Below are 72,089 nucleotides of genomic sequence, written 5' to 3' on the forward strand. Positions count from 1 at the left end.
GTGATTTGTCCCCTCAGATGCTTATACTGAAATATGGGAACTGAGAGGTTGGGGGACATCAAGAGGCATTGAAGAAGGACTTAACTGGATTAGCTACTGGGAAAGCAGAGCCACACCATTGGTACTGCTTAGCTTTCCTACCCGCTGGCCCTTCTGCCTTCCCATATTAGTACATGTTGTGCAGCCCTTACCGCAAGCCAACAAGAAGATGGAGGCATGATCTTAAATGTCTCAACATTCAGAGCTATGGACCCAAATAAACTATTTTGTTTTAAAATAAGCTATTCTAAGACATTTCTGAACATTTCCTGCAGCAGAAATCAGATAAAACAGTGATAATGTTCTAAATCTAAAGACACCCAAAAGACAATGCATGTATGAACTATGACTGCTTCCTATTTGGCACAGAGGTGGGGTCAGGAATGGGAGAGGGGATAGGGGTGGGGAGGTGTTCTGAAAGACATTTTGGAAGCAACTAAAAAAGTTTTAATGTGAATGTAACATTATGTTAGTTGCTTTTCTCTTCACAATAATCAAATACCTATTAAGAACAATTTAAGAGAGAAACACTTATTTTGACTCCTGGTTTTGCAGGGTTTAATCTATGGCCATACATTTTCGAGCAGAGCCTCAGGGCCATAGGAATATATGACGTCAGATAGCTGTTTACGTCCCAGTGAACAGGGAGGAGAAGGACTATGGGGTAATAGACTTCTCAAAATTCCCCCTTCTTCCTTTAGCTAGTCTCAGCCTCCTAAAGTTTCTTCCTAAATTACCTTCACCAACTGAGAAATTGGTCTTTAAAACATGAGGCTGGAGGGAAAGCTAATCAGTTAAGAGTGCCTAATGTGCTCTTCCAGAGAACCTGAGTTTGGTTCCCAGCAAACATGTTAGATGGATCACAACCACCTGCAACTCCAGCTCCTGGAGGTCTGACTCCCTCTTCTGGTCTCCTCAGACGCCAACACTCACCAGGCAGATACTCACACAGAGACATACACATGGAAAATAGTCTAAAAAAAAAAAGGCTAAAAATTCAAAGCATCAACTTTGAGGGATATTTCTTTCATATTCAAACAATAATAAGTATTAAATCATATTATAATGTCACTGTTTATTATTTTAGATGTAGTAATGGTTTTTTGGGTTATATAAGTGAATGTCCTTGTTTGAAGAAGCTACTTACAAAATATCTAGGGCTAAAATGGCATGACTTTGAAACTTTCAAATTACTGAGGGGAAAAATATATGTCTACACATAATAGTAAAGTAACAATATGTACACAGGAACACACACACCCAGACCTGAGTAGCAGCAAACACAAAATGCAATGACCTAGACTTAAAGCAAATATTGAATCTAAATTTATGTATAGAGTTGTCATTGTATTCATTTACCAAATTTTTGTATATGTGGTCATTTTTACTAGAGAGCATGAAAATTGGGTGTTCAGGGCTGAGACTCCAGAGTGCTCACCCAACATGCATGAAGCCTCTAGTTCAGAACCCTACACTGAAGCAAGGGGCCAAAAACCTCATGGGTTAATAAATTTTAAGATATTAATTTATCTCTTCTCTAGTCAAAACCACCATCACTAACAGTCCCTGCGTGTTCAAGGGACAGCAGCTGCTTTGCTTAACCTTACACACTGTTCATTTTTGTTTGTTTGCTTGTGTTTTGATTTGTTTTGTGTGTTTTGTTTTCAAGACAGAGTTTCTTTATGTAGCCCTGGCTGTCCTGGAAATCATTCTGTAGACCAAATTGGCCTTGAACTCAGAGCTCTACCTGCCTCTGCTTCCCGGAGTGCTGGGATTAAAGGTATGTGCAACCAGTGCCTGGCCACACTAACACTTTATTCCCACACATTCTATAGGGCTGTCATCATTGTCTTCACTTTCACAGGTGAGGAAACCAGTACAGAGACAGAGTCGAATCTCCAAGATTACGCAAGTGAAAGCTGTTAGGCCAGGTTACCTCTTTAGGACTGGCAGTGCTAAAGAAAATGTTAGCCCCTAAAAGCCAAACCTGTGATGGAGGATATGGCCATTGGGAAGGGATGGAGATGTAGTTTCAACCACTTAGGAGTTCTCAAGTGTCAAAATCTGAAAATAATATTCCACCTCTATTCCAGCAGCGAATCAGGTACTTATTCATTATCTCATGTATAGCCTTTGGCATTCTGGGAACCAGTACAAGTAGTATAATTCTCTATAGTTTTAGCACCAGAGGCTTATTGGAGGCTCCTGGAATGATTCTATAAACAGAAGCAGTAATGAACAGCAGTAACATTTATATAGCATGTGCTTGGAAGTGCTTTACATATATGTAGTAAGAAATCCTCAGAACACACATTGGAGTAGAAATATTATTCCTATTTTAGAGATGAAGAACACTGAGGCACAATGTAAGGAAATGCCCCAGGTCACATACTTAGCAAATAAAAAGGAATTGGTGTTGCTATTAATCCATGAGACCCAAAAGGCTGCCTAGTGAGTCTTAGCTGTTCCAAGGAAAACTATCTCAAAGTTTGTCCCTGACCAGATCAGTTTAATGATATTGTTTCCAGTCCCTGCTGGCACCAAAAGGGTTTAGCACTCTTCCATGCCCCGAGAGACCCCTGAGCCTGAGCTCTGCCCCCTCTTTAAACATCATCTTTCAGTCTTTGTTTCTTACACACAGCAATAGCTCCCAGCGGAGGTGATACCAGGTTTAATCATTCTACCAAGCATTCAGCCTCGGATGTCAAAGCCCAGCCCTAACAAATCACAAGAAACATACTTGCTAGCTGGTCATGGTGACCCAGCCCTCAGGAAGCCGAGTCCAAAGTATTCAAATTTCAAGGCCAGTCTGTGATACACACTTCCAGGTCTATCAGGGAAGGGATGGGTGAATGGAGGCAGGGGTGGGGGGAGAATGTATATTTTCCACCCAAAGAAGGAAGCCTCCCTGATAGACCTCACCCAGTATCTAACCACTAGGCCAACGGCTAGAAGTGAGTATAAGCAAGACAAGAGCTGGGCACCCTATTCTCCTTCTTGCCACATTATGAAGTATCAGGTGACTAGGGTGCCACCCCTCCTTGCCTGCCTCCCAATGGAGCATCCTAATACTATGTCTCATCTAAAGGACTGATTCTCTAGTAACAGAATGATATTCAAATGAGGCTTATTTCCCTTTCAGATTTAAGAAACATGTATATCTGTTCTCCTTCAATGCGCCTTAGTTCCCCAGTTGCCCAAAACTTTGTGTTCAGGGTCTTAGTTCCTCATTTTTATTGGAGGAGGAGAAGAGGATTGGCCATGGTTAGCTGATGGCTTCTTTATAAATCAAAAGACAAAGTCTAAAGCCCAAAAAGGAAATAGACTGGAGGTGGGGAGCCAAGGAGAGGACCCCAAGGTCCTCTTTCTAGATTTGACAAGCCTAGAGGGGCATTCAAAGCTATGCCTCTTCTATGCGTGGGCTCTAGGGAAGCCATTGGTACCTGGCAGGCAGGTCTTTAACATGCTTCTCTGCAGGGTCTGAGGGCAGCAAGCTGGTTGAAAGGCCACCAGGAAAGGACTCTCTAAGATGGTTACTTGGCCCTGTATTTGAAAATGAGAAAGCATTAGCTAGCAGTAACAAAGGGGAAATGCTGATCTGAAGTCTCTGGAAGCCGGGCAGTGGTGGCACATGCCTTTAATCCCAGCACTTGGGAGGCAGAGGCAGGCTGATTTCTGAGTTCAAGGCCAGTCTGGTCTACAGAGTGAATTCCAGGACAGCCAGGGCTACACAGAGAAACCCTTTCTCAAAAAACCAAAAACAAAAACAGAAAAGAAGAAGAAGAAGAGGAGGAGGAGGAGGAGGAGGAGGAGGAGGAGGAGGAGGAGGAGGAGGAGGAGGAGGAGGAAGAGGAGGAGGAGGAGGAGGAGGAGGAGGAGGAGGAGAAGAAGAAGAAGAAGAAGAAGAAGAAGAAGAAGAAGAAGAAGAAGAAGAAGAAGAAGAAGAAGAAGAAGAAGAAGAAGAAGAAGAAGAAGAGGAGAAGTCTGTGGAAAAGGTATAGCTTCTGCAAAACTCCTTCTACCGCCCCACCCCAAACTTAGCATTTAGCTCCTGGCTAATGCCTCAAGGACAGTCTCTAGCTATATATGACCTTGGGTAAAACAGACAAACAAACTGCTCTTCATAGCAGACTTGGCAGGCAGAGTAGGCACTAGGAGGATAAACATTTAGTTTACCAGCCAAGCCACATAACAAAAAAGCAAAGTTAATCCTGGTGATTTTGTTGAGTAGTTCAAGCCTTTACCCATTTTTTCCACTACCAAACAAAGTGAAGAGTTAAATCAGTGACCCCTCACACAAGTTAGATCCAGGTGGGGCCCACAACCTGATTTCACTCTATTTGGAAAACTATAGCCATGTATTTTCTTGCTCCTTGGTGATGGAGTGTGAACGTGTGTACCTCTTATTTAGGCAACACTCATGGGGGGTGTGGTTCAAATAATTCTCAGATCACACAGCTGCTGGAGGAGCTGCCAGGCTCTGCCCTCCTGCATTTATTTGCCTTTAGTTGGCAAAAGACAAATTACCCCAGGCCCTCTTGAGCCCTGTTTTGCAATGCAGCGTCCACAAGAATGCTTGCTTGGGGAGCCACACTCTTCTTTATCTCAGCAGGTGTAATTCCACCACATGATCTGGATCAGTGTTTCCCCGCTTCAGCTTGAGCTCGCCAATTCTGAAAGCCATCGCTGAGAAATAAATAGCCCTTCTCTGCGTTAGCCCAGAAAACACCAGGGGTCCCTTCATAGAGTCTATAATGAGCATTTCCTGGCTCCTAGGGTTACAGAGTTCTTCTCTCCCTTTCCCCAAGACCTTCTAGCCAGGGCTTCCTGTTGGCAGGCAACTTACTAGCCTCTGCCAAGGAGCCATGCTGAGTACTGCCCGCTCTGTCCAGAGCTTTACAGGTCAGCAACAGACCAGCCAAAGCAAGAAGCCTAGGTCCAGGCACAGTTGTAAGTGCCTGGATTAAAATTTAATGCTGTGCTGCATTAAAAGTTTCAGCAATCTTATCATCTCTAGTCCAGAGAGTAATTTCTATTGCAGTTTAAGGTTACCTTGGACAGATAACTTACTTTCTGAAAAATACTGACAAAGAAACTTAAGAGAAGAGGCTTCCCTGAAGGTTCTGCCCTTTATTTCAGAAATGAGAGAGATAAGTAAGCTTTGTCGAGGATGGCTGTCCTGTAATCATCAGTATCTAAAGTACTTGTGAGATTGCTAGGTATAGTAGTACATACTGTAATCCCAGTACTCTGATTGAGGCAGGAGATCACCTTAAGGTCAAGGATAGCTTGGATGACAGTATGAGACCCTGTCCAAAATAAAAGTCTTCTGGAGCCTATGAAGCCAGACACTGTGCTACCTACCATTTTTACATTCGGCTTTTTTCAAGACAGAGATGATTGGGCGAATCAGGAGTCTGCACAGCTCCAACAGAGATCAAGAGAATAGATACTGTAGCTGAATATCACAGAATCCTCAGAAGTACAGTCAGAACCTTATGAGGATTATTGTGCTGTTAGGTCTCCTGTGACAGGGCAAGACAGTGCAGAGGTTCTTCCATTTTGTATTTTTACTGAGCCATTTCAGGTTTAACTAGAAGTTTATCTTAATAGAGAAGTCTGTGGAAAATGACCCAACTCTATTCTAGGTCAAGATGTTTCAGCTAACTTATCTTCTGCTGAATTGTGTGCATGTGCAGACCTCCCCTTTCAGCTACCAGCTTAACTCAACTACTGCTAAATTGCTTGCTTGCCCAAAACCTCTCCCAGCAGGTACAGAGTAAGATAACAGGATGTGGTTTTTACCTTTAAGAAACCCTTTACCCTAAACACTCAGAGCTACATTTGGGTCCTGAATACCTGAGTGCAGTACCAGCCAGCTGGAATAAAGACTTCATGTGTGTATAAACTGTGTCTGAGTGGTTGTCTCTGGTATAATTCCTGTAAAACTCTTAAAGGGTTTTCATTCAGTAAACTTTTATATGAACATTATCATCATCAAAAATACAATTTTAAAGATTCCATGGAATCTTACAAATCTTTAAAATCAATTGCTATTAGTTGTCTGTTCTCTCTTCCTGTACTTGTCCACATGCATTCATACATTGCAGAAAATTATTTTTACAGCAGAGATAACCTTACCACATTCATAACAAGATCCTGTGATTGCACACTCCTATATTCCTAGAACTCAAAAGGCTGAAGTAGGAGAATTGTCATTTTTGAGGTCAGCTTGGTCTACACAAGGAGACCCTGCCTCAAGAATAAAGAAACCAACAAAATCTCAAGATTATGGCTCTCGCTCAGTCTTTTGTCTTGTAGCTCTGTGGTTTGTAAAATTTGAATATGCTGCATCTTGGGTGCTTGTTTAACTTTTCATTGCAGGTTTGCTTCCAGAATGAGATCTTAGAGGTCTGGGAGTGAGGCATAGGACACCGCTGCCACCACCGCCATATAAGATCAGATCATGGAATAATGTTTTTTTTTCCTTGTAAACACACTTCAGGTTTCTATAAGCAAGAGGATAGAAAAGGCAGAGTCTCTTCACTGTTTTCTGCAGTGTATGCTAAGGCACACAATAGCTGCTCTAATTTCTCTGATAGATGTTGGGGTTTTTTCTATTCACTTGGCTTAATCCTTTCTCTGCCTTCTCTGCTCTCTCCCAAGACAAAGGCTTAGTCATAAGGACGGCCTCCACTGGCTTCCTTTGTCCTCCAGCCTCACCAGGGGAGCGGCCAAAGGGTCACCCTGTTTATCTTTCTTGTTCCTTCCTGCCAGATGGCTCTCCTTTCTTAGTTTGCTCTCTAGGTTCCCTTACTAGCCCCGCCCCCTTGCCCTTTCAGGACTATTGGAGTTTTGGCTCTTACCAGCTTTGACTTTAAGCCCACTCTATGCTTCATAAACCTTGGCCTTTATTACACTCTTCCTAAGAGATTAGACTTAAAGGGACCTTGGTACGAGGGATGGGCAGGTCATCTAACTCTTAGAACCTTTAGAACATTTGCTCTTATTATTCTTTACAAGTTTATGTGAGAGGAAATTCATGTTGTCCTTCCCCAAGTTTTCACAGGTAGAACTCTTTTTCTTCGTAATATTACTAAAGTGCCTTTTAAAATGTATAATTTCATTTTTTAAAAGTAAGACCTTTACTATAATTGCTTTCAAGAAATAATTCTGAGATAGAAGTGGTGACATATGCCTATGGTCTTTACATTCCCACACTTAAGAGGCTGAGGCAGAAGGATTGCAAGTTTGGAGTTATCCTGAATCATGTCTCCAGAGAGGGGTTGGGGGAGAATATTTTGGAAAATTCTGTTCCAGAGAAGCGCACCTCCCAGCTCGTTGGACGTAGGCTATTTTTAAGAGCACCTGTCCAAGGCGGCTCTTGAAGGTTCTTTCAAGGAAGTGTCCTAAAACACCAGCACAGCACCTTTCCCTCTGTTAAGCCATTCTCGGGAAGTTTGAGAAAAGCTCAACTATCCTTAAAGCCTTAACTTAAATTAGAGGAAAGCTATGCTTTTGTTGTTGTTGTTGTTTTATTGTTTGATTAAGGTTTTTTCTTGGGGGGGGGGCGTTGGTTTTTAGTTGATACTCAAGGCTTTCTTTCATATATTTTCTTCTATATTCCTTATTGTAAAAATTACCCATTTGTTTCCCAACCTCAACAATGGCTTCTCTCTGGAGCTCTAGGTCCCCTCATGTCTACAAAAAGAATAAGAGGTCATGGCTTTGCAGATGAGCCGTCCTGAATACATGCCTCAGGCTGGAATGGGTTCTGCATCCTTCCCCAGTGGAGCGCCTGCCTCTGCCTCTGGAATGTTTAGAAAGTTGTGAACCCTCATCTTGTCCTAGTCCATATCTCCCCTACCAATGTATCCATTCTCTTGGTATAAATGAATCATTTCTCAAGTCTGTTCTTTTTTAAAATATTCAGGGAAGGGGATATAGCTCAGTGGCAAACCGGCGTGGATGATATTTCAAGTTTGATTTCAGCCCACAAAACATAGATGAATAAAATAGGAGATTTATTATACATACTGTATGCTCACTGTTGTCCTGAGTTGGTCCTTAGAAACGGTTGCTAAGTGCTGAGCTATGCATCTGTGGTTCACTCCCATTCCCTAGAAGATTCCTACACGGGACAAGCACCGTCTTGGTTCTTGTCACGTTCTTACATGGCACAAATGCCAGGCCCCAAGACCAGGGAAATCTGAACACAGACACTACATGAGACTTGAGATATCAAATCTCCTTTAGCATGATGCCATTCCAGTCACTTCTTGACCATTTATCTTGGACTTGCCTTTGACTTTCTAAGGCTTTTCTGTATAAACACATCATCAGTGACTGCCTGCCCTGTTCTCAGCCTACCCTGTGCTCTATGCCTCCCCTGAGGTCTGAGCTCTCTTATCAGCTCTAGCGTGGCCTGACCCTTTCCTCTGATGAAAGGCAGGTAGGTCCCACCTGACTGCCAGCCTCATTCAGGGTAAAAAGCCACTCATTTCCCAATGAGCAGTGTTAGTCATCTTCAAGCTTTCAGGCAAAGGGGCTAAGAGGGCTGTTCTGGGCTACAACCCATGCCGAGCATGTGACAGCTGAGGGCTCCGCCCTTAACACCAGAAATAGAAACAAATGTCTTTGAGGCAGTTAACTAGAAGAAACAAAAATCTTTGAGGCAGTTAACGACATAATCATAGTTTGTTTGAAGACTGCTTTTTAAAAAAGCACCTTGCACTGCTCAGCTCAAAAATCATCTCAGAGCTGGAGCTACCTGGAGACCTTGCCTTGCATACACAAGCCCTGTGTTCAATTGTTCACACTCAAGAAAAAAGTAAACCTGACCAACAGTGAAGCAGAGTGATTGTCCTACAGTGTGCAGGGCTCCTCACATGAACACAGATGGAGAGCTATATACCACTTCCAAAAGTTATAAATTAAACAAACTGATAAGTTTGTCCTCCTATACTGCAAGTCTGTCTTTGTAATAACCAAGAAGGCCAGAAGTCCTGAGCTAAGTCCTGAGCTGTAAAGTAGTGAAATAGAAAAGGCTGAACAATCCTATCCGTGAGTCAAATCACACTGAACTCGTCTGATCTTGAAAGCTAAACAATCTGGTTAGTTTGGGGATGGAAGAGGGCCGGCTTCCCTCCCTGCACTTTTCTTCATACAGGCTCTGCCCACGCGACAGAAGACCTGGAATGCCTTCAAATGAACAATATCAAAGCTCCACCCTCATTCCACTTCATCATACCTCTCCCCAGGAAACAACTACCCAGGGCACCTTTCAGGAGCACAACGGAGGCTGAGGGAGGAGAGTCCCAGCTACAAAGTCTGCCTGCAAGTTTAAGGAAAGCTCTCTGATGGTCTAGTGATAGCCTAGAGTATAAGAAGTCCTAAATTCAATCATGACCACTGTTTCAGAAACATAAGGCATGTGGCGACACATGCCTGCAACCCATCACTTGGGAGGTAGAGACAAAAAGATGAGAAGTTCAAGGCTATCCTTGTATGACATTGCAATTTTGAGGCCACATGGAGACCCTCTCTCATAAAAAAGGAAGCCTGCCTGGGGAAAAACTGGACAAACAACAACAATAAAACAACCAATCAAAGAAACGTCGAGTTCTTGGTGAGCTCTGCTGCTTGTTTTCACCTTTGAACTTTCTTTTTTCTTTTTTCTTTTTCTTTTTTCCTTTTATCCTGTATTCCCTTAGTATAATTAAGGACAATCCTACTCTGGGTGGCAGGGTACTATGGTGTGTACCAACATCCACTGTCTAATGGCTGCCCAGGTCAGCTTCCTCAATTTGTCTGAGAGATAGGTGTGAGTGTGTGTGTGTGTCTGTGTGTGTTGGGGTGAGGCAGAGAGCATGGTCTTTCTTAAAGTCTCATTAATTTGGCAGTGTCAACAGCTGGGAACAGTGGCCAGAAACAGTCTTTGCACACATTCTCCACTAACCATTTCTCAGAAACAAGTCATGGGAAAGAGAATTTCTGATTTCATGGAAATGAGAGGTGTGACTCTCAGGATTGGACAGCCACTCTGACCAGGGTTCTACTTCTCAATCACACTTCTTAACCAGTTCTCAAAGAGCAGGATCTCCTGGCTGGGTGAGTCCTCCACTACACCTCCTGTCAAGGACAAAGGGAAGACAGTCAGTCCTGCCTTCCCTCCTGCAAAATTCCATGAAAGCAAAGTCAACAAACGTCCCCACAATGTAGCTCACACCAGCATGTATAGTCTCCCACTCGATACTGACTATGTACAAATAAAAATGAGCTGTTCATTGGAAAAAGTGAGAGAGCTGTGATCTTTTCTGATTGATTGATTTATTGATTTATAAGTGAAGTATCTGCCAGCCCTGAGACCTAGTGTCCCTTTTAACTTCCTCTGGGTACCCATGCCCTAATGTCCTTCCTCTAATTCCAGAAGACAGACTTTTTATTATCATATAAAAAGAACACAGTTTTATGGCATGCTATGTAATGTGTTGGCTCATGTATAAATTGTGTCATTTTCACATCAGGGTAATTGTATCGATCTTGTGACTTATAAATTCTTTGTGGTAAAAACCATCCAAAATCCTTTCATCTAGGTTTTTTGTTTGTTTGTTTGTTTGTTTGTTTAGATACACAGACTATTATCATTACCTATAGTCACTCTATAGTACAGTAGAATAAAAAAGCTTATTTGTTCTAACCGGAACTTAGTACTAATTGACTAATTTTCACCTCTTTTTTACCCCAGCCCCTGGAAATCATTATTCTCTTTGGACTTCTATGAAAGAAATACCTTGAGATTCCACATACAAATGAAATTCTGTGACACTGTGACATTTATTGTTCTGTGTCTGACATATGGTGGGATTTGTTATTGGTATTATCTTACTGAGTCAAGGTTTCACTCTATTGCCATAGCTGGTCTGAAACTTTCTATGTAGCCAACCTGAACCTCAGCTCTCAATTCTCCTTGCACATTTTGATCCAGTACACTATATTGTGTGGACTAGGGGAGCCTTACCAAGAATGGTATGCTCTGATATATTTTGTTCTACTTCACTGCCTTTTTTCCCCCTTTTAATGATGGTTTTGAGCCACAAAATTGATTTCATTACCTATGATTGAAAAATGTTGCCTTGAGCATTAACTCCATACTAGGAGACAAGCTCTCTCATCACTTGCATACAAAGTGCAAACTGATACAACGCTGGGCAGACAATATGTGAGAGGAAATATTTGTTAAGCTCTGAACCTTTAAGAAACCAATAATCCCCATCATTAAAGACTTTGTCTTGGAAACTCTCCAGTTTGTTTTCATGTGGATAAAAATCAACCTAATCCCAAACCCCAGCAAAGTAATCATTCATGCGCACAAAACTATAAGGTGATGTGCATTTTAAATTTAGAATTGGAATTCTGAAATTAAACAAAAGCAAATAGATTTTATTCAACAGACATGAGTTAAACATCTGCCTGGCCTATTGTTCTCAGACTACAAACATAGACACAAATGAGGCCTAGTCCCTGCCCTGGAGCAACTGGAGTGGAGCTGGAGAGGTGAGCAGTCAGCTGATGCTGACAAGAAAGGTGTAGGCTGCCAGAGAGGGAGGGGAGGAGTCTATTCAGCCTAGAGGAGGTAGGATGGCTCCCCTGGAGCCGCCTCAAGAATAGTAGCCAGCCAGAGGAGTGAACACAGGAGGGCTGTTTCAGACAGGAAACATGTTCCAAGCTATGACAGTCACAACTGATTATCTCCTGTGCAGTGAATCCCATGTTTCTGACCAGAAGTGCCTCCCTTATTTTAGGAGGGAAATGGACAATTCACTGTGACTTTTTAAATTAAGGATGTGATGGTTAGCTTTAACTGTCAACTTCACCCAATCTAGAATCACCTGCAAGACAGTCTTAATTAGGGATTGTCTACATGAGTGGGCCTATGGCTTGTCTCTGGGGGATTATCTTCAGTTACTTAAGATGAGCAGATCCAGGCTGAATGCGGTGGGTGCTATTTCAAGAGCTGGGCCCTGGAATCTGTAAGAGTAAAGCCTAAACTGAGCATAGGTAGGAGAGTGAGTGAGCTTGCCCCTCTGCTCCTGACTGTGGATATGATGTGACCAGCTGACTCAAGCAAGCCCTTGCTACTGTGACTTTCCTGCAAGAATGGACTGTGACCTGGAATAAAGCCCCTTTCTTCCCTAAGTTGCAATTTGTCGGGGAATTTTATCACAACAACAGAGATGAAACTAGAACAAGGCAAAACCCTCTGACATGAACCAACCATGGTAGTTCCAGTATCCTTGCCAGCTTCTGGCTTAGAGGTTGGCAAAAAGACCCCAGTCTAGCCAAGGAGTCTGAGGGAGGATCTTCAGGGAACAGTCTTTAGGAAAGCAGTCCTGAAAAGGAATTCATATTAATAAAAGTCTTTCCCTCTACTGGATGCATTATTGTGTCCATGGAATACTTGCCTGGGACACGGCCATCTTGGGATCATGAGGTAATCCAGATAAGAACATGCCAGTCAAAATGATAGGAAAACAAATATGTTGATCAGCTTTCGCTCCCTCTGATGAAATACCCACAATGATCAGTTTCTAAGGACAAAGAATTGGTTTTGCCTCTTGGTTTCAGAGGTTTCCACCCATGGCCACGTAGCCCTGTCTGTGGCAGCGTGATAAATCCTGACAGCAGCAACTGTCAATGGAAGCTGCTTCCTGCATAGTGGCTGGGACTTGAGAGGGAAGGAGGGGTTAGAGCCCTTTAAGGACACACCTCAATAGCTTAACTTCTCTTCACTAGGTTTCATCAGTGTCACAGGCTGGGGACCAAGCTCCCTGGAGGACGCTTAAAATCCAAACCCTGACAGCCAAGGACCTCAATGACCTTAACAAGTAAATGAATTAATTAAATAAAGCTACTGTATCCAAGACATGATGTCAGTAAGCTAATAGATTTTCTATATTATAAAAGTCAGCTGAATCGGTGTTTTATCATGGTTCCAGTCAAAATTGAACTGAACTAATGCAGAAGCTGTGGAAAGGGGAAAAAAAAAGGCTATTCTCCTACACAGCAAAGATTGGGATGCGGAAAGGATAGGTTTTTAACCAGGAGTGGGAGTTAGAGGGATGAGGGAGATGATTGGTGGTGTCAGAACATGGTCCAGGGATGGCGTTGCTTGAGGAGAGAATGCTGAGTGCTTGTGAGAATGCCAAGAAAACAAGACAAGAATCCTGTAATCTCAATTTCTTCAAAACACAGAATTGTTCTTAAAATGTGTTTTCATTCTCTTCCCAGGTGTAGTGGATAGTAATGAATTTACTTTAGAGTACTCATTATTGCCTGTGCTCTCTCTCTCTCTCTCTCTCTCTCTCTCTCTATATATATATATATATATATATATATATATATATATATATATATATGTGTGTGTGTGTGTGTGTGTGTGTGTGTGTGTGTGTGTTATATATGTAACCTTTAGATACCTCTAAGGAAAAACATGTTTTTTGCCATGTGTGGCTTCTCCTTATGATTGTATAGAGCTTGAGCTCATGAGGACTTTATTTTTGTGACCTTTCTTAACTCCCAGGGGATAACTGCTCTGAGGCTCTGAATAGAATTGGCTATTGCGTGAGGCTCCAGAACACCTCATTTGCTGGCTCCCTTCTCCCAGGTCCCACAGCCTCCAGTGCAGTGACAGTGGCAAGCTTACCAGGTATCTGAAAAAGCCATAGGCAAACCTACTACTTTGTAATCTAATTAAAACATTAATTTTTAAAAGTTTGCTCAGGTGTGATAGGAAATACCTTTCATCCTAGCACTCAGGAGGCAGAAATAGGAGGATCTCCATATGTTTTAGGTGAGTCTGGTTTAAATACCAAGCTCCAGGGTAATTAGGATTGCATAGAAAGATCCTGCTTGGGGTGCGGTGGGGGGACTGGGGGGGGAGGGGAGGCGGGGGGGGGGGGGCAGGGGAGGTGGGGGGGCGCATGTCACCATCTTGGCTACCTGACAGAGCAGCTAGCAGACATAGCCCAAGGCTAACATTGCTTGGGCCTAAGCCTGTCAAGCTTTTGCCTGGACTCAGGGCCTGAGCAGCTAGGCTAGCCGTGTGTGCACCAGCCCGGTTGGGGGATCGGCTGCCCAGCAGAGTGATCAGCACTCGGAAAAGGTCCCCAAAGCATACACCATCAGCACTCCCTGAAGGAGCAAACAGGCATCACCTGGTTCACAGAGACAACCTGGGACAAGGCACACTAGGGCTCCAAGGGCACCCAAGAGGAAGGCAGCACATCAGCAATCTGAGACAGGGGAAACCCAGCCATCCAGTGTTGTGGAAATAGCCTTACAGCCTCACAGGAGGCTCAAACACCAGCCAGAGACAAGACCAACTAACACCAGAGATAACAAGATGGCAAAAGGCAAATGTAGGAACGCTACTAACAGAAATCTAGGCAATATGGCAGCGTCTGAACCCAACTCTCCAACAACAGCAAGTCCTGGATACCCCAACACACCAGAAAAGCAATATTTGGATTTGAAATCACTGGTCATGATGCTGTTAGAGGAACACAAAAAGGACATAAATGAATCTCTTAAAGAAATACAGGGGAACATGAATAAGCTAGAAACCTGTATAATGGAAACACAAAAATCACTTAAAGAAATTCAGGAGAATAAGGCTCAAGAGATAGAAGCCAATAAAGAAGAAACGCAAAAAAAAAAAAAAAAAAAAAAAAAAAAAATTAAAGAAATGCAGAAGAAAGTGAGTCAAATGGCAGAAGTCATGAAAGAGGAAACACAAAAATCTCTTAAAGAATTAAAGGAAAACACAAACAAACAAATGAAGGAACTGAGCAAAACCATCCTGGATCTAAAAACAGAAGTAGAAACAACTAAGAAATAACAAAGGGAGACAACTTTGGAGATAGAAAACCTTGGGAAGAAATCAGGGGCCATAGATGCAAATATAAACAACAGAATACAAGAGATGGAAGAAAGAATCTCAGATGCCAAAGATAACATAGAAACCATTGACTCAACAGCCAAAGAAAATGCAAAATGCAAAAAGCTTGTATCCCAGAACATCCAGGAAATCCAGGACACAATGAGAAGACAAAACATAAGGATTATAGGTATAGATGAGAGTGAAGATTTACAACTGAAAGGGCCAGGAAATATCTTCAACAAAATTATGGAAGAAAACTTCCCTAACCTAAAGAGAGAGATGCCCATGAATATACAAGAAGCCTACAGAACTCCAAATAGACTGGACCTGAGCAGAAATACTTCCCGTCACATAATAATCAAAACCCCAAATGCACTAAACAAAGAGAATATTAAAGGCAGTAAGAGAGAAAGGCCAAGTAACATATAAAGGAAGACCTATCAGAATCACACCAGACTTCTCACCAGAGACCATGAAAGCTAGAAGATCCTGGGCAGATCTCATGCAGACTTTAAGAGAACACAAATGTCAGCCAAGACTACTATACCCAGCAAAACTCTCAATCACCATAGATGGAGAAACCAAGATATTCCATGACAAAACCAAATTTACACAATATCTTTCCACAAACCCAGACCTACAAAGAATAATAGGAGGAAAACTCCAATACAAGGAGGGAAACTACACCCCCTGGAAAAAGCAAGATAGTAACCTTTCATCAAACCCAAAAGAAGATAACCACTCAAATATAAAAATGATAGGAAGTAATAATCACTATTCCTTAATATCTCTTAACATCAATGGACTCAATTCCCCAATAAGAAGACATAGACTAACAGACTGGATAAGGAAAGAAGACCCTAAATTTTGCTGCATACAGGAAACACACCTCAGTGTCAAAGACAAAAACTACCTTAGAGCAAAAGGCTGGAAGACAATTTTATAAGCCAATGGTCTCAGGAAACGAGCCGGAGTAGCCTTTCTAATATCAGATAAAATTGACTTTCAACCTAAGTCATCAAAAGAGACATGGAAGGATACTTCTTGCTGGTCAAAGGAAAAATCCACCAAGAAGAACTCTTAGTTCTGAATATCTATGTGCCAAATGCCAGGGCACCCTCATTCGTAAAAGAAATTTTACTAAAGCTCAAAGCACACATTGCACCTAACACAATAATTGTGGGTGACTTCAACACTCCACTCTCCTCAATGGATTGATCAGGAAAACAGAAACTAAACAGGGACACAATAAAACTAATTGAAGCTTTGGACCAATTGGATTTAACTGATATTCATAGAACATTTCACCCTAAAGCAAAAGAATATACCTTTTTCTCAGAACCTCATGGTACCTTCTCCAAAATCGACATATAACTGGTCACAAGACAGACCTCAACAAATATAAGAAGATTGAACTAATCCCATGCCTCCTATCAGATCACTATGGAGTAAGAGTGATCTTCAATAGCAAAAAAAAAAAAAAAAAAAAAAAAAAAAAAAACCAACAGAAAGCCCACATACACATAGAGGCTGAACAATACTCTACTCAATGACACCTTGGCCAAAGAAGAAATAAAGAAAGAAATCAGAGACTTTAGAATTTAATGAAAATGAAGGCACAACATACCCAAATCTTTGGGACACAATGAAAGCAGTGCTAAGAGGAAAACTCATAGCTCTGAGTGCCTCCAAAAAGAAACGGGAGAGAGCATACACTAGCAGCTTAACGGCACACGTGAAAGCTCTGGAACAAAAAGAAGTTAATTCACCCAGGAGGAGAAGAAGACAGGAAATCATCAAACTCAGGGCTGAAATCAATCAAGTGGAAACAAAGAGAACCATACAAAGAATCAACAAAACCAGGAGCTGATTCTTTGAGAAAATCAACAAGATAGATAAACCCTTAGCCAGACTGACCAAAGGGCACAGAAACAGTATCCAAATTAACAAAATTAGAAATGAAAAGGGGGATATAACAACAGAAACTGAGGAAATTCAAAAAATCATCAGATCCTACTACAAAAACCTATACTCAACACAACTGGAGAATCTGGAGGAAATGGACAATTTCCTAGACAGATACCAAATACCAAAATTAAATCAAGACAAAATAGATCATCTAAACAGTCCCATAACCCCTGAAGGAATAGAAGGGGTCATAGAAAGTATTCCAACCAAACTAAAACACTGGACCAGATGGTTTCAGTGCAGAATTCTATCAGACCTTCAAAGAAGACCTAATACCAATACTCTTCAAACTATTCCACAAAATTGAAACAGAAGGAACACTACCCAACTCGTTCTACAAAGCCACAATTACACTGATACCAAATTGGAATACCCAAAACATAATCCACACACCAAATGATGTACAAGAAGAACGGAGGAGTGGCCCCTGTTTCTGGAAAGACTCAGTATAGGGCAATACCAGAACAGGAAAGTGGGAAGGGGTGGATGGGAGAACAGGAGGAGGGAAGAGGGCTTATGGGACTTTCGGGGAGTGGGGAGCCAGAAAAGGGGAAATCATTTGAAATGTAAATAAAAAATATATCGAATAAAAAAACATCAAAAAATAAAATAAAAAAGAAAGACCCTGCTTTAAATAAATAAATAAATAAATAAATAAATAAATAAATAAATAAATGTGAAGGAAGATGCCCTGCATGGGGGATTATGCTATTCCCAGAAGCCATAAATTTTATTAAGCAAAAAATCAAGGAACAATTGGGAGATCCTTCCTTATAAATTATTGAACACTGAGGATCCATAGGCCCCCAAAACAATACAGGCTATTGCGATTTCTCTTGCTGTCTCTCAGAACTAGACAATATGATCCTATTGCTGAAAACAACATACATTTGGGGTGCAGGACATAGCAAAATCAATCTGGAACTGAGCTAGAATCTTCTTTCCTATGGGGTAGATTTCATAGTTCTGGAAGGGTACTGTACAGGCTTCATGGGGGAAGGGAATAGTAGTTGTCAATGGTCTTAGCTAAGTTATGAATTATGTGATCTACTATATCAGCCTGGTAGGCAATATGGGCTGGCTGGTACAATCGTGTCATGCCTGTTATGGAAGTAACCAACTACTTCTCTTTTTTTAATAGCATTTTAAACTCATCTCACAGGAAGAATGCATAACTGGTGCTATGAACCTGGTCAAAAGTCCATGGCTAGAGAAGTCACAGTAGGGGGAAAAATACAACTCTTCTTTTGCTTAAAAAAAATAATGTGATAAAAGTGCCTTGTAAATACTTGTTTATGTTTATAGATTAGTGCTGCCTTCAACCTGGGCCAGAGGAGCTTCTGATTACAATAGGCAACAACAGTTAATGCAGAGGCTCACTACTGGCCAAAGTGCTGACAGTAAGTGCTTGTTGAATGCTTAACCCTAAATAGGACATGTTTGCCACCCGCTCCAGAGCTCAGGGAATATCTCAGAAGGAAGAAGAAAAAAAGCAAAAGCTGGAAAAAAGGTCGGAATGCTGTGGAATACTATACTTTGGATGTGAAATGCTGTTGTACTCAGAAGCTCATAGAGACTGTGGCTCCCTGGACAGGACTGAGCCCATAAGCATCCCATTATAGAGAGAGAGGAGGCTCAAGAGCTTCACTCCTTCCTGACGAGCTATGGTCAAGAAGATGCAGTCTCCAAGAATCCAACCCCTGGCAAGTTGCTCTTGCTCAAATAAATAAACCATTCTTACTCAAATAATTAAACCCACCATGCTCATAGAAGCAACCCTAATTAAATGTACTGGGGCAACACACACACACACACTCAAATAAAACTAAATCTTTAAAAACATTTTAAAGAACAAAAATGAGGGGAATGAAGAGATGGCTCAACAGTTAAGAGCACTTGCTGCCCTTCTGAAAGACCATGGTTCAATTCCCAGCACCCAGGTCAGGTGGCTCACAACTTATAATTCTAGCTCCAGAAGATCCAACACTCTCTCTGGCTCCCGTGGGTGCGTGAGAGCATACATGCATGGATGTACAAACACATACATGCATAATATACACATATAAACAAAAAAAATGAAATAAAATTGAGTTGCAAAGGCCAGAATATACTATACTAAAAACTTGAGCTTCAAAATAAAACACAAATGTATTTAATTGATTAAGTTAATTAATAAATTAAACTCTATTTAATATATTTTAAAAACTCAACTGAACTTCTGAAGTAAACACGTTTTAAAACTCTAGTGAGATCCCATTTTATCCCTTTAGATTGACAAAGAACAAAAGTGCGATCAGGAAGCTGAGGATGCTAACATACACCTGTAACACTGTCAACACTGAAGATCTTGAGTCATGGGGACCTTGAGTTCAAAGAAAAGCTAGGGGAAATATCTAGACTCACCTCAAAAAGAAAAATCTTGACAAGAGCCAAGGTAGATCCCATTGGTCCAGCATGTGCTTAACATGCATGTGAGACCCTCAGCACCATCAAAAACAAAACAAAAAACTCTGTACTATCCAATATCACCAAGGGGGGAAAGCACATTCACTTGTCACCAAGGGGGGAAGTACATTCCCTTGTTGCTGATGAAAATATAACATGAATGTGTGGTAGACAATCTGACATCTTCACAGCCCCACATGCCTTGATCCTGATAACTCTCTCGCTAGCTGTTGAGATAGTCCCATGTATGCTGTTATAGTTTGTGTTAGCTTCTTTGACATACCTGGAAGGAAGGAATCTCAACTGAGGAGCCACCTCAGTCAGATTGGCCTGTGAGTATATCTGTGGAGGCTTTACCTAAACGCTGATGTAGGACAGCCCGGCACACAGAGAGCAGTGCCATCCCCGGGTAGGTGGGCCTAGGCCATATAAGAAAAGCAGCTGTGGAAATCAAAGGGAAGTAAGCCATTAAGCTGTGTTCCTCTGTGGTCTTGGCTTCAGTTCCTACTTCTGGGTTCCTGCCTTGGCTTTGCTCAGCGACGCCAATAGCCCGCAACCTAAAAAAACAAAACAAAACAAAACCAAAAAACCTCTTTTCCTCCCCAAGTTGCTTTTGATCTGGGTTTTATTTATCAAACACAGAAACCAAATGAACATGCATGGAAATATAGTTATCAAATTCTCTCTAAAGAAAATCTACTAAAACTTTGCAGTTGTTCATTGGTAAGACACCATTTAATAAACTGTAACATTCATCTGAAATTATATATAGCCATTAAAAAGAATAAAGCAATTCAGTATGCTTTGAAAAGGGAGGTATATCAAATATTAATAACTGAGAAAAGCAGTTTCCAGACTAAGAAAGAACTGTATGAGAACAAGGAAAAAGATATTTGAAAAATGCACAAAATAGGTTGGGAATAACCCACAACAAACCAAGAAATGAAACAGATAAAAAAATCCTGGGGAGGACAGATGGACTTCCATCGTGTGTCTTTGTTTCTTCTGAGTGTCAGGCTGTGTGTATACGTTCTTAGACTGGAAACCAAACTATCATGTCAAGATCTGTTTCCTACAACTTATATTATTGACAGGAGAATATTGGCAGAAACTACCCCCAAAATTTCTGTCTGATGGAAGGAAGAGGGGGAAGAAAAATTTTCAGGCAGACAGGAAGGAAAAATACTTTACTTTTGTGTAGTTCTGACTAAAATACCTGAGAAGGATTTAGGCAGAAAGCAGTTATTTTGCTCATGGTTTCAAAAGACTCAGTCCCTGGTTAGTTGGCCCTGCACACATGGGCAGAACATTACAGTTGGTAGGAGAGTATACAAATGAGAGGTTTTTGTGTACTGGAAAGAAAAGCAGCAGAGAGCAAGGGAAAAACTGAGGTCAAAACATGTCAACGTGCCATCAGGAGCCAGCTTCCTCCAACTTGTCCTCCAAAAGATTCCAGAAACAGCCTTGTCTAGGGGATGCTATGGAGTGGGAGGAAGATTTGGGCTGGATACAGTAACCGGAAAGTACCTCATGCTTGTATAAAACTCTTATTGAAAAAAAATGTTTTAGGCTTATGTTTTGTCTTTTTGAGTCAGGGTCTCACTATGTTGTGCTGGCAGGCCTGGGCTTCACTACACAAACCAGGCTAGCCCTGAAGTCACAGAGATCAACATATACTACCCTCCAAGTGCAGAGATTAAAGGCGCGCACACCTATGCCTGGTCTAAAAGTTATTTTTCAAGGAGTTTCCAGAGCATCTCTAAATATCAGTCCTGGTTGAGGACAGGGTGTCCAACATGTTAGCCTGTGGGGACATTTCATGTGCAGACCATAACAGGAAATGAGTGAAGTGGATTAATAAAATCCACCAACAGTAAAATCTATAAAACAATAAAATACAATATTGAAGTCTTAGTGTCAGAATAGACATATTTCAGCAATATAACAGGAAGCTCAGAAACATAATTGTTCACAATAATTTTAGTATATGATGAAGATATCTCTATATAAAGAGATAATTTTTCCCAGTATACAGTGGAAGGATAATTGATTGGCAATTTGGAGAGAAAAGAAAAACTTAGGATCTTTTTATACACTACGCATTATAACTAATTCCCTTATATTCGAATATTAAACACATCTAAAACTACAAAGTCCAGCAGAAAATGGGATTAAATATTCATCAAAACAATGAAAACTTGGTTTGTCTCACCATAGATAAAAAGCTTAAAAAGTTCTTCACTTACACAAAACTTTATGGGGGGAAAAAAAAGCTCATAGGTAATACAATATCAAAATTAAAAACAAGCAACATATTAAAAGATACATTTATAAGACACACACTAAAAAATATTAATACAGTTATTTAGAGAATTCACCAAAGTTGGCAAGAATCTCACAAATATTTCAGCGGATAACTGAGCAAAGTACTAACAAAGCAATTCACAAATGAATAAGCAATAATCATACGAAAAAAATTGTATTAGGGTTCTCCAGAGTAACAGAACTTATAAAATGAATACATTTATTAGAATGACTTACAGGTTGTGGTCCAGATAATCTAACAGTGGCTGCCTATGAATGGAAGGTCTGAGAATCCAGTAGCTGTCCAGGTCATAAGTCTGGGTGCCTCTGATAGTCTTCAGTATACCCTGGAATCCCAAAGAAGTAGACTCTAAAGCTAGTAAAAGAATGGACTTGCTCTCAAGGCAAGAGCAAGCTGGCAAAGAGCAGAAGCTTCCTCCTTCCATGTCCTTTATACAGACTTCTCTAGCAGATGGCATGACCCAGATTGGAGATGAGTCTTGCCAACTCAAAAGATCTGGATTAAAGTTGTATCTTCCCACCTCCAAGATGCAAGATCTGGATTAAAAGTGATTCTTTCCACTTCAAATTGAGCAGAAATCCCTCACAGGTGTGCCACTTCATTTTGGGGTTTTAGTTGATTCCAAATGTAGTCAGATTGACAGACAAAAATAGCCATCACTGCTCTCAACTTTATTAGCTATTAGTAAGAAAAAGTTGGAATAAGCATGGTATTTCTTTTACTGAGTCAATAACTTCTCAAATTAAAATCCAAATGAAGGCCCACATTTAAAGCTGCTATCATTCGATAGCTATATTCATTGTTGGTGGTATTTACAAATTAATACTCCTGATTAGAAAAGTAATCATCATAAAAACGTTCAGACTCCTATAACTAATAAACCTGTTAGATAATTAATTCAGAGTAGGGAAGGAACATGAAGTCATGGCCAAGGCCCATGATTCGATCCCCACACATATCCCTGTGCCTCTGGTATCCAATAACAGTATTCACAAGTCCTATGCACCGATCACTTCTCCACAAGCAAATAAACTCCCTGAGAGGCACTCTGCCCACCTTGCTTCCTACAGTTCTCTAGATCTCAGGACAGTGCCAGATACCGTGTCGAAGGCCAGATACCATTCAATGAATGTATGAACAACAACAAAAAAGTCTTTCTCAACTAAACCTTGGGACTTTGGTGTCTCAAAGCACATTTGCTTTCTGTGTATTTTCCCATAGGCGGTCTTTGTTGGTTAATTAACATGATGTACTAGCATGAGTACACCTTTAAAGCCCAGCATTCACAGGTAGAGGCAGAGAGATAGCTATGAGTGGTCTTTGTTGGTTAATTAACATGATGTACTAGCATGAGTACACCTTTAAAGCCCAGCATTCACAGGTAGAGGCAGAGAGATAGCTATGAGTTTGGGGTCAGCCTAGTCTACATAGTGAGATTCTATTTCAAAAATAAAACACAGAATTGATATTTTATATTTCAAGTATAAGTTGCATAACTCAAGAGCACTGAGGATAAGAGATGTGTGTGTTTATTTATTTAGCCTGGAAGATCTTACTGTGCTACCCAGGCTGGCCTCTAACTCCTGGAACAAGCAATTGATCTTGATATAGATCAGCTTCTCAAATAACTGGAATAGCAGGCATGCAAAACCTCCTAGTTTAGAAAAGTTTTAAAAATTTATTTCATGGAAAAAGAAGTCAAGAAGTTGCACTATTCCAGGGTTGTTGAGGACTGTAGCGCATAGATTCCCTTAGAATCCTGTACCATTTATAGCTTCCCCCTCTCCCATTCTTGATATGTGGGCTATTTTTCTGTTGCCTTTTTAGGTTGCTGAGATGCAAATGAAAGTTAGAGGGCATGTCCCTAGCTAGGGAGTGTAGTAGCACCTGAAATCTCAGAGCTCAAGAGATTTATACAGGAAGATTACAAATTCTAGGCCAGCCTTGGCTACATAGTAACACCTGTCTAGAAGTAAAATAAAATAGACTATGCCCTAACAGCTCAATCTGGCCAGAGCTGAATGCCTCCAGCTCCCTTGAGCTGCTAAGACTCTTGTCCAAAGTCCCTGGAGTGAAAGTTGCTTAAATTTAACAATTGAGGAAAGTTAGAAGGGACAGGTAGGGTCAAAGAAGACAAAGAGATCTCAGAATAAGCCATGTGTGTGATTTTACTTTCGGTTTGAATGATAAATGAAGACATGACTGCTCCAAGATATGGTGGGGAGAAGGTTTACTGTAGATATGAGGGAGAGCACAGCCAGAGACATCGGGAAGAGTGCCGGCCAAACATGGCCAGCAGATGGAACTGGGCCATGAGAGGAGCGCTGGAAAGTGAGAGAGAAGAGAGCGGGCAAACAGACCAAGAGACAGGAGCCAGGGACCCAGAGACCATGTGCCCAAAATGCCTGAGGTTATCTATGGAACCCAGGCGCGGGAAGGGAAGCCCAGGCCCTGGGCTGGGCAGGGTTAGGGTAGGGGGTGGGCTGAGAAGTGCTGGGAGGGGCCCCAGGAAACTGAGTGAGGCTTGGCTCCGGTTTCTTTGAGACCTGCAAGTTTTGAGAATAGCCATGCAGTTCAGGTTGGCTTGAGACTGTGGGTCCTCCTGTTTTAACTTTCTCATTGCTAGGATTACAGGCAAGCCCCGCATGCTAAGCTCCTCTGAAAATCTTTACAAAGCATAAAACCCATAACGTTTTATTTACTTATTTGTTTTATTTTTGAGAATGGGTCTTACATAGTCCAGGCTAGCCTCAAACACACTATGATCCTCCTTCCTCTACCTCCCAAATGCTAAGCTTACCGGCATGCGCCATCATGACCAATTTTACCAAATGCTAGGGATCAAACCCAGGGCTTCGTCCAAGCTAAGCAAGTACTCTACCAACTAGCCACACCCCAGCCTGAAACCCTACTCATTTTTAAAGTACAGCCCAAATTCCAGGTGTTTAATTAATTGTTCTCTGATTATATTAACCAAACACAGTCACTCTTTCCAATGAACTGAAAATCTTTGAGTTCAAGCCAAAGCTGTGGAGTCATTCCTGACTTTCCTGTTCTATATCATAACCATTCATCTATTTTGTCTGTTACCTTAAAAATGCATTCGCAATCCAACTTCTCACCACCTTCCTGATCACTTGAGACCAAGTCGGCATCAGCTCATCCTGTATTTTGGCAGACATTTCCTTATAGGCCTCCGGTTTCTCTGCCAGCACCCTAAGAGTACATCCTCAAAACCATCACTGCCCTGCTCAAAGCCCTCACTGGTTTCAGAATAGAATTTAAAGTCCTCACCAAGGCCTTTGAAGCTCTCTGGGATCCTCCCTGTCACCTCCCTGGCTCCATCTCCTGTTCACTACCCTTCTCATAGTCACAGTCACACACACCACGTACACCTCTCTATACAGCCTTTATACCCCATATTTTCTCTGCTTGGCAAGTTCTTCCAGCCACTCAGATAGATGGCTTACTCCTTTCAGATTTTGACTCTGGTAGAGCCTCACCAGAGAAATCTTTCCTGGTCTTCCAATAACGAACTTCTCTCCTCAACTCTGATTGGATACCCTCCTTCATCAGGTTAGTTTTCCTGATGAGATTTTGTCCCACCTAAGATTCATACAGCTAGCACCTTAGACATGCTGCTCACCGGTGTTGTTCACTGGCTGAGCCACAGTACTTACAGGAAAACAGTGTCACATCAAGGCAGGGTGACAGTGCATCGTACTGTTGCCAACAGCTCAGAGGGGTTTCCTTCCCATTAGATCAAGTACCTTGCAGGTCACCCTTCCCCTTAGAGATCTTAGGGAACACCAGATCCTTGACTATGCTACCAAAACAAAACAACAACAACAACAACAAAACCCACTGAACAGGCCAAAAGCCCAGTATATATCCAAGACATGGGTTGGGGGCTTCTCAAGAGACTCACACTTAGATATCTTTACAGTGTATATGTATGTGAAAAAGAGAGAGAGAGAGAAAGAGGGTGAGGGAAGGGAAGGGGGAGGGGGAGAGGGAGAGAGAAAAAGAGGAGAAAGAGAAAGGGAGAGACAGAGGCATATATACAGAGAGAGACAGACAGACAGACAGAGACAGACAGAGATTCGGTGGCTTTTTCTTAGTAATCTAGAGACAGGAGTTAGCTCTCTGTAGGCAGCAAGGTAGAGGGCCAGATTATAAACTAGTCATGTAGCCTGAGACCAAGAAAGGGAAGTGACTGGAACAAGAGCTTATAAAACAAGTCAAACGAGTTGGGAAAGAGAGGATGAAAGTGACCGTGACCACTCCCCCGACTGAGCATGGGACGCATGGTCACTCCACTGAGCAGAGAAGTCTGTAGGCCACTTGCTGGCTCTGCTGGTGTGCATTGAGAGATGGCCAGTCACAATAGATTATCTCCGTCTCTATCAAATAGTGGCCATAGCCTCAGGAAAGGCCACCAGGCAGCACGTTGGCGTTCCTGACCAACCTCCCTTTCTGAAGTTGCTCTCACTTTTCCTTAATAAATCAACATTTGATCTTCTCACTTGTGTTGTTTTCTTGGGGGATCAGAAAAGAGTCTGGGAAACCAGTGGCTCCAGGTGGCTTTGATGACCCTTGATCACCCCACGCCTTGTAGTAGCATAGGGAGCAGAAAAGGGGTTCTAGCACGTTCAGCAAACACCCTGTTCAGACAATGTGCTTTACAATAAGGCTTAAAGATTAAGCAAAATTTGTTTACTTGTTTCTCCTATCTTTAAAAAAATAAGTTTTGTAAATAAAAATGTGAAGTGCTTTTAGGAGGGACACTGCTTAGCCTGAGGGATTAGAAAGGAGTGCTGCAAGATATTCAGGGTCCAAGGAAGCAGTTTATTGTTCTTAACATTCTCATTCAAGATGGTCTGGAAAACACATGCTATCTCTACAGGCAATTTTGGTGCCTACCAGATATCTGTTACATAACTGCACATCCCTCTACCCAGTGCCATCCTCCTGGTTCGTGTGGCAACCCCCCCCCCCCCCCGCTGTTATCTTTGAGTGTGCACACTTCCTGTCTCCGAAGGGGAGCACGCACCTCCTGAATGCCACTGCTGAGTGCTAATGCATGCTGGGAGCCATGCAGAAAGGCAGCTCTCTGGAGTTCTCATTGTTGACATTTAGGGAAAGGCATTAAGGCTGTAGCAGCTGCTGCCGGCTTGCCTAACCTGTTCTTGGCCGGACCCTGAAATACAGGACTAGATGGCACATTTAGGGGCAAGTGTGGGGTCTGGAAATCTGTCCCAGACAAGAGATCAATTTAAATCCTTGAGCAAGAGGACGTGCTGCAGCCGACACAGAAAAGAGGCTGCGGATTTTCTGAGTTTTACTCAGAACTGATCCTCTCCCCACCCCCGCCCCAATTTTGTTTACAATCAGGTGGTTCTCTGCAACGGAATAAAGCCTCACTCTGGTTAATTGGTAGCAAAGGTCACTACTTAACAGATGCTAAGCAGAACGGAGCAAGGCCCTGGAGTCATTGCTCAAAGTTAGAAAGGAAACGCTGGCTTACTAAATACAGGCCCACTCTACACAGGCCAGCCTTGAAAACAGAGTGGAGGTCCAAAGAGAGGCTGCTGGGCCCTGAGAAGGCCTCTGACATTGTTTCTGCACCCGCCACGGCTACTTCCCAGACTCCAGTGAACCAGACACTTTCAAATGTTGATCGTGGTAGGTTTGCAGAAGGAGAAAGAGACAAAGGAGGAGACAGAAGAAGTGCTCTAAATAGAAGAGGAAAAAGGTGTCATTGAATGCGCAGAAACCTAAGGCCAGTGCCTGGAATAACCGTGAGCATTGTTTGAAGAGAGCATGCGCAAAGAGGCAGCCCCAGGTGTGGGAGGAAGAGGCTGAGGTGGTCTGAGGACAGTGAGCTCTCTGGAGGGGGGGGCGGGGCAGAGGACAGGACACATTTTAAGCAGCCTTAGAAAGACTCCTTTTAGCATTCCACAGGAAATGGGAAGCAGATGGATTGGTTTGAAACTTGTTTTTATTATTATTACTGGCCCCCTCAAGACTTGTGGGACAGAGTTAGAAGTGGACAGGTAAGGTGTTTAAGTAAATACTGTACTGACAGACAGAGGCCTCTCTGCGTCAGAACATCTTGAGAAACAGGTATTTAGGCCAAAGGGCTTTTCTTTTCCTTGTCTTATACAAGTCTGGTTAGAATAAAGGTTTGCAACACAGCTCTGAGTCTTGGTGGCTGTTGTGACGGGATCCTGTCAGCCTCTGTAGAACAGATACAGAACCTAGCGCTAAAGGCAGCAGCCAAGGAGTTTCCCGAACCTTCCAGGAACCTCAAGTCAGATAAATCTGAATTCTTCACACAGAAAGGAATTTCAGAATGAGCCAGCATACAGCAGGGTTAGAGTTTTATTAAGAAGAGAATGGCAGTTTTAAAAAGAAGAAGGCATTTCATGGGCTTGTGGAAGAGTTTTTAAAAAGACAGCCACCCTTTAAAGTGTCTTGGCAGGAGCCACACGCACCATTTTGGTGGCTCTCAACTATGTTTTCAAAAGATTGTTAAGACATTTTCTTGCTATATTGTTTTGATAAATAAAATTATAGGGCAGCTCTGGAGCTGCCTTTGATTAGATTACAATGTGGTAAGATAAAACCATGAGCCACAGGGTTTCACAATGGTGATAAGACTTTTACTGTAAGTGGAGTTTCTGGCAAGAATCCTAGAAAATTACAGGTTTACAGCTAGGAAAGAAGAAAGGCCACATACATTTATTTAGACTTTAAGCATGGTTCACTGATGTTTATATGTTTTACTTGAAAACATCTCTATATATTAAAAAAACATATTTTGTCTCCCTGTCAGCAATCATCTTAGGAAATGTTGTTAATTGGGTTGTCATTCTTGATTCTCCGCTGGCAGAAGCTTCAGACTCAGGCGTGAAGTTCCCTTTCCCTTCTCACGTCCCCTTAATTGTCCATGTCTGTCGTCTGCCGTCTGCCCTTCCTCATCGCCACACATAACCCAGGCAGGTCTGGAACTCACTTCTGCTTTAGATGACAAGACGTTGAAAAGTACAGGTGCCACCAAGTGCCCTGTGCCTGAGCTTTCTCGGAGGATGCAAGCAGGGTTTGCTACACCCCTCATCGTTTCTTGTCACACCTACCAAGCAGAAAGACAAACACAGTGGCCAGACATTGAGAAGAGAGGAAAAGGACTCAAGCCAGAGATTTTGGATTTGTAATTGGTCCTCTTAGAATATGGACTAGTTAGTGGGTCTCACCCCTAGAAAAGCTGGGGTGGGGTCCAAGGACTATGTACTGAAGTCATGTAGATAACAAAGTAAGTTGGTGGCTAGCCAGTGTGGTGGCACACATCTACAGTCCAAGCTGCTAAGGAAAAGATCACGTCAGCCTAGGGGTCTTAGAGGCAGTTAATTGGCCCAGATGTGAGACGAGTGCTAACATTTGAAATGAAAGCTTTGGGATTAGATCCCCCTGGGTTTGACTCTCTGCCCATCACGTATGTGTGTAATCTTTGAACAGGTGTCTGTCTGAAATGTCTTGGGCACTTGTTCCCAGCCTGTGGAGCCTGTAGAAGGTAGAACCCGACTGGCAGAAGTAAATCACTAGGGTGGGCCTTTGAAGGTCACACCTCCTAGTTCTAGCTGGCAATCTGCTTTCTGATTTACCAAAGCAGAGAAGGCTCTGCCACACACTTGGCCACTGTGAACTTCCCCATGCCTTCCCAGCTCTGGTAGACTGAAATCCCAAAACCAGGAGACAGAGTAAATCCCTCCTCCTTTAAGCTGTTTCCGTCAAGTATTTTATCATGGCAGCAAGAATAACAGGATAGTAATGCCCTCTCGGAGCTTTCATTTCGTCATATGTAAATAAATTATCTATCATTAGTCCCAAGGACTGCCCTGAGGTTTTGAAGAACCTAAGGCACTCAGCACAAAGGCAGGAACACTACAACTACCAAAGTAAAAATTGAGACATTAACCAGGTCCTCTCTTCTGCAATCAGCACCACATGCTTCTCTGCAGCCTCCTGAGGTGCAGACCCAGGCATGCTATGTCAGAGTACATATGGTGTTTTGTGTGTGTGTGTGTGTGTGTATATGTGTGTGTGTGTGTGTGTACATGCTGGTATAGGTATATATGATGTATATGATATATATGTGTATGTATATGTATTAGTTTCTGAAATTCTAAATGGGATCAGCAAACATAATGCCTTAATTTAGGAGAAAGAGTCTTTTCAACATCTGGGAACTCTTTTGAACTTAATCAGTGAGGTCCAAATAAGACTGATTCACAGAAACTCCTCCCTTTGGTCTGTGCAAGAGTTCCATTCTCAGATATTTGAGGTAGAGGGATGTGTGGTCTTCAAGAAAACCTACCTTCCCTAGCCTCTGAACATCCTTTCTAGCTAGTAGGGGGACGGGGAAAGGCAGACTCAAACATCTGAAATAAATGAGGCTGTATATGTCTTCTGCACATCTAAAGCAGATGACGCATCAGATATATTTATGCCGTGGTAGTTTGAGATCATTAGTCGAGATAGGAGATAGGAAGAAAGCTTAATGACAGCCTTGTTTCCTGTGGCCCCAGATTGGGGGGGGGGGGGGATGGGGAGGGGAGAGAGAAAGAGAGAGAGAAAGAGAGAGAGAGAAGAGAGAGAGAGAGAGAGAGAGAGAGAGAGAGAGAGAGAGAGAGAGAGAAGTTGTATATTTCCTGAGGACTCAGAAGTTAGCTGAGAGGGAATACCTGTATCCCAGAGGAACAGGGCCATGCAGAAGCAGCTGTGAACTGAACAGCAGGTGAGAAAAACACTCATTGCCTCTTCCCCTGAGAATGTTCAAGTGCTAAATTTTTGAAATAAACAGATAATAGATTAACAGGAGAAAGCTGGCTTTCGCATTTATTAATTTATCAGTGTATATTATAGCAGAGTAATTACCCAGCAGCCCAAGGAGGCTCAGAGGATTATAACCCTTTCTTCACAGGGGACAGGGAAATACAGGAATATAGACAGTTTCAAAGGTAGTTAATGATTGTTTTTGTTTTTTGAGACAGTCTCTGTGTAACCATGGTTATCCAGGGACTCACTATGTAGACCAGGCTGGCTTCACTGAGATCTGCCTTCTTAAAGGCACGTACCACCACACCTGAATGTAGTTAATGATCTTTGTAGGAATCAAATAGGCCTAAGGAACAGACAGTAATTATGACAAAGCCTGTCTAGGTATGTTAACATTCTTCAGTACTCCTTCCTGTTCTCTGATTTTACAATTCCATGGCTAACAGGTTTCTGGAAGGAGGTTCAAGACAATTATATTTTGTGTGAGAGAACTTCCTAAGTTAGATAAGAGAGTCCCTCCACTGTTTGGAATGAAACAAAAGAAAGTTGGAGAGATCTTGACTTAAAGATTGTTGCTCTAGTTCAGGGCATCAAAGGGCCACTCTGGTATATTGCTTTCTGATTTCCAAAATTAATATTGGCTAAGGAACCACTATGAAGAATGGCATAAGGCCACGCTGTATATTTCTGGATGTTAGTGGGGAGAGATTCAGTGATTGAAAACAAGATGGAGTTGCTAGAGTTCATGTAGCAAATCAGTTGGGGGCCAAGGAATGCTGCAAAAAACACACCATGCAACAGATCTCACGCAAGAGATTTATTGGGGGTTGAGGGGGGTGAAAAGAGAGAGAGACAGAGACACAGAGAGACAGAGAGCTAGAGAGCAGGCTATGATGGTGGGACCTTTTAAAGGCTGGTGATAACATGGCCGCTGGTGTAGAAGGCAGGCTGGGGCTAACAGTAGTTAGCCATCTCAGGTGCTACTAACTCTGGGCACCTAACATTACTGGGTGCCCCTCCTTTTCTTTCCTACATGAAAGAGTCCATCTATAGAAGAGAAAAGGTGAAACTACAAGTTAGTTTCCTTGCATCTACTAGATTAACTCTTCTACATTACATAAAATGGGAATTTAAGATAAAAATTTATGTTCTGGTCTCTCTTGTAGAAAAACAAAGGTATTTAAGGTACATATATAAAAGCACCTTGCAAAATTAATACCTGTTTATGATTAAAACTCTCAATTTTCTTAAATATTAACAAGACATACAGTATGGTTCTTTGAAAGCAGATAAACGGTTCATAGAACATTGACTTAGTCGCAAATGGCTTAAAAATGACATCATGTCTACAATAGGGAGTTTACTGTGACTTGTTATTTTAAAAACTGAAAAATAAATACAGGGAAATGGGAATGGGGTGGTAATGGAAGGCCTGAAGAGATGACTCTGAGCATAGGAATGTTTTCTATTCCCTGCGCCTCACCAGCTGTGCTGGTGGTGGCATGGGTGCTGGAGAGCTGGCCCTGCCCCTCTCCCTCTCCCTCTCCATGACTCTCCACAGCTGATTGTTTCTGGCAGGGGTGAATGTAGAGAAAGACTCACCTTCCTTTGACAGGCTGGCCACTAGGAATTTGACCATGCTCCAGTTAGTATATGGACAACACAAATTGGACTTATTTTTGTTTTGTTTTGTTTCATTTTGTTTTGTTTTATTTGTTAATTTCTTCCAATTCCACTGGAACTGGAGTTGCAGACAGCTATAAGCAGCAATGTGGGTGCTGGGTATTGTACCCAGAATATGTGGAAGAGAAGCCTGTACTCTTAACCTCTTAGCCATTTCTCCAGCCCTTATAATAGTCTTTGTTAAAATGACTTATTTTTAGTGTATGTGTGAGTGCCTGCATGCATGTATGTGAATGAAATGCCTTTGAATTGGAGTTACAGGTGTTTTTGAGCCACCATGTATGTGGATATTGGGAACCAAACCCAGACCCTCTGCAAGAACATCAAGTGCTCTTAACCACTGAGCTGTGCCTCCAGATCCTCATTAGAGTCTTGATTTGTTCACATTTTCTCTTCATCATGTAAGTAAATAATCTCCTTTTTTAAGTGTCCAAGGATTTTGGACATTTGTTAATTTTCACGACTAAATTTATAATTTGGACAATAACTAGGTAGAATCAATGTGTGACATTCAATGTGTGAATAACAATCATCAATAACCTCTATTCTGTTGTGACATTAGTTGCTTTCACAAATTAGCTAGCTAAATGTGAATTCCTAACAACTTTATACAAAAAGAGTTTCTGTTTGCTGTCTTTAGTCGTCTCTTCTCCCCAGTCATTGACGTAATCTCAGCCCAGAGCTCTCAGATCACCTCATAGAAAACCCAGGTACTAGGTAAGAGGTTAACATGGATAAAAGGATTCCCATCTGATAAACCTGAGATTCGGAAGAGAAAGACCAGTTTCATAGTTGTTGAGCCAAATTTGAAGCAAGCTTTAATTAAATACTGGCCAGGATGAGGGACTCTGGCCAGGTTTATTTCCCATTATTATTTCCTGGATTTCCAGAAAATGACACCGGGTCACATTTTTCAGAGGCTTAAAAGGGCAACCCATAAGACCAGTGTTAGTTCTCATCTGCTCCAATGAAGGGCAAGCATATATCCTGACGTACTTCCTGTCTGAGTGCCTCTCACCGACATCCAATCAGGGGCAAGCACACATCCTGACGTACTTCCTGCCTGCATACCTCCTGCGTACGCATGATCAAATAGATCTGGTGCAATTGGATCAAACAAACTTGTTTAGGAGATCAGAGACACGTGGCTCCCATAAACTGTAGCCTCCCACATTCCAGGAAATTATCTGTCCTTGGGCAAGTGAAGCTTATATGTAAACTTTGGTCCTTTCACCATCCATAAAACAGAGGTGCAGGTTTGCTTCATGAGCAAGAAAAGCTCTCCTTGTTTTTTTCCAAGCCAGCTCTCCTTTTCTAGACTGATGTATCACATGTCAGTATCTTAGAACAGACTGTGGCCTCCCTTTGTCGACTTCTGAAGAGGCTTCTAAGCACAAAGGGATAATGTTGACTGTTTATCCTCAGAGGAGACAGAGCGAAGTTCACCCACTCGACCCACTCCTTCATGGTGCTCGCTTGGTCTAGACATAAAGTGCAATTTTTGCTAAGAAACTAAAGAGTCTCTTTGGTAAAGTGTGATTCAGGTCACACGTCTAGAGTTCAGGGCTTAATTCACTGCTAGCATTTCTAAAGCCGTTTAGGGTGAACATCAGAGACAAATGAGTTGTCTTGGCCTTTCAATTTCTTCTCATTCCCATTATTTTCTATCTTAAACGCTGTGGAGTGTAAGGATTAATATACCCTCCCTATACTGACAATGGGCAAGTCATTCTGTAAAATATATTGGGAAATTAATAGACTTCCGTTTGGGGAGAAGTAAACAAAAGTAGATAATAGATATGCCTGTTACCTATAGACACACAGTATGGGGAGTTGAACCATGGTTGCATAGTTCTGAGTCTGGTTGTTGTTAGTTAAAAAAAAAAAAAAACAGTCACCAATTTGGAATTACTTGAGGTGTCATCTGAAAAGAGGAAAAAGCAAAGTATTAAATCAAGAACTGCTTTAAACAACTAAGGAGACACGACACTTCTTAAGGTCCTATTCTCCAAATTTAACCTCCTTATATGGTAATGGGAAATGTCCCCTAGACTCTGGACTCCCAGGGGATGTTGAGAAGAATCTTGTTTCCATTGTGGTTAGGGTCTTGTGCTTTGGTGACAGATGTGAGTAACACAGCTCCTCAGATGAATCATCAGGGTAGTCTAGAGGACAGAGAATACTAGAAGAAGAAAGAGGTTCTTAGGAGCCCAGGCTACTTGGACCTTTAAAAAAGTCCCTAATACATGGGCACCTGACACCACTTTCTATGAACTAAATCAGCAACCTCTATGCTTACCCCCTGTCCAAAACACAAATATGTCTCCACTTCCATTGTTTCAAAGCATTGTGACAAACATCCAGCCACATGTAATGGTTCAAGTGCCTAATCCCAGCTTCTAAGACCAAGGCAGAAAAGAAGGACTGCAAATTCAAGGCCTGCTTTTGTTATAAGTGAATTCAAGGCCTACCTGGGCAACTAAGTGAGACTCCAGTCAGTAGTAGAGCACTTGTTTAGTATGCCTGAGGCACTATGCTTGATTCCAGCACCAGGACAAACAAACGAATGAATGAATGAAAGGAAGGGAGGAAAGAAGGAGGGAAGGAAGGAAGAACGAAAGAAAAGAAAGGAAGGAAGATAAAAGAAAAATTGGGGGAGAGGTGGGAAAAATAAATCCTACCTTCTAGTGAGAACTGCTAAAAGGGAAATATCCAATCCATCCCTGCACAATATAATCTTCATGTCATATAAAATATCTAGATAACTAACATAAACAGAATACATGTAGCTGTAAAACACCCTTTGATGCACGATCTCAGTTTAACCAGTTATACACAAGCCTTGTGAAGCTATGCAACTGTCATGAGTACTAGCAAACAGTAGAGGCACTAATGTTCTCCAGCACCTGTCTCAGTCATGGAAGCCCATCAGTGTGGTTTTATGAAGAAATAACACTTTATTCTGTAAACAGGAAAACAATAAATGTGATTGTAACCATATACACAAGTATTATGTATAATACTTTACCTACTTGTGCATTTATTTACAGTTGCCAAGGATCAAAAGCAGAGACTCACACAGGAAAAGTAGGAATTCTACCACAAAGCCCTCATCCCCAGTCACTGATAGCTTGTTTATGTATCTACACTCATGAAAATGTGTAGATAAGTAAATAGATACATAATTCAAATATTGATACATACGAGTATAGGATAAGTCCTTTTCCTTCTTTGATCCTTGGAATTAAACGCAGGGCCTCATGAACGCATTCCAGCGCTGAGCCATCTACTGAACCAAGCATCACTTTTTGTTTGCTTAAGTGCTTGGGATCAAACCTCATCCCAAGCAAGTAGGCAAGCACTCTACCACTGAGCTCCGTCCAGGTTTCTTTTCACTTTTTACTTTGACATAGAATCTCATTAAGTTGCCCAGGCCAACTGTAAACTTACTCTTTAGCCCAAGCAGGTTTGTGCCGCCAGGTCTGACTCCAAACATTTTATATATTTTACATATTTTTAATACTGTATAATATTTCTCTGTATGGTTTTTCTCTCTCCATCCCTTTCTTCATCCCTCTTTCCTACCCCCTCCTTCTGAGATAGAGTCTTACTATGTAGCCCAAGTTATCCTCAGACTTGAAAGTGGAATTCTCAGCATTCTGAGTGCTTAGATTACAATTAAGAAAAAAGCATTGGGGATGGGGAGACATATCAGGTGTTAAAGGCACTTGCTGTACTTTCGGAGGGCTCAGGTTTTATTCCTAGCACCCACATAGTAGTTCACAAACACCCACAACTCCAGTTTCAGGAAATCTGATGGCACACATATAGTACACATACACACATTCAGGAAAGCACTCATATACATAAAATACAATAGATAAATTTAAAACAAAAATAGGAAAGAAGCATTAAGTCTTAGTAGTTCTTTTCTCCATCATTTAAAGAAAAAAAGATGGTCACTATGCTGTTAAAAAGTTTTGTTCAAACATGATTTTGCTAGCATCTAGTGTAATGCCTATGCTACCCAAAAAGGACATCTTTGGTTGATAACCTAAAATCAACCATAAGTGGTATAGTCCATGTTTGAGTCAGAAGACCAAAAGAACAAGACTGAATCTCAGCACTTAGGAGACAGAGATAGAAGGATTACAACTTCAAGGCTAGTCTGAACTACTGGATAATAAGACTCTGCTTAAAAAAAAAAAATAAAAAGCAAGTTGGTACAATCTAGACACTACCTTCCAATACTGGACAGCTTTTATGGTTCTGAAAGGTTCTAGGCACACTACCAGAAGACAAAAGTCACCATCAGTCTTTCCCAGCTGTGAATCATGGAAGTTACATGATACACCTACTAGTGCAATAGTGACACAAAAGTTACTGGAATAATATACTACCCTCTGAAGTGGAAACTCAAGGGTTCTTTGGAAAGTCAGTAGTGTTGGATGGTGTTTTGCTGGGGCAAACACATGAAGGAGTATTTTCCTGAAGCAGACACAGGTGAAAGGATATTCTTCTAAACCAAGCACACGAAAGGACACACGATGAAGGATTCTTCGCCAGCAATATGCATGTCTTGGTTCGCCTTACATTGTGTAGTTGAGCTCCATTTGTCAGGACTCCATAGAGAGAAAGATACCTAAAATCTTCTGGCGGCGTGCTGCAGCTTCTTGCTGCTTCTGTGGACTCGGCTGATTGGCAGAGTGATGTCAGCTGAGGCAGACTCAGGTGGAGCTTTGCTAAGACAGACTCACGTCCTGAGGCAAGACACACGGACACGCGATGTTTGGAGGGAGGATAACTAGGACTCCATGGACATGCTTGTAGTGAGAGGAACTTGCTTATAGAGCTAGCTCTCCAACTCTTCTTGGTCTCAAGTCTTCGCTGATCTCTGCTTCACTGAGGAAATGATGGCAAAAATCTTCTCCTGGCGTCCCTACTGGTCCAAATCCCTTCTGCTGACTTATGCTGATTCTGCCGAGGCCTGGCTGTTCCTGCTAGGTAGTGCCACCTCTGCCACCATCCCAACACTACTGAACTGTACTGCTGGTATATCCCAGAAGTGTTTGTGAGTGGATCAAGCTGCTGCTGCTGCTGCCCTGTGAACTGAACTGCTGATCTTCTGACAATGACGCAGATGGGATTTGCTCCAAAGAATCATTTCTAAACAGGTCCACTTCCCCCGTTCCCTAATAACCTCCCCCCCACACTACCTCTGGTAGGTGGTGGGCTAGAAGTAAGGTTAAAGCATTTAAAAGTGGGCTTTGACAAAATTCAAGCTACAACCATCTATTTGGACTTAAAGCCCATTCCAAAAGATAGACCCCATGCATTGTACCATTAACTAGACCAAAAACTCCATGGCTGGCTAGGTCCCAGGTCCTAGGGAAGAACCCAATAGAATTATTTTGCTGAAAGGACATAGTAATAAACTGTTCCCTATATTCTTATCTTTATAGCCAGAGTTTAGTGTCTCTCTCAACCCCCCACTTAAAAACCATTTTTTACAGTAGACAATAACTACTGGCCAATGTGTAGAGAATAAGAGAACTGTAGAGTTCTCAGCTTTAAATGGGATCTCTCTCTCTCTCTCTCTCTCTCTCTCTCACACACACACACACACACACACATGCTCGGCTCCTCATGGATGACTGGGCAGAAATATTTTAAGAGCCAGACGGAATGGATGTCTATATTAAAACAGTATTTTCTGGGTATTGTAGCACGTATAAACTCACAATGGCTAGGATTGTGTTCATAAGACTTATATAAGACCAAGCCAACCAATACCCCAGCCTGAATGGGGAAAGGATCCACCAAGTCCCACTCCTATCTGAGGAGCCATTGGGAACTGCTGACTGCTGGAGGAAAGAGTCTACAGCTGCTGTAGACCCCAAGTGTCGACTCGTGTTCCAGTAGACAGTCCTATACACACACACACACACACACACACACAGGCAGACAGCAATAAATGGACTCTGTGGGTATTAAATTTAAGAAAGGACAGAGAGCATATACAGATGGCAGGAAAATAGAAGGATAGGAGAAGGACTGGAGGGAAGGGAATAGAAGGTGGTTTCGATCCAAACACATGATATGTGCATATGAATATTAAATCTTTAATAAAAAGTTTATCGATCAAATAAAAAATGTTGAATATATCCTATGTCTAGATAATGACTTGAAATCATATAGCCATGGGCTAGCACAAGTTAGGGATACAGTAGAAATATTGGCAAGTGCCTGTGCCAACTACTGATGAGGTGATCAGGTGTAGTGGGACGCATAGAGAATTGAAATCAGGGATTTCTGGGTCCTGAACCTGAGTCACGCTATCTTACTTTGTGTCCTTATGCATAGTCTCTCTGGACCTCAGTTTCCATCTCTGTTAGGTATTACTAGTAGCATAGATTTATTTAATGAGCATCTCGAGTGATCTATACAGCCCATGCCAACTTGTCATTGATTAGCATTAGAGCAAATACTAATGGAAACAGCCCAGACTTTGCTCTTCAGCCGTATACTCTGCATCAGAATGAATTTCTGCCTCTTTGTATACATTGTAGGTCCAACTCTCAGGTATTCTCAAACACTAATAAATTGGGTGTGTTATATTTGATAGGAAACAATAGCAATTGTCAAGTCTTCTATGAATAAGCCAACATGCTAGAAGCTACAGTTTTACAAATAAAACCCACATTCCTCTAAAATGAAAAATGTGTCCAGAGACCACAGAGGAAGGAAAAGAGACCCCTACGGTCTCCTGTCTTCCTTTTCCTAATCTTCTCCTAATTAGAAGTCTCCCGTTCCTACTCTTCTCTAATACTTCCAAAGACCAAGAATAATACTCCTAGAGAAAAAGACCTTGAAAACCAGCCCTGTCATCTGAACTTTCTTGGCATTTCCTTGGGAGGCTGAGGGATTGGGAGTACAGAAAGTCAAATAGTAGGAAGTCATGAGGCCTCTTTGGTCTTTAATTGCTTCCGTTGCAAAAGAAAGAACTGCAGATTACTGAATTTTCTTTCAGCCCTGTCATATTATATGGAAACTCTTCTCTTTCCAATCTTCTGCGTGCATTAACCTACTTTCTACATGTGCCACCTCTATCTGGATCATTGCTTCCAGCCTTGCTCCTCTGAACTCACACAGCTGGTGAAGAATCTGCCTAATGTGCACATCTACCTCAAGAATTTTTGATTACTTTTTAAATTCCAAAATAATGTTTGTATCACAGCCCTCAAAGTCTAGCCCACCTCCCAGCATCATCTCTGGTCTCGTTACCACAAATATGAACACTGTGAGCAAGCAGGACTTAGAATTCCTTCTTTCCACATGCTCTTGCATTTGATTGGACTGTCCTCCACACAGAAGCACCCCCTCACCTCCTAACCAACACTCTCTTCAAAGTTTATCCCAAATAACACCTTCTCCAAGAAGACCCTGTGGAATAACTTTACCACAGTGTTTCTCATGCAGTATTGTAATCACTGCTGAAGAGAAGCAGTCTGGCTAAAGACTTGGTACTAATGGCATCACTGGTATAGGTGAAACTTGAGAAAGGGGCAGTTTTACCGGTCCATACTCTTATTGGATCCTGTAGGAAAGTGGGATCACTTGGGGTGCAGTTGGATGAGCATGTGACAGCTCACCCGAGGGGTGACCCTCTCTTGTTTTCTCAGTATGGGTCAAATTGAGAGGAACGTTTCTAGGAAGGACAAATATTTTGGCGTTTAGACACTAGGCGGCCTGGTGGCCAAAGTGTTGTGAATACTCAGCTAGTGGCTTTTAGTGCCCCTTGTTCAACAAGAAGTTTAGGTTTGAGAAAAAAACACACGAATCTTTTACCAGGTAACCCTCCAAAGAGCTCTGGGGACCATTCAACAGACAATCCTATTAGTCACAACACGTTTTCTATACACAGCTCCCAAACCTAGCTCAGTACTTAGTACAGAAAGGCTGTCAAGAATAGTGCCAGGTGGTATTTGTTTCCTGTTCCCTACCCCCTTGTTTGTTTTAGGACAAGTTGGCCCAGGTGTTAACTCAAGTCAACCTTCTCCCTCATCTCCCTGAGTGGAGTGGCTGGAACCACAGGCGAGCCTCTTTACCACACCTTAATACTGCTTACTGCGTTACCAACGCAGGTAAGTTGGAATAATATATCACCAGGTCCCCAAAATGTCTTTGAAAGATGAAAATTATTAACTGTACTGAAGAGATGGCTCAATGATTAAGAGCATTTACTGATCTTATAGAGGATCTGGGTTTGGTTCCTAGCACCCAAAAGACTCACAACTGCTTGTTAAGTCCACTTTCAAGGGGTCTGTGTTTCCTTCTGACTTCCATGGACCCCTGCACACATGTGGTGCACATATACACATTCAACACACACAAAATAAATAAATATTTTTTATGCATACTTTATTTTTATTTTATGTTCATTGGTGTTTTGCCTACATGTATGTCTGTGATGGTGTCAAAAACCCTGGAACTGGAGCCACAGACCGGTGGGAGCTGCCATGTGGGAGCTGGGAATTGAACCTGGGTCTTCTGGAAAGGCAGCCAGTGTTCTTAACCACTGAACCATCTCTCCAGTCCCAAAATAAATGGATACTTAAAATAATAATAATTATTATTATTATTGGATGCATTTTGTAATGAAAAGAACGAAAGCAAGAGATGGTAAACGTAGTGCCTATGGTCATCTGCTGGTCAACAGCAGCTGGAGTCTGACTCCACCTATGCACGACTGTGAAACTGGTGTTCCTCCCCCACACTAAGTAGCTTCTTAGTGTACACGAAGGCCTCTCCGACTCTCCACTCATCCTCATCTCTGTCCTCTCTGGTTCCACTCCCCTGGGTAGATACTCATCACTTGTCCTGAAGCCTGTGCCTGAGTGCGCTGAGCAGGCATGTGCTCCGGCACGTGGCCTCCTGGCGTCCCCGTGTTGTCACAGCTGCCTGGGTTGTTCTCTGTTTTCCTTACACTCTGTCTCACCTGTGCTGATTTTCAGATCCAGTGAGTACTTGAAAAATATCGGTCAAATACTATCAGTAAACACCCCAGAGTAGAAACAGCACAAGTCAGGGAGAGGAACCAAAGCTGATCCCTTGGCAAGGCCCTTGGGTGCTGAATGAAGCAGGGTCAGTCAAGTCTGGAGCAGGAGAGCACGTTTTTTGCTTGCAACGTGCCCAGGGAGTTGTTCAGAACAGGATGGCTCTGGCAACAGAAGCTCTTATAGTCCCCAGGGTCTTGTGAGCCCTAGCAACCTCCGTCCTCCCTCCCCTCCTCCCCGCCAACAGCAGTTATTAAGCAGCCTAATTATTATACAAGTCAGATGGAAGAGAAAGGTAGGAAATTGGAGGGTTGAATCAAGCTTTTTAGAAAGCCAGAAAAATGACTGTGCATGTATAACACCTCACTTGGAGAACGAAGTGGATGTCCTGACCCAGCCAGGTGCATTGTTAAACCTGTGGGGAAGAGATAGGGAAACAGACCATTTTTCTCTCTCAGTCACAAATACTGTGAGCTCAAAGCTGAACTGCCAGGACTCCAGAATAAATCCTCTGGATTTATTCTCCCAACAAGGCCAGAGAACTGACAGACTCTCAAACAGGAATAATGTCTGTTCAAGGTAACGCTTAGGGTATACTAAGCCTAAAGACACTCTATTAGCAAATTGACTACACAATAGGCTCCATTGGTAAGAGCTGCACTCGCCTTATTTTTAATTCTAGGATAGAGTCGTGTCTGGCACAGGATGGATGCTCAGGAAATGCTTACTAGAATCAGGCGGTGCGACTTCGTATCCCACCCAAGGCTATCACTGAGTGAATGAACGGCTGTGGACATTAATGAATGAGAAATGCAGTTTAACTGTACCCGTGACAGGAACATAGGTTTCTGCAGCCACGGTGCGGGCTCTCTAATTATTTAGGACATCTGCATTCTTTCCTTAATTTCATTTTGACTTTGTCTCCTAAAAGACAGAGCTTCTGATGAATAAATATGACTGCTAAAAGAAAGGAAAAGAGAGAGAGAGAGAATTCTGGCAGCTTTTCTTCATCCCCATATAGCATCAAATAGTCCCGAACCTCCAGGCTACCTGGCATCCCCACCCCCTCCTCCCAGCACAGGCCTGGCTGGGATTGTTTCAGGAGCTGAGATCATTTGCCTCCAGCTTTTCTGATCTCCTTCCTTCCATTCTTTACTCTTTTCTTTGTTCTTTGTCTTCTCTGGGTAATTCTGGACTCTGTGGGCTCAGCTGTGGCCTGCTTCTATAGATCCAGCAAATCTCAATTCTGCAGGCTTAGCACCTTTACATAGAAAGCACGTCTGGTGGGCTGAGGATGCATCTCAGAGGTAGAGATAGCAAGCATGAAATCCTAGATCCCCAACACACACACACACACACACACACACACCCTTGAAAATCATCATGGGGAGCCAAGAAATGATGTGGATGTTAAATGGGGTGGGGTGGGGTGGGGTGTTGTGTGCTTAGGCCAGAAGGCAAGAGCCTTGCTTCACAAGAGTCCTAGGTAGAAAGACAGTACGAGCTATCAAGCTTCCTTCCCCACTGGCAAACAGATCGGTGCAAGCCACTGCAGGGGCTTCATTTGGAACTGAAGTATAGCTCTGGTGAATTTTACCAAGACACAGAAGTCCATTGCACAGCTGAGAAACTGAAACCCAGAGAGCATAGGAGACTTCCTGCCCTCCCCCACCCCACCCCCAGCTGTGCACCTCACCTCAAGGCTGTTCTCACTGGACCTTTGCAGCCTTTATCACACAGAGGTGCAGCTATTTACTAAGGTCGCCGTTTCCTGCTCAGTTTTCTGTGTGCTCTCAGGGGACAGAAGCCATGCCTTTCATGTTTGTGACTCAGAAGGATAAAACCCTCCATATGCTTCCCTGAGGTCACCCTGCTAACACAAGTACAGCTGGTTCAAGACCCAGGTCTCTTCTATTCTCTATTTCTAGTACCCTTTCAGAACACTTTCTGAAAGAAAATGGTCTGGGGACTTACAAAATGTCAGTCAAGCATTTGGTGAGTCCATAAACTACACAAAGAGTCATTTTTCATTTTTTTTAATTAAAAAAGAAACTGGATATAGCTCAATAGTAGAGTGTTTGCTTAGTTTTATCGATAAAGAAAAGCAAAACAAAATCCTTCAAACCTTTTGTCTTCTGTTGCTGTTGTCAAGAATCCCAGGCAGTTGCTCGGAGATGAGCTGGGGTCACATTTCTAATCCCTGGACCTAAAGTGGCTGGACACTCAGATCCATGGAGGCAGAACCTCCGAACACTAGTCTCCACCATGACCTCCCTGCTAGGTGTGAACAAATTCCATGAAGTTATTTGGTGTGAAAAAGCATCACCCTCACCACTTGTGAACGAACACTCACTCTGTTTAGGCAACAAGTGAAAGCAATCACAATTTATGACTGTGTTCCCAACCTTTGTCCTTACTGCATAATGCAACTGTCTAGCACTCGGGATTTTTTTCCTTCTGTCTCCTGGAGTTGCTGGACTTACAGACATGTACTGTCATTCCAGCTATTTGTGCCACTTGGGGTCAAACCCAGGGCTCGCTAACACATACTAAGATACTTGCTCTACTGTGGACTAATGTCCTCAGCCTTCCATCTCTGTCTTCTCTCTTTCTCCCTCCCCACCCCCCATCCCAGGCTGGCTTGGAACTTACTATGTAGCCCAGGCTGGCCCCAACTCATAGCAACCTCCTGTTCAACCGCCCAGGTGCTTTCCAGGTGCTGGGATTCTAGTCATGTACCACAATGGCTGGCTTTTTCCTCTTTTAAAGAGACCAATGCCCCCATCCCCCAAAGTCTGCAAGTTATAAACATGTGGTTTCAGAAGCTTCCAGAATGGCAGAGATGTTTTGAGGACAAAAACCAAGCCTCCATCAATAAAAAGAAAATTGCAAAGGTGACTTATGTACTTTATTCATATTTCAGGTTGTTTTTATTGTCAAACTCTTAAGTCCTGGAATGGGTCTGGTCTCAAAGGTGACTTTTAGATCAGTGAGTGACATTTCTCAGCTACTCTTACAGGTATCTGAGATGAAGCCTGCTACATAATTCATTAGGTAACAACTTGTAAAATGATTAATTAACAGATGTATTTTCAGTTTTCTTACCCACTAGCCCCTGTCACTCGAAATGAACATAGAACATATGCTCTGGCTCTGAGGATGCTGAGCTCCTTCTTTTAACTTAAAAAAAAAAAAAGATAGATGATATATGGATAGATAGACGGACTCACCAGAGCAAGCTGCCTCCCTGCGGCCGGCCTCCGGATGTGCCGCTGGCCCTCTGCACTGCTTGGGGACAGGGCGCGTGGCCCAGGCTGCTCCCGATCCAGATCTGCTGCTGTCTGTTGTTGGGGATTATATGACTTGGTTACAGCAGCACGCACTTTTTTTTTTTTTTTTTTTTTTTGGATTTGGTTTTTTTTGAAACAGGGTTTCTCTGTGTAGCCCTGGCTGTCCTGGAACTCACTCTGTAGACCAGGCTGGCCTCGAACTCAGAAATCCCCCTGCCTCTGCCTCCCAGAGTGCTAGGATTACAGGCGTGCGCCACCACCGCCTGGCTCAGCATGCACTTTTTAAATTTAAAACATACTCAGAAAGAGAGGAAGGAAGGCAGCCTTTGAGTTTGTTGTGAAAACAGAACAAACTCCACGAATATATAAACTAGAACACGAGAATCCACTTTCTCCTCCATCCTGCGCTCTCCAGAGGAAATTGCCGTAGGCCATGTGACGCACAGTACTGGAGGCACACATCAGTCAGCTCGGCAAGGGAGACACAGGAGCCGTCGAGTTCAAGGCCAGCATGAGCTACTTAGGGAGACCATCTCCATAGAATAAAATACGGGATAGAGTAGAGGCACGGATAAACACTCGTCTGCCCCTTGCGTATCTTGTGTTTTAAGAAGCCATTCTCTCCTAGGGCTGCTGTGTTTGCTAGGGTGTGTGCTTGGCACTGCCAGTGTTTTGCTCATATCTCCTTGGAAACCTTATCACATCTACACATAGCAGCCCGACTTCTAAAGGCCAGTACCTCCACCTTGTTGTATGTTTCTCTCCAGCCGCCAAAGCCGATTTGACTGAAGCTGGTTGTCGAAGTTCTTAGGAATTGATGTGCACTGGGACAAAGCCTTAACTCAAAGCCATTGGAATGTAAGCACTTCAACTGTCTGGATCTGCTAGGATGGTCTTTAACATGTGCTTGGCACTACCTTCACAATTTCCCTGAAAGTTTAAACTCCAGTCACTGCAGTTTATGGTGCAGTAGGCAGCCTTTACTGGCTGGCTGCCTTTCCTTACACTTCCCTGTGCATCTGCTTAAAGGTTCTCAGACCTGTCCCTTGAACTAGTCATGTGGTCTGCTGCTGGGGTAAGGTAAACAAAGCTATGGTCTAGCTTGTTTCAGCATTTTTATTATGGCCATTTAGAGGTTTTGCAGGTGTTTTGGTTGGTGGGACCAGCAAATCAACATGCCTCCTCACACACACTAAGCATGCCTGGTTCTGCCACCAAGCTACATCTTCAGCGCAGTGGTTTCATATAGATATAAGACTACAATAAGATATTTGCACACATAAATACTGGCACATGTTTCTGAGTTATAAAAGGTTAAAGGGAATTCATAATTAATATTTTATAGTCTCAGTGGCCGGGGACATTGGATAAATGTTATTTTTTGGATTGGTTATTGGATAAAACCTTTGTTATGCAAGCATGAGGGATGAGATTCAGATTCTTAGAACTGTGTAAATGCTGGGTAGACATGGTGGCCCCTCCTATGATTCCAGCACCTGGAAAACAGAAGGTGTAGACAAAGAATCCCCAGAGAAAGGGGCCTCACAAGACTAGCTATGTTGATGAGCTCTGGGTTCAACTGAGACATCCTGCCTCAAAGAATAACATAGAGAGTGATCTAGGGTCACATCCAAAGTTAACCTTGGGCTTCAATGTGTACACGCATACACACATACATGAGCACCCCACCCCCATGTGAACACATGTGTATACACCTACCACACACATACACATTTATTAATTCCCTTACAGACAGTATAGTGGATTGTGTTTTAGAACTCCTTTGTCACCATTAGATACTACAGATATTTTTTTAATTAAACAGTTAGATAAAAATCTATGTCCTCTAAAGTCCTTCATCTCATTTTAACTTACATTGCTTTAATAAATCAGAATAGAGCCAGACATGGCAGCCCATGCCTTTAATTCCAGCACTTGGGAGGCAAAGGCAGGCAGATCTCTGAGACTTCAAGGATAGCCTGATCTACAAATTGAGTTCTAGGACAGCCAGGGCTGTTACACAGAGAAACCCTGTCTTGAAAAAGATAAAACAAGGTAGATAGATAGATAGATAGATAGATAGATAGATAGATAGATAGATAAAAATGCTAAGTGTTGTGTTGTTTGTACTTCAGGTGGTTATGGGAAAGAGAACACATAGAAAACACATTAAAGTGTAGATATAATCAGTTGACAGTATAATCTTATCAGCAATATAGTCAGTGAGTACAGAGATCAAAAGTAGATGCCTCCTGGTAGCTTTGTCTAGACACCAAACCTGAAGGTGGGGCATGCTCTGTATGTGAGGAAGTCAAGTCAGGCCTGGGAGAGCTCAAAGTTTTTGTGTCTTAGCTTCACTGTATTTAGTGTTTTATTGCCTTTCAGAGGGACTTATATACAAACACCATGTTTCTGTCTAAGATGATGTCACCAAGTCAGCATTACCAGGACTTTGTGCATGCTGGGTAATGTTCTACTTGTCAGCCCTTGCTTATTTTTTGGTTTCTACCTAGTTGCCCTGCTACCTGATGTTCCTGCCTCAGTCCTACTCTCTTTAGGAATTATAGGTATGTACCACCGTGTGGGCCTTTCTATACTTTGAAACAAATTAAATAAGGCCAGCTATCACCAAATAATAACTGCTGTTCCCTGTGAACATTTTGGGGAGCCAACCTCCCTAGAAAGCAGTCCTTGCCTGTGACTTCTGTCAGCTTGGCTCTGATGCTGGGTGTGACCTGAAGTCACAGTGAAAATCTGCTGCCCTAATATCCTCTGCTCATGTGCTCAAGGAAGATGTGTATCATGTCTGTGGTTAACCAGTTCATATACTTTGCCCATTTACTATTGAACTATCTTTGATTTTTGTATTTACTATTATTATTATTAATTTACTTGTTTTTTTGTTTTTGTTTTTGTTCTTGTTTTTTGAGACAGGGTTTCTCTGTGTAGTCCTTGCTGTCCAGGAACTCACTCTGTAGACCAGACTGGCCTCAAACTCAGAGATCCACCTGCCTCTGCTTCTGGGATTAAAGATGTGTGCCACCATTGCCCTGCTTGTATTTATTTATTGAAAAACATTTATAGGTAGATTTTAACCCTTTACTTGTCATACATATTGTTACAGCTTTTAATTTTTATTCAGTCATATGCATAGTTATTTTTATTTATAATGTGGAGTTATGTGTCTTCCTTACAAAGGCTGATAATTCCTATTCATAAATCATAAATATATCATATTTTTGTTCTAGTCTTTTATTACCTTGAAATTTTCAGATTTTCCTTCCTTCCTTCCTTCCTTCCTTCCTTCCTTCCTTCCTTCCTTCCTTCCTTCCTTTCTTTCTCTCTTTCTTCCTTCCTTCCTTCTGAAAGAAAGGTATAAAGTTCATAAGCTTCACGATGTTGCCTAGGTTGGACTTGAACTTTTAGGCTCAAATGATCCTCCTGCCTCCGACTTTCAAGTAATTGGAACTACAGGCATGCCCACCACATCTGGCTCTCAACTTAGATTTTTAACCCATCCAACATTTAGTTGTTGATGTGAAGTAAAAAGACCTGACCTGGTAGTTTTATCCTTTCTCCTGCTCCCGAAAACAGAAGGATGTTCTTTTATATATATATATATATATATATATATATATATATATATATATATTTTTTTTTTTTTTTCTATATTCTTTGTTTACATTCCAAATGATTTCCCCTTTCCCAGATCCCCCCTCCCAATATGTCCCATAAACCTTCTTTTCTCCATTCATTCTCCAATCACCTCCCTCCTTTTTCTCTGTCCTTATATTCCCTTCCAATGCTAGATCAATCTTTCCAGGATCAGGACCCTCTCCATAATTCTTCATGGGAGTCATTTGTTATGCAATTTGTGCCTTGGGTATTCAGGGCTTCTGGGCTAATTAATATCCACTTATCAGAGATTGCATTCCATGTGTATTCTTTTGTGATTGGGTTACCTCGCTTAGGATATTTTCCAGATCAAACCATTTGCCTAAAAATTTTGTGAATTCATTGTATCTAATTGCTGAGTAGTATTCCATTGTGTAAATATACCACATTTTCTGTATCCATTCCTCCTTTGAGGGGCATCTGGGTTCTTTCCAGCTTCTGGCTATTATAAATAAGGCTGCTATGAACATAATGGAGCATGTGTCTTTATTGCATGCCAGGGAATCCTTTGGGTATATGCCCAGGAGAGGTATAGCAGGGTCCTCTGGAAGTCTCATGTCCAGTTTTCTGAGGAACCTCCAGACTGATTTCCACAGTGGTTGTACCATCTTACAGCCCCACCAGCAGTGGAGGAGTGTTCCTCTTTCTCCACATCCTCGCCAACACCTGCTGTCTCCTGAGTTTTTGACCTTAGCCATTCTGACTGGTGTAAGGTGAAATCTCAGGGTTGTTTTGATCTGCATTTCCCTAATGACTAATGATGTTGAGCACTTCTTAAGGTGCCTCTCGGCCATCTGAATTTCTTCAGGTGAAAATTCTTTGTTTAGATCTGTACCCCATTTTTAATAGGGTTATTTGGTTCCCTGGGGTCTAACTTCTTGAGTTCTTTGTATATATTGGATATTAGCCCTCTATCAGATGTGGGGTTGGTGAATATCCTTTCCCAATTTGATGGTTGCCGTTTTGTCATTTTAACAGTGTCAGAAGGATGTTTTTACAGTTGTATTCTCTGACCATGCAGACTATGTTAGAATTTCATCCCGTTCCATCAGCTTCTCTCAGCAAGGACTGTGGTGTGTGTGTGTGTGTGTGTGTGTGTGTGTGTGTGTGTGTGTGTTGAAAGAAGGGAGGCAATGCACCTGCCCTGTAGCCATTAAGCAGCTAGCCCTTCTTCATCTGTTAAAAGAGGAAGCTGGACCCAATACTTGAGTATCTTCCTGAATTAGTAATGTTAAGGTTTAAAGTGTCTCCATCCTTCTGGCCAAAAGCGAGTTCAGTTTCATATGGGAGAAAACAGAGTCTTGTGTCAGTAGCTGCTAAAGGAAATAGAATTCTTTATATTTGAAAGTGAGATCAGGGGTGAAGGGGAGGGACGTCCCTTGCTCCTAGACTGAACATCCTGGCTATATTTAGCTAGATCTACACCTTCAGCAACAGGCTTCTTGCCATACAGAGCCAAGAACAGGGTGGATTTTCTGTGAAATAATGAGCTTCTTTCCAAGGAAAGGGCACAGGGCTATGGCAGCTGTATCTTGGATACAGAAACTCCTCTTTCTGTCCCTTTTAATTAAAAAAATTGTTAGCACTTATTACTTGCACAGAATAATGTGTTCTGTTACGACAATTTTATATATGCCTATACGACACCCCAGTCATTGGGTACTTCCTGGACTCCTTTCTTCTTCTCTAATAGTCTCTCCAAACACTTTCATGTGGTGTTTGATCTTTTCCTTTTATGACAGAATCTTATGAAGCCCATGTTGGTCTTGCATGTTCCACACTGCCAAGGCTGAATCCTGGTTCTTCTGCTTCTTGTACACTGGGATTGCAGGTGTGGACTACGACACCCAACTTAATGTTATATGTTATTTTTTTATAACTTGTGTGTGTGTGTGTATGTGTGTGTGTGTGTGTGAGAGAGAGAGAGAGAGAGAGAGAGAGGAGAGAGAGATATATGGGTACCCTCAGAGACTAGACGAGGACCCTAGAGTATTAGATCTTCTGGAACTAACGTCACATGTAGTTGTGAGCCATCTTACATGTGTGCTGAGAACCAAAATCAGGACCTCTGAAAGAGAAACAAGCTCTCTCAAATGCTGAGCCATCTCTCTAGCCCTATTTATTTACTTTGAATTCTTTATGGAGTCCATATATAAGCAAAAATATGTAATACCTTATCTTTCTAAATATTTCACTTAACATGAAATATTTCCCATTTTCTCCATCTCCATCCATATCCCTCCAAAGACATGATTTAAATATTTTTTATGGCTAAGTGATACTATCTCATGAATATACATAATGCTTTCTGTATCTTCTCATTTATTGATGAACAGGAAATTATTTGTTGTTTATTTTCTGAAATAGTTTCTTTTCTACTCTTATTATCACACTATATGTTTCGGAGTGTAGCAAACTTGCTATTCTGCTTTAGCCCTCTTGGGGTTACTGGGATGGTTCGTTGGTTGGTTGGTTTCATTTTTCAAGACAGGGTTTCTCCTGTGGGGTGTGTGTGTGTGTGTGTGTGTGTGTGTGTGTGTGTGTGATATGTATGGGTGTCCTCAGAGACTAGATGAGGGCCTCCTGGCTCTCCTGGCTCTCATTGTGTAGACCAGGCTGGCTTTGAACTCAGAGATCCACCCACCTCTGTCTCCCACGTTAGTAGTTAGGACTAAAGGCATGTACACCACCACTACCTGGCTGAAACTCCTTTTCTAATGCGCTGGCATTAGAGAGCTTGAGAGGCCTGTTCTGGCAGCCCACCATTGAGCAAGGACAGCAGTGAGGGAGCCCATACACCTGGTATGGTCTCAAGTTGCTTCAACCATATAAACTCAGAGATGTCTAATGTTTGACCACTCAAAAGAAGTTCATAGTCACAGATATCAAATAACCCATGATTCTTAACAAACTTATGGACCAGATTTGATTTGTGTTATATTTATCTCATTTATTTTAAAACATTTTAACATAAGCTGGATAAGGTGGCTCACACTGGTAATCCAGCACTTGAGAAAAAAGAGGATACAATCTTTAAGACCAACCACGGATATGAGTAACCCAAAGAGCAAAAATCCAGCATCATTAGTAAGCCATCTGTGAAAATGAGGCTATGCTCTGCTCTAAGTCATTCTAAATAAGACCAGCGTTCCTGGCCCTAGAAGACACCATTTGAGTACTGCCAACCCAGAATAGGTAACGTCTGTGCTGTAGACACCTCGATCTGTCCAGCATGAACCAGAGGTACAGACTGATGATAACATCCCTAAAAGTAAAAATACCACCCCTAAACTCATCAAAGTAGAGTGGTAACACAGGGCGCAGCGTATATCACAATCAGCAGCTGCAGAGATGCTCAGTGATAAAGAACACTGGCTGCTCTTCCATACACCTCAGGTTTGATTCTCAGCAACTACAACTGTTAGCAACTCCAGTATCAGGGGATCCGACGCTTTCTTCTGACCTCCATGAGCACCAGGCATGTGTGTAGCACATAGATATACATGCAGGCAAAACACTCAAACACATAAAACAAAAATAAGAAAAAATAAAGAAATTTAGACCTCTTTGGAAAACCAAGCCAAGGATCCTGTCAGACACAATAGGTGAGAGGTCTGAGAGATGGCTCAGCAGTTAAGAGCCCTGGCAAAGACCAGTTTAGTTTCCAGCAAATAAACTAAGCACCCACAACTGCCTCTAACTCCAGCTCCAGGGGATATAAGATCCTATTTTGACCCCTGCAGACACCCACATGCACACACACACACACACACATTAGACAGATAGATAGATAGATAGATAGATAGATAGATAGATAGATAGATAGATAGACAGACAGAAGGATAGACGGATAGACGGATAGACAGATAATAGATAAAACTAGGCTTGTGAGCCAAGCACTTTTACACATCAAATCATCTTGCTCACAAGCCTGGTGTTCTAGGTCAAGCCCTAGAACTCACATTAAGTGGACAGAGAGAACTAACTCTGCAGAACTGTTCTCCAGCTGCCACCGCATGCATGACTTGCACACCCACAGGCATCTACACGCTAATAATAAATACAAATCAACCAATCAAACAAACAAACAAAAGCAAAAAAAAAGAAAATACCAGTCAAAGAAAGGTAGTGATACCCTCCCCCATTTGACCCATTAGAAACAAGAACACTTCCTGCTGCAGTGATGATGGTCCCATCAGTCTGTCATCTGACCACATGGTGTGTGCATCAAGGGAGCAACCCAATGGGCAGAGAACTCTCAAGTGTCCCCCAGGGCTTTGGTGCAACACAGTCCCCACTGTTTGACATGGCCCGCTGGAGTTGTTATCATCCATCTGTCAGTCTGTCCATATACAAGACCTCATGCTTGTGCTCCTATAGCACTGACTGAAGTTCAACTGCACAGATTCAGCTGCCTAGCTCTCTTCAAGCCTGTAGCAGCTCTTCAGCTGAGGTGATTAATAGCTAAGTACCTGCAGGGACTCCTTACATCTACAGCTGCTCTCTGCCTCTGTTTTCAGGAAGATGTCTTTGAACTCTGCAGCCTTAAAAAAATAAAATAAAATAAAATGTTCCTGTAGATATTCTGTAAAATATATTACATATCTCATGAAGAATAGTTCAAGATCTGAGAGTTATAATTATAATATAGTAATTAAGATTGGAATAGAACCTATGATTAGCAAATGGCCAGCTATCAAGGGAAATTGGGACAACAATTAGTAAATTGTGGCCAACAATACCACACAGTATAGATTTATTGTTATTCAGTATTCCTCTATGTTATTCTGACGTAGTGGAAAGACACAAACACATCTGTCTGTGTTCCTGACATAGTGTAGTCCCAACAATAAACAAGTCGTATCTAATCTATAGTCTGTTCGTTAATATTTGGGGTCTCATAAAAGGCATGTGCTCTTCAGAGATGAATAGAAACTGAAAGACTGTAAACAGAACTCTAGGTGACAAAGATCTATGGTGACGCCACCGTTACTCCATCATTCCACATTATGAATGCCCTGATCCCTTGGTTCTCTCCTGAGGAATCCTAGGCAGCATAAAAGGATAATGATCTGTGAATAATCCTCCCAAAGGTGTGTGCTGCCTCCCAGGTTTCCAGAAACCTCTGTGAAAGCAGAGCTTTCCTCTGCAGGGAGTTGTGCAAGGACACGGCCAACCTGCAGCAAGCCAAATCCTTTCTCAGCAAATCGTTTCTTCCCCTAAGGAAATAGCAGAGATCTGCATCAGACTCCAGCACAGACACACCTATTCACTCTGCCTTTAGAGCACCTTTGCCTTCCAGCTACTAAATCCTGAAAAAGTCAAGTAGGCCATTGATTTATTTGTTTCAGAACTAAGTAACTGCTACTCTAAAGCTTGCCCTCAAAAAGCTCACGATTCACCTCTAAACTTTAAAACAAGCAAAAACAAACACAAAACTAGGTTATATTGCTAATACTGTTTTTGTTGTTGTTGTTCTCATCAGAAAGATTTCCTCAGGTCAAACCTCAGTCCTGGCCCACGCTTCCTGAGTGCCCTGTCTAAGCAGTTTCAGAAGCTGGTGGCCCAGCCCAGCAGCACTCAAAAATGCACTTTCTTCTAGCAGCAAGTTCTTGGTGGCCACTTCTGTCCCAAGGACTTCAATGCCCTGGAGTTGGTTTTTCACAAATCCCAGAGCAGGCACTGACACTCAAGAGGGCGAAGGGGTGTCTGGGAGGGGGCAGGGCTAGCCAAAAACAAGACCGGAGGGCGGAAAGAATAGAAGGTCTCACTTCAAGCTTGTTCTTTCTTAAGTGTTTAGGACCTGGATCGCTTAATCAGAAGGTGAGAAAATATGGAATGGACCAAGTGCGTATATACGAACCTCTGCTCATCAACTCCCTTCCTGGGAAAGCTAGAGAAGGTATGAGGACCGGACAGACAGGAAGCTGTGCCGACACTGATGCATGACAAAGGGAGGACATTTAGACAGGGGCAGGTTCCTTCCCAGCCCTGGAGATTCCTGAATACACTCAGTTCACCCATGATGGTGGATGGTGGGGCGGGTACCGGGGCTGGAAGCAGAGTGGACCTGCCCTTTCATGGGCGACAAAGCAGGCTGTGGATTCCTGGGACTCTGCCCCCAGGGAGCTTCTCACTCAGCCCGTTCCTACTTGGACTAGAGTGAGATGCATTACTGGGTGGTCCTGTTACCTAACCGTACCAGACGAGGTTTAGGAGCATAACTTATTGCAGAAAAGAAATGACCTTCCTCCTGGATCACAGGCTCCTTTCTCTCCTCAACCTGATTTGATCCCCCCACCCCCAATTCATCCTCTACTCATACAAGGTCTTGAGTATTCTAATAAATAGCAACAAGGCTATTTCCCCAAGAGCTCGTAGTTACTGCCTGGTGGAAGCATTAAGGTGTCAGCTGCCGGACCTGGGTTCTAAGTAGAGAAGCCAAATTTAACCTGTATTCAAACAAAGGATTCCATCTTTAGAAGCTCATTTGTTTTGCCCTCTGCAGCTGCGCAGGCTTGGAGACGGCAGTGGGAACGGTCTCTGTAGTTTTTTGTTGGGTTGGTTGGTTGGTTGGTTTTTTCTTACACCTTTCCCTTACATCCCAGAAATGATCTGCCTAGTTCTAGTACATACCCAGAACTTCTCCAGCAGCGCTAATTTCTTCTATTTCTTGCCTTTAATTGCTTTAAGATATCCAAAGAGATGTTCCTGTTATGCACTCCCTTGCTATCTTGCTATTTGCGACCACAAGTCTCTCTACATGTGCTCTGTAGACCCTTAGACTCAGCACCCTCCTCTGTAGCAGGGAAGCACCCCCAGATCTAAAGAGAGCAGAAATTCTACAGTTATCATCCCCCAGTCTCACCACCACTACCACTACCACCACCATCAAACATTCCATCTAATTTTGTCAACTGAGCCTGTGGACCCTCCTGGTTGTGGGACCATGAGTAGGTTAAATCTTTGAGTCTCAAAAATGGGGACCCTAATTATGATAAGTAACTTGGAAGGTTTGCAGAGGTTAGACTAAGTGTGTTCTGTAACAGTGCTGAGGAGGGTTTAAACGTCTATCTGATAGAGAAACAGGGGCGTGGGAAAGAGCACAGTGTGATAGGAAATACAGCCCAGAGACGGACGAGCCTCTGCTGCACTTCTAGAGGAGCTGGTTCAGGGAGCACTTGGAAAGTGAAGTCAGAGGAATCAAGATCCTTGACAATGAGCAACCTTGAGGCTCGTCTGGGACACATGAAATCCTGTCTCAAAACAGAAACAAAAACATTTAAAAAACAAAATAAAACAAAAAAACAACAAAAACAAAACAAAAGCCAAAACCTAGCTTAGCTTCTCAAAATGATAGGCTAGAGAGGAACTTTTCAAATCTTTCCCTTAGAAACCCAGAATGCAGGCATCTACAATGGTCCCAATAACTTGTAAAGGAATTTAATGAGGAAAAAAAAGGTAGTGTTCTGCCCTCCGAGGTGTTAAATACTTCAAAGATATCTTCAAACGTCAAGGAAATTTGGTGCTGCACACAATAGGTTGTCAGGAAACATGTGTCCCTGTCGATGATTCTGGCTGTGAAGCTTTCCACAGCTGGGAACAGTTACACCTGCTCCACAGTGGCCTGAGCTAACACCCCCACATCTATTCTGTGGTTGCCCGAGAAATAACAGTGCAGAAAACCACCACTGTTTCAGTCTGAATGAATTCCGTGTCTGGACTTTCCCATCTCAGGACCTTCTGTCCTCTTTAGCCAGGGCACTCTGAGGGGATTGACAGGTCAGGTCGGTCCACAAAAAGGTTAACCACGGGGCTGTCACCCAGGTGATTGCTTAACCGTAGCCCAGACTCCTATTTACTGGCATGTATTTCTTTGCGTTGACAATCTTGTCCGAGTGTTTTAACGCCTGGCTGGCCCTGTTGGCGTTTATTTGACCATGTTTTGAAAAGTGTCTTCAGCGTTTGGGGTGGTAATTGGCACGGCACCGCGGGCTAGGGATACAGTGGCGTGATGGACCGAGGCGATCTGAGCTCCGCAGCACATTTATTTTGCATGGCTTTTTGCTTCTCCTGTTGCTGCGAGTATACGGAAGACACAGGGCCCAAGGCCTCGTGGGCTATGCTTGTGGGAGGCCTGTGGGAGCTGAGTTCCTTGGCTGGGAGTTCCCCAAGGGCTCAGTGTCAGCCTGTGACATTCCTTCAGGTTCAATATCCACCTGAAGGAAGCTTAGCCAGGAAGGTGAAACGCCAACATAGTCACTCTGATGAGACCCAGAACAAATGAGTTCTACAAAGAGGGAGCTGCACCAGGGGACTCAGCCACCATCACTGTTTTGGTGAAGAACCGAAGGATGGAGAAGTGGAGAGCTTCATGGTGCTTTTCAGAAGGAAATGTTTCTGCTCTTCTCTCTCTGACTGGACCATGGCTACACAATACACACGGAGGCTGAGGCGAGCTGACAGAAGCAGAGTCCCTGGGGACGGGATTGGGCTGGAGAATATATGTGGATCTATCTGCTTGGTCCCAGGGAAGCTAGCAATTATTGACCAAATGTTAATGTTTTGGGAGCTGAGTACCGGCCAAGGATGTAGTCACTGTTCAATGTTCTATATAGGCGATTTGGGAGAAACAACAATGCTAATCTTGCTCAATCTGACTTCATCTTGAGGTGGACGACTACCAGTAAGTGTGTGTGTGGGGGGGGGGGTGCCACAAAAGCCCATGCCTGTAATCCCAGCATTGGGGAGGTGGAGATAAGAGGTCATCTTTGGCTACATAGTGAGTTGGAGGCTAGCCTGGACTACATGAGACCATGATTTTGGTTTTTATTTCTTTATTTTTACTTTTTATTAAGCTAATAAAATTTATTTTAAAATATACAACTCAGTATTGACATTTTTTTAAGTCAGCAAAGATTTTTGTTTTTTAAATAGAAACCCTCCCCCTCAAAAGTTTATCATAGTGAGCATTATACTTGTTCAAAACACAAACAAAATCAAGGTTGGGAATGGCCATCCACTTTGTGCAAAAAAATTAAAAGGAAAGGTTCTAATGACATTGGACAGACTTGGTTCAGGAGTCACTCCTACTGCACTATTGCAGGTTGAGCCAAGGCCAGTTTTTAGGTAAAATGTCCTCAGAACATTCTCTGGAGCCAAGTAAAATCAGCCTGGCTGTGAGTTTGCACAGGATTAGCCAAGCCCTGAAATATTGACTCATCAAGCCCCAGGTTACCTCTGCCCTGAATCCTCTTGCAACTGTAACTGCCACTACAGTAATCATGTGTGAATCACCCCCACTGGGCCGGATGCAGTCACCCACCCCAACTACCCCAAGACAGAGGCAGGCTATCCAGACAGACCAGGAATCAAAAATGCTGTCTGTCCCAGGGGGCCGAGCAAGCAGGCCGTGTTTGAAAACAGAACCCGACCACATCCTCCTGCCACGTCAATCCAGTTGCAGAGTTCAGCCCTGATTTGACAAAAGTTCACTCACCGAGTGAGTGTGCAAAGCATGGCCAAACTGTGTCAGGCCCAGCAGACCTAAAGGTGGATATTCTCTCTCTCCTCTCTTTCCCCAGTCTCTCATCATACACACAGATTCTGCATCTTTCTTTACTCCTCTGCCTCCATTTCTTGGGTGGGTGGGTGTGCATATCTCTTGTCACAGGTCAGTTAGGTAAGGCACCGTGTTAGCCTACAAGATGCTACCCTCTTAAAATGTTAGGATTGTGCACTACACACTCTGCAGGAGTAGGGTTGTGGGTTGATCTAGAGTGCTTGCCTGGCATGTACGAGCCTGTGGCTCTATCCTCAGTCCTTAAAAACTAATTCCACATAGGTCCTAATGGCCCTAAGACAGTGGTGGTGCTTTTGCAGGCAGATCTTTGAGTTTGAGGCCAGCCTGGTCTACAGAGTGAGTTCCAGGACAGCCAGGGCTACACAGAGAAATCCTGTTTTGAAAAAAAAAAAATCAAAACAAAAAACAAACAGACAAAGAGTTCCAAGATACGATTGCTTTTCCTCCTTGTCCAATGGTAAGGGGAGGAAGAGAGGCAGATTGTGGTGTTTTTCCCAGTACCACAGAATTGTTTGAACATTAGAGGCAGGCTGTAAAAAGCTTATAGCGTGGTCTCACCAAGGGCCTCCACCAGATCATCTCATTTTCAAGTTTTATCAGAATTTGCATGTTAGGCATAAACTCTGCAAATAGCTCCTTGCTTAATGGTTTCTGAAGAACTTCTCTCCCACTTGGTCTGAAAAGCCAGCGCTTCTTACCTTTACCTCATTCTCTGAATCAGTGATGTTTTCCTAATTTATCAGAGACGACCTTGGTTTTGCAATCTCGGTGTCTTCTGTTGATCAGGTCTGGAAAACCCAAGAATGCAAATGCCTCTCAGTTTTATTCTCTCAAATTTTCCCTCTTAAACATGACAAGGCTCAGGACTAGATGCAAGGCATCTTTAGGTGGGGCTTGGACCTGTCTGGTGTTGTAGAGAGAGAGGGCCACCAGAGGGGCCCTGTCAGGACAATTCTTAGGAGGGACTACAGAGCCAAAGGAAAGACCCAGGAAAGTGAGGGAAACTGGCAGGTGCGAGTTGCTGCTGATAAAAATGCTCTTGACTTTTGAGAGAAGGATGGCTTTCAGAAACACCTGGTAGAAGCCTCTCTGTTTTCCACCTAGTCGCCTGTGGATGCCATCCCAGTCATCCGGGCATGGCAGGGGCTTGGGCACTGCAGTGCTGATGCAGTCATAGACACTTCCAGGAGATGCCAAGAGTGGACAGGTACCATGGGGACAAAGACGCTCCATGGATGGTGATGTTGCTGTTTGTGGAGCCATGTGGGGATATGGTGCTCTAGGGATGCTTCCTTCTCCAGCAGCTCAAGTCTCTTCATAAGAGGCTCAGCCAAGTGACCTAACAGAGAGACACTCGCTGGGTGACTTTAATGGGCCACAGTGGGAACCTCTGACCAAAACCTAGTGTTTCCACACGCTGGCCCAGACGCTGTTGGCTCAGCATTGATATCACTGGGTTTGAATAGGAAGAAATTCCATAAATAACACCAATCAGCAGGAGACATTAGCACCCTACATGGTAGGTGCTGCAAAGTGATGCTTGAAACTTCAGCATCTGGTTCCTCAGAAAATTAGACATAGTACTACCTGAGGACCCAGCTATACCACTCCTGGGCATATACCCAGAAGATGCTCCTACATGTAATAAGGACACATGTTCCACTATGTTCATAGCAGCCTTGTTTATAATAGCCAGAAGCTGGAAAGAACCCAGATGTCCTCAACAGAGGAATGGACACAGAAAATGTGGTACATTTACACAATGGAGTACTACTCAATTTTTAAAAACAGTGAATTCATGAATTTCTTAGGCAAATGGATGGAACTAGAAACTATCATCCTGAGTGAAGTAACCCAATCACAAAAGAACACACATGGTATACACTGATAAGTGGATATTAGCCCAGAAGCCCAGAATACCCAAGATACAACTCACAGACCACATGAAGCTCAAGAAGAAAGAAGAGCAAAGTGTAGATACTTTGATCCTTCTTGGAAGGTGGATCAAAATACCCATGGCTCACAGCCAACCAATGGACTGAGCATAGGGTCCCTAATGGAGCAGCTGGAGAAAGGACCCAAGGATCTGAAAAGGTTTGCAGTCCCACAGGAAGAACAATAATATGTACCAACCAGTACCTCCAGAGCTCCCAGAGACAAAACCACCAACCAAAGAGTACACATGGAAGGACCCACAGCTCCAGCTACATATGTAGCAGGGGATGGCCATTTCAGATATCAATGAGAAGAGAGGCCATTGTTCCTACAAAGGCTCAACGCCTCAGTGTAGGGGAATGCCAGGTCAAGAAAGTATATGTGTGTGTGTGTGTGTGGGGGGGAGTAAGCAAGGGGAGGGGGATGGGATAGGGGGTTTTCAGAGGTGTAACCAGGGATAGCATTTGAAATATAAATAAAGGAAATATGTAATAAAAAAAAAACCTGAAAAAAGAAAGAAAGAAAAGAAAGAAACCTCAGCATCAGACAAGAGGGGGGGAGGGGGGGAAGGATAGGGAGAGAGGATAGGGGGGTTGATGGGAAATCTAAGAGAAGTCTTGTAGCTAAGAAGCCTTTGGTGATTTGCAAAGGTGTCTAAGGGGAACTTGGAAAGGATGGTCTGCAGGCAGGCCAAAGCCACCGATAGCTGCCATGTACGGGGTGGTTCTTATAGTTTGAATATAAAATGTCCCCACAAGTTGAGGTCCTCGGGTAGCAGTGGTGCTATTTGGGAAGAGGTTGGAAATTTTAGGGGAGTGGCCTACACAGAGGCAGGAGGTAGAAGGGCCTACCCTTGGGGCTAGATCTTGTACAGGCCCCTTCCTAAATCTTTTCTTCTTCTTCTTCTTCTTCTTCTTCTTCTTCTTCTTCTTCTTCTTCTTCTTCTTCTTCTTCTTCTTCTTCTTCTTCTTCTTCTTCTTCTTTTCTTCTTCTTCTTCTTCTTCTTCTTCTTCTTCTTCTTCTTCTTCTTCTTTTTACCATAACATCTTTTTTTTCTGTATTTTTTATTCGATATATTTTTTATTTACATTTCAAATGATTTCCCCTTTTCTAGCCCCCCACTCCCCGAAAGTCCCATAAGCCCCCTTCTCTCCCCCTGTCCTCCCACCCACCCCTTCCCACTTCCCTGTTCTGGTTTTGCCAAATACTGCTTCACTGAGTCTTTCCAGAACAAGGGGCCACTCCTCCCTTCTTCTTGTACCTCATTTGATGTATGGATTATGTTTTGGGTATTCCAGTTTTCTAGGTTAATATCCACTTATTAGTGAGTGCATACCGTGATTCACCTTTTGAGTCTGGGTTACCTCACTTAGTATGATGTTTTCTAGCTCCATCCATTTGCCTAAGAATTTCATGAATTCATTGTTTCTAATGGCTGAATAGTACTCCATTGTGTAGATATACCACATTTTTTTCATCCACTCTTCTGTTGAGGGATACCTGGGTTCTTTCCAGCATCTGACAATTATAAATAGGGCTGCTATGAACATAGTAGAGCATGTATCCTTATTACATGGTGGGGAATCCTCTGGGTATATGCCCAGGAGTAGTATAGCAGGATCTTCTGGAAGTGATGTGCCCAGTTTTTGGAGGAACCGCCAGACTGATTTCCAGAGTGGTTGTACCAATTTGCAACCCCACCAGCAGTGAAGGAGTGTTCCTCTTTCTCCACATCCTCTCCAACACCTGCTGTTTCTTCTTCTTCTTCTTCTTCTTCTTCTTCTTCTTCTTCTTCTTCTTCTTCTTCTTCTTCTTCTTCTTCTTCTTCATCTTCTTCCTCTTCCTCTTCTTCCTCTTCCTCTTCCTCCTGTGAATTTCTCTGCCCCACCACACCTCATCCCCTATCACGATGGACCAAAACACAAGACCAAAATAATAATATTCCTTCTTTATGTTCCTTTGCTTAAGCATCTTTTAAGCCAATAGAAAAAATCCTAATAGTATCAGTAGTTTACATCAGTCATATGTATCTCATGATTACCCAGGAGACAGGTAATAATAGGCTCATTTTATCAATAAGGAAGAAAGAGGTCAGAGAGGGAAAAGTAACTTATAAGTGGTGACACAGCTTGAGAGGTTCTAACTTGGGTCTCCTTTTTTACGTTGGTATTCTACCACTGTACTGTAATGCTTTATTTAGTCAACAAATTTACTTAAACAGGTAATGGCACATCTACTAGATTTCAAGATATTCTACCAGATTCTGGGTATTCACTATGTAGCAAAGAACGAAATAAACAAAATCTGTACTCACATTAGGCTTCGAGAGTGGATGTTTCTGAAGGTGCAGTTCTTACATTGCTTCTGTTCTAGTCTGACCTCAGCTTTACAGGTTACAGAAGGAAAACTGAGTCACTCTGAGGCCTGAGGTAACTTGGGTTCCTAGCACATCCACCACTCAGCTGCTCTCAGGGCCAGCTGCCAGCTGCCAGCACCTCCCCAGCTGTTTGTCATGTGCCCCATGGCATTGATTTAGGAGAAAAGCTCAGTCCTTTTGACTTTGTTCCTAAAGAATGAAAACAACTTATGCTGAGAGCAGTTAAGGACAGGGAGGCCAGAATGTCTCACCTAAGGACAGAGATAGGGACACCGTGATTGTGATGGTTGCCAATGCCTGTGCGAGATGTATCACATTTAGAAATGGCTTCCAGCCAGACAGCGCTGTATTCACAACCAAGCTTTCAACCGTCCTGTGAACAGATGGGCTACCAAGATAGGCGGGTCAAGAGTATTGGGAATATATTTATACAACCGACATCTTAGGACTAAGCACTGGCAAGGTGATCTGATGAGACTCCAGCGCCATTGCTTGAAGCTGTGTGTGGCTGAGTGGAAGAGACACGGGGACACTAGATCACAATATGACTCCCAAGCTTACGGTGTCTATGCCAAAGGGCATATGACTTAGCAATTGCAGAAGAACTCTAAAGGACAAATTGAGTTTTAATCCCTACTGTGCCTCACTCTGGGTGTAGGAACTTGAATAAGAAATTTCCCTTCTCTTTGCCTTGATTTTCTTATCTGCAAAATGAAGATAAAGTTCAACAAAATATGCCTTAACTTGTTGACCTGGTAAGGGTTTTTTTTGAAGCAGAAGTCATGATATATTGCCTAGTGTTTATCAAACTTTATTTCAATTTCCTTCTTTTAGGGCAGAAAAGTTATGAACATATCCTTGTCTTTCACTGCAAGTTGGTTTTAGCCAGGTGGGGTTTCATGGAAGTGATACAAGTCTCCTGTAGTCCTGGCTCTGATCAACACCTTACGCATTTCTTTCCCTCCTATACCACTTTGCAAGCCAGTGATGAGGTGGCAACAATCCATGATCAGACCTCCTTCAGCCTAAGAGATTATATGGGGTGGGGCCTGGAGCTTGACCATGAGGTCACATAGGTGGCCTGTAACTACTTAAAGCCATGACTTGCCACAGCCTTTATTTCTTCCTTTTCTTTCTTTCCTCCTTCCTTCTTTCTTTCTTCCTTCCTTCCTTTCTTTCTCTCTTTCTTTTGTTGTTGTTGCTGCTGCTGCTACTGTTTTGTTTTGTTTTTTAAGGTCTCATATTCCAGACAGGCCTGGAACTTTCTACATGTCCCAGGTTCGCCTCTACCTGGATTCTTCCCGCCTGTCTGTAAAGGTCCAAAAACAGCTATAGGAAGACCCCAGACTCAGACAGTATTCAAAGACAACGAGCATTTATTTTGCACAAACAACCAACACGTGGAGGTCAACCATTCTCCAAAATGGCCACCCCTGACAAAGGCATGTAGGCCTTCTGATAAGGAATGAGGAACTCTCTAGAAGGATTAGGTAATCTAAAATTTCCTTAGTAGATGCTAGGGCCTTGGGTCACAATTGGTGAGTGTTCTGCATTCCTGAATCGTGAACATTTAACCAAAGGATGAGATAGGGATGCCCAGCATAGAAGACCCTTTCTGAGATAAGGTATTTCCCCATTTTTGTGGTTATCCCCCAGGCTGTTCTTTGGGAGGGAGTTTTATGACCTTGTTTCTGGATTTTATGGTCAGTTCCTGGAACTTGAGCCTTATGTCCTTCTTTTCAAAACCAGGCCTGCTCCTTATATGGAAATAAAAGGGTTTAATGGCATCCTTTCGATCTAGGCTGGGATTATAAGCATGCACATCCACATCCAGTTTAGGTTTGTTCCTTTATTGTCCTGGTCTTCCTAGAAGGTCTGTGTAAGGTTAGGTATGGAAGCACACCCTCCTGCTTTCTGCCCCAGAAGAACTGAGCTGAGCGTTCCCCTAGCCTCCTTCAGAAGATGGCTCTAGGTATTGTAGGTTCAGAGGCTGGGAAGTTGACATAAGGTTGGTTTCTACTTCCTTATAGATTACTTTGCAAATATAGTTAAGTTCTTATCATACCTAGATATATGTCTTACTTCTTCAAGTAAGGCTTAAGGTTCTCGGAGGGCAATAACCACATTTTCTGCAAGTCAAATATTGAGTTTTTTTATTTTAAACAAGACCTTGTGATAAGGCCTGTGTTTAAATATTTTGAAATTTACAAGCTAATTCCCAATTTGTTGTTCAACTTGTTCTTTATAATAATCAAAGGTCCAAAGGCTATAATAACCAAGGGTTCACTCCATTGTCAACTTAAAGAGAATTCTCCTTTGGGGCATACTCTTTTGATTTTTTTTTTATGTGCCTGGTAATAATTTCCCTCAGTTTAGACCTGAGCACCACTCAGTGCCCAGGGGTGAGAGCTGCAGCAAGCAGGTGCTCCTAATCTTGGCCTGTGTGGTTTACAAGGGAGAGGCAGCTTCCTGTGTCCCTAGCCGCAGTGGCTGCAGAGTTGTTTACACTCTTAGGTTCCCCCTTGGCATAAGCCAGAAATAGTTACTGAGAATGAACCCTTTGTCTAGAGCTGCATTTGAGCCTCGAGACTTTAAAATTTAAGAATCCAGAATTTTTCTAATTGGTCTGTGCTGGGGCCCACCCGCTGGAACCAAACCAGTTACCTGAGCTGACTGGAAGTTACCCAGTGTTTATGGGAGGCAGGAGGCTAAGAGATAATGTGAACCCTGAAGACCAGAACAGAAACTGGTCTTGAGGGCCAATGAGATGGTTGGGGGGGGGGGAGGGGGGAGGAAGGCGCTTGCTGTCAAACCTGATAACCTGAGCTCAACCCTGCAACCCACACGTTGCATGGAGAAAAGTGACTCTCTTGAGTTATCTCCTTGCCTCACAAGTGCACTGTGATACACACATGTACGAATGCACATGCACACAAACTTAATTTAAAAACCAACAAACTGGTCTTTAGGCAAGAATGAGAAGACATGCTTTCACTGGAGTCCTTTCCTTCAGGGGTTTCTGTGAAGAGACTCATCTTTAACCAGTCCTCTTCTTAGATTGGCCAGACGTCTCAGTTTGCCTGGCTTAGGGGGTTTCCAAGATGCTGGACTTCAGGTTTGTAAACCAGGAAAGTCCTGGGCAAATCAGGACAAGGTGACCTTAGGCTTTCTCTAAAATTCTGTTCCCAGGCCCCTCCTATCTCCAAGTCTCCAGCATCCTTTTGTGCTCAATTCCCCCACTGCATCCTCGCCTTCTGTTTCTCCTGAGCAACAGCCCAACCGTCAAACTACCAGGCCACAGTTGCCATTCCAACTTTGATTCTTTCGTGACTCACCGGTGGTCTTGCTCCTCCATACCTCCAACCCCACTCATCTCTCAGAGTCCGTGCTCTTGTCTATCTGTCGGTCTGTTGTTTTGGTTGTTTAAGAAGTATTTACTAGGGGCTGGAGCGATGGCTCAGCGGATAAGAGCACTGACTGCTCTTCCAGAGGTTCTGAGTTCAAATCCCAGCAACCACATGGTAGCTCACAACCATCGGTAATGAGATCTGACGCCCTCTTCTGATGTGTCTAAAGACAGTGTACTTATATAAAATAATAAATAACTCTTTAAAAAAAAGTATTTACTAATACACACATACACACACAAACACTAATGCACTTATGCACTTATTTGTTTACTGGAGACCTTCTCTATACCACTCTCAGGCCCAGATGCTTGGGACTCAACAGTGAATAAAACCAAAGCCCTCAAAGTCCTCAGAGAGTTTGAATTTTCTAGTCAAGGGAGATAGAAAAGAAATAAGTTCTATCCTAGGCTTCTTTCTGTTGCTGTGAAATACATTCTAACCAAAAGCAACTTAGAGGCAGACAACTTCGCAATGGGGGAGGGGAGGATGATGCCCAGAGGCCCGGGCACCTCTGAGAGGAGCAAGCAAGTGGTGGAGAGATGTGAGAGAGAAGCAGAATGGTGTGCACACAATGAAGAAAGGTGGGATTGGAGACTCGAGGGGCGTGAGGAACAGCCTGCTGAGAGTGACCTGTGCTGCCACCTGAGGCCCCAGTGAGGTCTTGGCCCATGCTGCCAACAAACGGCCATGTAACCCTGCAGCATCCAGGGTCTGTGTCATTGTCCCTGGCCTCTGTTACCACCAAAGGCCATGAGGATGTCCCTGGTCTGGGCTGCCACCTGGGGTCATGTGGATGTCTGAGGAGAGCAGAGGGCTCCCACCCCTCTGCCCTACTTTGGCCCCACCCCTCAAGAGCTGCAGCACTCAGGAAAGCAGGAAAGCCCGCACCTCACCTGGGCAGCACAGTAGAGCTGCCCCAGCAGTGTGTGCATGGGAGGAAGAGCTGGCCCTGCTCCTTACCAGGACAGTGTCACCCCACCCCTGCAGGGTTTCTCCTTTCCAGTTTTATGGCTTTTGCCTTCTGAAAAATGCTTGTTACTTCTCATATGAATTATTCTGTTGGCCTGCTGAGTAAGCTTTTTTGCCTTTGGTCACTCGAATCCTACTCATGGTTGATATAATCTTTTTGGAGCCCAGTCATCATCATCACCACCATCATCACCATCATCACCATCTCCTCCTCCTCCTTCTCCTCCTCCTCTTCTTCCTCCTCTTCCTACTTCTTCTCTTTTTCCTCTTCCTTCTTCTCCTCCTCCTTCTCCTCCTTCATCTCATTACCCTACATCCTGGAGTTCTGAATAATAGTATGCTTAGAAAAGGAGAAGAGCCAACACAAAGAAGAGGCTCCTCCAGCTTCCCAGCAAGTCCTTGTCATAAATAGAACTGTCAAAAGTATGTTGTCAAACATGTCGGAGATGGTTTTTTAATGCCACAATGTAGAAATTGCAAATTATTTGTCAAAATAAAAATATGAATCGATGCACCAGTCACGACCCTGTTGGTTGCCATTAGCAGAAGCCAAACTCAGGCTGTCTTTAGGAAGGAAAGAGCTAGTTCCTGTAAAGGAAGATGCTACTTCTTCAGGAATGGTTGGCTCCAGGTACATACCAAGGACAACTCTGCATCTACACTTCTCTGTTTCTCAGGCCTGCTCTGCACAGAAGGTGCAGAGTTGGCCAGAAGTGGCTTTGGCTGACTTTTCTCCACTTAGCATTTCCAACGCACTAAGTGTTCTCAGCAGGCGTCTCAGTGCCGACTCTCCTGACCCACTCTCCACAAAGGGCTTATTCTGCAGCCAGCCAGCCTGGGTACAGAGCTGCACCTGGATCTGGAGTAATGACATCAACCTCGTCTTGTGGGAATACAAGAAGATGGATATTTTCCTCTATTGATACATTATGCATTTATAACAAAATAGCTGGGACTGGATAATTGTTCTGCTTTCCTTTCTGTTGCTATGATAAAACATACTGACCAAAAATAACTTAAGCAAGGAAAAGGTTTATTTGGCTTCTTCTTCCGGGTCACGGTTCATCCAAGGCAGCCAGGGATGGAGCTCAAGCAGGGGCTTGAGTAGAAACCACAAGAAACACAGTTTGCTGATGCGCTTGCTGACTCATGCTTGGACAGCTCTCTTACACAGTGCAGGATCTCCTGTCCAGGAAAGGCTGCTGCCCACAGTGAGCTGGGCCTCGTGTATCAATTAACTACTAAGGCAGTCCCCAACAGATGGCGGCCACCATACAGCCTGACCTGGCCAATCCCTCAACTGAGACTCCTTTCTCAAATGAGGCTAGCTGTGTCAAGTTGACAAAACTAACTAGAACAATAGCTTTACACAGAAGTAAAGCTTACTTAGTTCACAGTTCTGGTGTCCAGGGCACTTGCAACTGGTAACAGTCTTTTTGATGTCAGTCCCTGAGGTGGTGCAGGGCATCATACAGCAGAAAACCAGGAGCTTATGGACATATATAAGCCTTCTAGTCCTTTATTCTAATGCCACCAGGTTTCAGTCAAGAAGACTCTACCTGGAAATATAATTTTTATATGTCAAAAGCTCTACTTTTAACCATAAGTGCCATTGTAACATAGTCAAGTAAAGTTTCCTCCTCCTTTTTAATATTTATTAAAAGATTTATATTTTATTTTATAAATATTTTTAAAGATCCTTTATTTTATTTATATTTTTACCTTAGATTTGAACCTAGGGCTCTAAGACTTCTAAACTCTCTTGAAATCCTGTAAAATACTCCCTTTTTGTTACGAATAGTGGAAAGCTTTTTTATGTAAGTCTACCCACAACTCTCAGTCACTTGAAGCTCAATGGCCAAACAAGTTTCCATTCAAGTAGGTTGGTAGCAGAAAATTAGTGTGGAAGGATGGATGACTCAGAACACACAGACCAGGGGAGGAAGTGGGTGGGTCCCGGCCTCCAGCCATTGGCCAACTATTCTCCTCAAGAGCTTTCCTGGAGGCAGACACCACCTAACTTTAGAAACAGTTGCTGTGGTCGGAACAAGGAGTAGAAACGACCCAGCCACTGTTCAGAGATGTCTACAGGCTGAGTTTCCCTGGAGCCTGAGGTGTTTCCCATTGTGTTGCTCTGCTGGGAAGGCTTAGCTAAGCCTTGAACTGTGCAGTCAGCCTCAGACCAAACCCCCACCATCTCCACCTCAGGGCAAGTTCTTTGACTAAGCACAGAACTTAACCCAGTTTGTCTCTAGCTAGGGCCCTTCCTTGAACTCTGACCCCACTGAAGGGCTTGAATGACCCATATGGTGAGGTGATTCTGGCTAAATTTCTAAAGGCCCAGGATCCTAGGGAAGATTTAGGGTCTTGAAAGTCAGTCTAGGCAGAGACACCAAGTGACAAGACCTCTGTGAGGGCCTGTGTCCTCTTGACTAGCCAATCAAAACCCTAGGTGGCCTTGTGACGTTTTGTGTATGTGTATGTAGGTAATCATGCTCAGTCAGATTCTGAAGTTTTTGTAAACAGAAGCTGATGTTCTAGATTCCTTGAGAGTTATTAAAGGTCTGTCCAGAATGAGTCTAGCTCTGAGAACAGCTCTACTGGGGTCAGGAAGATGAAGAGACTCCAAGGTAGAGCTGGCAGGACAACCTGCAAAGGGAGTCAAACCAAGTAACTGAAGTAGGTCCCAGAGAAGCACCTGCCAAAGAACACCACAGGGTGAGCACAGTTAGTGACCTCTGAGGCAAATCCTACCTTACCCAATCAAATGTTTTCACTTGAGTGCTGGAGAAGGCTCAAAGGCCTTGCATGTGTTCAACAAACCCTCTACCACTGAGCAGCCTCAGTCAGATCTGAAACTCAGGACCTGGATTTTAGTGGTCACATGGAAAAGCTGAGCTGAGATATGGGCTAAGGGAGGTCAGTAGTTACTGTATTTTACCTAAGATGTTCACATTTAAGAGGATATCGGAGAATACTGAATCCACCACACTGATGGAAAGCCAAGCATCTTCATTACTTTTCTATTTCTGTGACAAAACATTGTAGCCAATCTTTTTCTACTTTCTGGGTTCTTCTTTCTTCCTCCCCTTTTCTTCAGCTCTTTCAATCCCCTAACACTAGATAAGAGAGAAAAGAGGATAGAGTGGAAAGGAAAGAGATCTCTGAATAAAGTCAGGAGTCAGAAAGGGGAAACTTTATTATTAGATTACTTCCTCCTGATTAGGGGCATTGAGTTCCTTAGGGCAAGTTTGACCTTCTCTGTCAGGATGTAGAATTTCTTTTTTATTCTATTTTTTTTTTTTGTAGTCTATTTAACAAACCATGACCAACAACAACCCACCAACTCTCAGGGCTCTACCTCTGAAAAGTCCCCAGAATTTGAAATGTCACATGCTTGCAGAAACTATATCTGCAGCTGACAAAATCACACACCTGCTAGAGCATGAGGCAAATCATAGCCACCTGCTGTAGAAAATCGGAAGCCACCCTTTATCCCACACCTTGAATTAAAATAAAAATATACTCTTTAAATATTTTGTGTTTTCTAAAGAAACCAAATAAAAATTGTCACTACAAAGCACAATGACCAAGGCAACATGTAAAAGAAAGCATTTAATTTGGAGACTCACAGTTTTAGAGGACTAACTAAAGCCCATGACTATCATGGCAGGCAGCTGGCAGCAGGCGGCAGGCATGGTGCTGAAGCAGTAACTGAGAGGTCACGTGTTGAGACAACAACCACTAGGCAGAAAGAAAGAGAGGGAAGGAAGGAGGGAGAGCAGAAGGGAGGGAGCGGGAGGAGGAAGGAGGGAGAAAGCACCATCTGAATTAGTGTGGGCATCTGAAACCTCAAAGCCCACTCCCAGTACCACACCTCCTCTAAGGCCACATCCCCTGATCCTTCCAGATAGTTCCATCAAGGAAATGAGCCTGTGGGGTTATTCTCACTTAAACCACCATGCAAGACTAAACGGGCTGCTTACCATGTACTCTTCACTTTAACTTTTTCATTATGAAACATTACGTGCCATGACTAGCATGGTTCCAGGGATGCACCTGACTGGGATGGCAAGGGAAGAAAATACAGAGCCTGACACATAGACAAAAAGCTTGGGTAGTCTGGGCTCTCAGCTGAAGAAACATCACTCTCCAGGAACAGAATTGAAGAGAAAAGTGGTGTTTTTGTGTACAGCTGAATGAAGGACAAGGGATTATAACATAGAGATAATCAAGGAGGGAAGGTTTATGATGTATAGCCAAACAAGGAGTCAGGTTTAGCTAACCTCAGTAGAAGTGGTCTCTTTAGGGGCAGAGTCTTCAGGCTGTAAATATTAGGGGGGGGCCTATGGTGGACATTCCTGCACATAGTATCAGCATCATTCCATACATGGACCAGAAGAGAAGGCGTTGCCATTTCCATCTGAGTCTGAGGCTCTGTGGTCCTTGACATGGCCATGCCTCTATCAACACTTATTCACACAGAATCTCACACACTTCCTCCACTCCCGACAGTTAATGGGACCATTTCAAAACAAAATCCCAAAGGAAAATCATTGTGCTGACACACGTTTCCCGTAAATATCTCTATGAGATATTGAGAATATTGAGTTGTTCTCTATTCTGGGCAATATTGCCCTCAGAGGACATTTGGTAATATCTGGCCATATTTATGATCTTGAGTATGAACAAGGAGGAGCTTGCTACCACCTATTGAGTAGAAAAATAATCCAGGAATGTGACTTAACATCATGAGAGACAGAGGAAGTGAATTTATAATCCTGTGTTTAGGAGGCTGAGGCTGGAGAATCTAGAGTGTCAGGCCAGCTACATAGTAAAACCATGTCTACCACCATAAAAGTTACTTGACCAAGACTAGAAAACCATGCTTTAGAGTTTAAAAGATAAGAATACCTTAAATACAAACTATATTATTAGTATGCATTAAGAGAAGTAGTAACTCCTTAATATCCAATGTACAACTAATATTGAAATTTCCCCAGTTTCCTCATCTGTTTTTTTGGTTTTTTGGGTTTTTTTTTTTTTTTGTTTTTTTGTTTTTTTGTTTTTTGTTTTTTTTTTTTTTTGGTTTTGTTTTGTTTTGTTTTGTTTTTGAGGTAGATTCTTGGTATATACAGACTAGCCTAAAAAGCAAATCCCCAACATAAAATCCCAGCCTGTATACGCTCCAAGTAAGTATGTCTAAGGGATATTGAGGGCTGTTGTTCTTTGTGGGGGGCAGTTTTGCCCTAGAGGTGCCCCTGTGGTAGTTAACCTCCTTTGTCAACTTGACAGGATTTGGAGTCACCTAGGAGACACATCTCTGAGCCCATTTGTGAGGACATTCCCAGAAAAGTTTAGCTGAGGAAAGAAGACCCCTACTGAGTGTGCAGAGAGTCATCCATGGGCTGGCATCCTAGGCTGAATAAAAACAGGAGAAAGGACAACTCCCTGTGCACAGGCTGGCCTCAATCTTGTAATTCTTCTGTCTCAGCTGCCCAAGTACTGTAAGTTTAGGCATGTGCCACCATGCCTGATGTTGGCTCATGAGGTA

The 72,089-nt window shown here is 42.8% G+C and overlaps 1 long non-coding RNA gene across 1 annotated transcript; it reads right to left on the reverse strand.

The window, feature by feature from the left end:
* Positions 1–19,182: 19,182 nt before the first annotated feature.
* Positions 19,183–45,194, reverse strand: LOC127688045 (uncharacterized). Its single transcript, XR_007978524.1, has 3 exons — positions 44,527–45,194; positions 21,935–22,044; positions 19,183–19,950 (listed from the first exon to the last, which is right to left on the reverse strand). It is a non-coding gene; the product is annotated as an uncharacterized LOC127688045 (long non-coding RNA).
* Between the last annotated feature and the right edge of the window lie 26,895 nt (positions 45,195–72,089).

Source organism: Apodemus sylvaticus, chromosome 6, assembly GCF_947179515.1.
Source record: "Apodemus sylvaticus chromosome 6, mApoSyl1.1, whole genome shotgun sequence".
Taxonomy (NCBI): Eukaryota; Metazoa; Chordata; class Mammalia; order Rodentia; family Muridae; genus Apodemus; species Apodemus sylvaticus.